The sequence below is a fragment of the Orcinus orca genome, chromosome X, assembly GCF_937001465.1.
Source record: "Orcinus orca chromosome X, mOrcOrc1.1, whole genome shotgun sequence".
Classification (NCBI taxonomy): Eukaryota; Metazoa; Chordata; class Mammalia; order Artiodactyla; family Delphinidae; genus Orcinus; species Orcinus orca.
Genome location: NC_064580.1, coordinates 31,594,426 through 31,666,514, shown reverse-complemented (window position 1 = coordinate 31,666,514; position 72,089 = coordinate 31,594,426). Strand labels below are relative to the sequence as shown.

The following is a 72,089-nucleotide window of genomic DNA, read 5'->3' as shown; positions in this document are numbered from 1 at the left end:
GTTGGGAAGAGAGACTTACGTCACTACTCTTTGCTACATCATTGGGACCACTGTTCTTCGTGGTATGTAAAGGGCAGGCTTTATGCATCTGCTTTATGCAACGTTGTCTTTCCAGTGTTTAGAAATGATTGCCCATAAATTTCAGCCAAAAGTCCATAGGCAAATCAGGTCACCAGTGCTATCTCAGAGTTTGTAACATAGGTATGAAGATTTACTGTGGCAGTGGACCATACATCTAGTAAGCGAGTATCTTTACTACTATCTGGTAAAACAAAGCAAACTAAATCAAATTATTTTCTCCATAAGAGCTCTAAGATTTTTGAAAGAATACAACTGATGTCCCCTGAAATCTTTACTCTTAGCTAAAAGATCAAAAAATACTGTTTCCTTTCTTTACATCATTGCTCTGGGTTACTTCTCCTGGGCTACACCTTGAATGAATTCAGAAAAGTAGCTTCTGATCAGTACAGTGGGACTCTCCCCTCCTGTGACACTATTTCTTTTAATGCAGCCTAAGATGGCAGTGGATGGGCTATGGCATTAAGCATTGCCAGATGTTTCGTAGTTTATACTCTGAGTCATTACTGCAACTCATGTCAAAATTCTAAACGGAAATGTACTCATATTAGCTGAGCTGCAGTTCTAATAGGTCACAGTTCCTATGTGCCTTTAGAGGTCTCTATTTTCACCACAAATCACTGCCAATCATGGCAAGTGGCTGCCTGGTTTACGTCCTAGGTCTAAGAAAATACCTCTGCTTTCTCTCACACTGAGCAGTGATCATTTCTTACTTTATAACTTCTAAAATTATCTTTCTACTTCCCCGTATACACAGGACCTTGACTAGGTTCTATTTTTATATGAGCCAATGCTTTTTTCTATATATGTTATCTTTTTAGTCCCTAAAAGATGTCTTTAAAAGGCTCTTAGGACAAATGTCCTTGGAAAAAAATAGACATATTTATTCTTTAAAACAATTTCTTTAGCTTATCCAAAGTGAAAACATAGGTAGAAAAATTACTGATTTTATCTGGTTGTAAGTTACATTGATACCCAATTGGCTGGAAAGGCAATAAGCCACCTTAAAATTACACATCTTAGCTATATTAACTATAAATTTGATAGTTTCAAAGTGATGTCTGAAAACCTTTTAGAGAGTCCTTGATAAAGTTATTTATCATAAATTACTAAAAATACTGGTAGCAGTATGCTTTATCTTATCTCCTAACTACTTTCCCCCCCAGCTTCTGCTACAAAGCAGGATGGTGGTTGTCTTAGCACTGTCTAAAGAGTACAAAGTATAGACATTATATGATTTTAATAATACCACAAAGTAGTCTGAGTAACTTTTTTAGATCATAATATTTTCAAATCTTTATGTAATTGTACTTAGTACAAAATATGAGATTCATTTTCCTACAAGGTCAATTAAACATGCAATTAAAAGTTACTCCTGCATGTCTTCGTCCCATAGCTGTCAGTGCGAAATCTCTAGGGTCATCATCTCTGCACCAATTTGGACATCGTACAGAATTATGCACAAGAACTGTATTCCAAATGGCTTTAAAATATTAAAAGTTCCATTTTACAACTTCTGCTCAGTGTGGTGAACCTCCTTCATCTTGAAAAATGTCATAAAGTTGTTTTATTCTTCAAAGTGCCTGATTTTGTGGGTTGTGGCAGGAAGGAGTGAAGGGCAGAGCAGATCGTGAAAAAGAAACAGTGCAATCAGCACCAGCAAAGAGACAGGACAATACTTAGGAAAAAGCTACACAAATTTTCCCTCATTCTGGGTATTTCTTTCCACCCTTTGTATATATATATATACACATACATATATATATATATATATATATATATATAATGGCATATTATTCAGCCATATAAAAGAATAAAATCCTGCCACTTGTGACAATATGGATGAAACTGGAGGACCTTACACTAAATGAAACAAGCCAGAAACAGAAAGTTAAATACTGTAAATACTTATATGAGGAATCGTAAAAAAAAAAAAATTAAATTCATAGAAACAGACAGTAGAATGGTGGTTGCCGGGGCTAGATGATGGGAGAAATAGGGAGAAGTTGGCCAAAGGGTCAAACTGTCAGTTATAAGATGAATAAGCTCTTGGGATCTAATGTACTACATAGTGACTTAATAATACAGCATTATATACTTGAAATTTGCTAAGAGAAGATCTTAAGCATTCTCATCATGCACACACACAAACACATAAAGGTAGCTATATAAGGTGATAAGTGTGTTAATTAACTTGATTGTAGTAATCATTTCACATATACATATATCAAATCATTACATTGTACACTTTAAACATATACAATTTTGTTTGTCAATTATACCTCAACAAAGCTGGATAAGTTTAAATAAAGATAAAAGTAATATACACTTATCAACACTGCGAATAAATATGAAACTCTAGCTAACACGAAAAATATTCTAGGGAAATATAAACCAGCAAAGTGGCCCATGAAGAAGAAAATCATAAAATCAAAGAAAGGGTAATTAAATGTATTCAACCACAAAGATATCAGAGGTACTAAACTGTTTTTATAAAAAGCTAATTTCAATTGTATAATGCTTGCTTCAAAATATAGAACAAAAAATAGATAATTCCTAATTCTCTGAGCTTAGCATTGACTGTGGCCCCCAAGACAGAAAAGCAAGTAAAAACGTATATTAATCACACTTATACATATAGAAGCAAAAATTCTAAAGAGTATTGGCAAATCACAATCAACACATCATTATAATAATGACATCATTACCAACGGTTTAATCTCAAAATTGCAAGGATAGCACAATTAAAGAAAATTTACCAACAAAATTAATCCACTAAAATAATCTATCTAAATTAATATACATCAATATACCACTGAATGACATCCAGCAATCATTCATGATTAAAAGAATTTCTGGCAAACAACTTTCATAAATATATCTACTATATACCTATAGCAAATATATGTACAGTATAATATCCAAAGTCTAGAATAATGTACGTTAAATTCAGAAATTTAAAAAGTCACCTCTTACCACCACTACTAATCAACACTGTCCTAAAGGTTCTAGCCACTGCAATAAAACGAGAGAAAAATAAGTGGAGAATGGATGCAAAAGTTGGAAAGTATGAAATGAAGTATTATTTGCAGAGGATAATGATTACATAACCAACCGAAGATAGCCGACCAACAATTAGAACTAAAGAGAGAATTCAAAACTGCCTAAATACAAGATTTTTGAATTTTGAAATGTGAAATGGAGGCATTTGGCTGGATCTGAATGAAGCTGAGAACTGTGAATTTTAAAATTACCTCAAGTCACCTTTGCCAGAAGAAGCCTTCTTTCCGCTCTCCTATCAAGGAAGCCAGCCTTTCCCGGATCAGGAAAAAAAAGTCTTTACGCCAGCGGCGGGGCGGGACTTCCGGCCTCGAGGCATTTGCGCGCCCTGATTTTTTGGTTCCGGCTGCTCCGGAAACGGGGACGGGAGTGCTGGGGAGGGGCAGCTTCTCCGCCGGCTCTGCCGCACCATACCGAGCATACTTTCGCGCCTGGGACCTACCTCCGCAGTCGGAACTTACCTCTGTGCTTTGTAGGCACCGTGATGCCCCAGTTCCAGCTTATCGTGAGACTTCGTTCCCCTGACTGTGACCCACACGACCGGGCCTGTGTTTGCCGGCGCCCACTAGGGTGCGTTCTCTCGGGACCTTGGTACTGTGAAGATGGCGGAGGCCCCAGCGCAGAGGGACGTCCCCCGAAGCATTGTGACCTTCGAGGATGTATGCATCCACTTTACTAGAGAGGAGTGGGACCTGCTTGATGAGCATCAGAAATTCCTGCACTGTGAAGCGATGCTAGAGAACTTCATGCTGGTGATCTCACTGGGACTTGCAGTTTCCAGATACCATATAATCCGAGCCAGAGAGAGAGCTCAGGGTTCTTGACTGGGTTGTCATAGCTCCAGCCAAGGCAGAGGTGATCCAGGAATGCCCTGGCCCTAGTTGTAGCCATAGTGTGGAGGATAGAGATACATATTCTGAGCAGGGTGTTCCTATAAGAATATCAAGGGGCTTCCCTGGTGGCACAGTGGTTGAGAGTCCACCTGCCGATGAAGGGGACACGGGTTCGTGCCCCGGTCCGGGAAGATCCCACATGCCACGGAGCGGCTGGGCCTGTGAGCCATGGCCGCTGAGCCTGCACGTCCGGAGCCTGTGCTCGGCAACGGGAGAGCCCACAACAGTGAGAGGCCCATGTACCGCAAAAAAAAAAAAAAAAAAAAAAATCAAATGTGTGAAGTCTCCAGGCAGGTCCTTGTAGCCAAAAGAGCCACACATGTGACATGTGTGACCCAATCTTGAAAGGCATTTTGCATCTGGCTGGGCGGCAGGGAACATCTCCTGGGCAGCAACCATATCCATGTAAGTCATGTGGGAGAGTTCTGGTTCATTGACCTTGATGGAATCCTGAGGCAGCAGAGTGGAGAGACATTCCCTAGAATGGAAAAGGGCCCGGCCTCCTCTGTGAAGAGCTGCAGATGCCAGATGTTAAAGAAGGACTGTACGTGCAGAGAGGGCAAGGAAGACTTCTTGGGCAGCTCTGGACTTGGCCAGCACCATGCTACTCACATTTGAGAGAAGGCATACAGGAGTGCTGAGTGTGAGGAAGCCTTCCACACTGGACAAAGGGATTACCAGTTCAGTGAAAGTGGGCAAGCTTGTAGCCACAAAGAGGAATATGTTGGCCACCAGAAAATCTGCATGGGAGGAAAGCCCTATGAGTCCAATGAATGTGGGATACTCTTTAGCCACAGCTGCTACTTTCTATCACACAAGAAAACTCACAGAAGAGTAGCACCTTATGTGTGCAATGACTGTGGGAAAGGTTTTAGCTGCAGCTCTAGCCTCAAAATACACCAGACAGTGCACACAGGATCAAGGCCTTTTATTTATTTATTTATTTATTTGCGGTACGCGGGCCTCTCACTGTTCTGGCCTCTCCCGCCGCGGAGCACAGGCTCCGGACGCGCAGGCTCAGCGGCCATGGCTCACGGGCCCAGCCGCTCCGTGGCATGTGGGATCCTCCCGGACCAGGGCACGAACCTGCGTCCCCCGCATCGGCAGGCGGACCCTCAACCACTGCGCCACCAGGGAAGCCCAATCAAGGCCTTTTGAGTATGCTGAATGTGGGAAATGTTTTGGCAGAAGATCCCACTTCGTTTAGCACCAGAGAATTCACACTGGGGCAAAACCTTATGAGTGCAATGAATATGGGAAAGCCTTCAACTGCAAAGACACAGCACCAGAAAATTCACCATGGAGAAAGGCCTTATATGTGCAGCAGTTGTGGGAGAGCCCATGTCCGTAAAACTGTACTTGTTGAGCACCAGAAAATCCACACTAGAGAGAAGTCTTCTGAGTGTGATGAATGTGGGAAATTGTTTAGCCACAGTGCCTGCATTAAAATACATAAGAGAATTCACAGTGGAACAAGGCCTTATGTGTGCAGTGAATGTGAGAAAGCATATATCAGTAACCCCCACCTTAATCAACACAAGAAAGTTCACACCTCAGTAAAGCCTGTGGATGAAGTGAATGTGGGAAATTCGTTGATGAATCCAGCCTCATTTTACACCAGAGACGTCACACTGGAACAAGGCCTTATGCATTCAGCAAATGTGGAAGAGCCTACAGAAGACCCTCCCACCTTGCTTGGCACATGAAAGTTCACACTGAAGAAAGGCCTCATGAGTGTAGCAGTTTTGTTGTTCCTTTGCCTGCATTTATTAAGCTCGTTTAGCACCAGAACCTTCACACTGGAGAGAGGCCTTAAGAGAGCAGGGAACGTGCTTTCTCCTTGCTCAACATTGTATGACTCATAAAAGAGAAAAACTCTGAAAGTAGCCTTTGCAATGGAGCCAACAATAAGAAGTTGAACTTCATACATCCAGTATCCACACGGGGGAGATAACTTCAAGGACCAGGTATGTGGGAAGCTTTCAGGAGCTACTTTACATTTTCTAATCTTCCCAGGACCTTCCCTTGGCCTGAGGTATATCATTGCCAGTGTCGGTTGCAGAAACCATCCCACTTCTGTCAGCAGTCAGGGGCCACACACTGTGTGTCTCTTACCCCAATGTACTCAGGTGAGGCAGACCACCAGTCTCTCTCCTATTTCCTGGAGGGAATCATGAGTGATCTGAGCCCACTGGGGATCCTCATTCCCTACCCCCTGGTGGTTTCAGTGTGGATGTGACGCAGCTCCTGCCAAAAAGATGTGAGCTAGAATCTGCTGCAATTTTCCAAAGGTTTTCGTTTTCCATGGACAGTATTGACTCTACATGAGCTAGCTGAAATGGATTTCTCCAGCCGCCAAATCACCCAACCTTGGAACTGCCTGCACCACAGTGATCTGACTTGCGCAGTGAAAAAGCATTATTGTAAAAGGCTTTGTTCTATTTACCTGGTGGGGTTGATTGAGAAAAGAAATGGGCTTTCAGGAAACAGGGCTCACTGAGCTCATTTCTTCCCTTCACACCTACAAAGGTTTTGCTTGCTTTCCACAGTTAGGAACAAAACTAGGACTGTGGGCTGAGCTAAATAGCTAAGCAACACGGTAGGCACTAGCCACATATGATTATTGAGCACTTGAAATAAGCTAAGGTATGCTATAATCATAAAATGCACACTGGATTTCCAAGACATTGTATGGAAAAAAAAAGAAAGAGTGTAAAACATCTTATAACCTTTACATTGACTATATGTTAAAAGCTATTTTGAGTATATTGGGTTAAATAGAATGTTATTAACTTTTTAAAAAAAGAAATAGGCTTTGCTAGCATGAAGACAGGAACATCTTTTGTGGGAGCCCCAAACTTTATGTGCCTCAGAGAAAATAGCAGGATGGCAGAGAACAGCTGTCAGTCTAATTTGGCCTAATTGGCAATGGTGGCTAATCCCTCCTAAGAAAAACTGTTCAGCCTTGTGGGGTTGATTTTATGACCTAGATGTCAGGATCTCTTATGAGCCCTAAGCTAACCCTGATGAAGGGGTAATTGGTATGACAACTTCTAGTGCTTCTAGGAACAGCATGAGTTAAGTCCCTTTTTCGCACGGGATGTCTCACATTCCTCAACGCTGTTGATAGCTGTCTCCCAAGACCTATACAGAAGTCATAGCCCCTGTGAAGTCTAAAATCTGATAGGCAGGTCTAAGTGGGAAGCATAGTTGATATATCTCTTGTTCTAATGCATAGAATGTTATCTTTCCTGATGTTCAAAGGTATTAAGGGTTAAAGGTACAAATTCTGTTTTTATACTTTATCAAATTTTAAGCCATAACACTTAGTAAAGCTAACTCTGGTAAATATTGTTTTACTTAGAAATCATAAAGTAGGTTTGACTATATCTTATCTAGAGAAAAAAAACTTTAAAAAAATTAAGAAAGTATATCTTTTTGATTAAAATAAACATAGAAATACTATGTACAGAAACATTGAGTAGTAGGGAGTGTTGGAGGTTGTGGCAAACTAGAGGTTCTGCGTCTCTTCTGGAGGGCATATACAAATTTCATGTGACAGTGGCTCTGTGGGTTAAAGGTGTACAGAAATTCTCAGGATAGGGCTTCCCTGGTGGCGCAGTGGTTGAGAGTCCACCTGCCGATGCAGGGGACACGGGTTCGTGCCCCGGTCCGGGAGGATCCCACATGCCGCGAAGCGGCTGGGCCCGTGAGCCATGGCCACTGAGCCTGCGCGTCCGGAGCCTGTGCTCCGCAACGGGAGAGACCACAACAGTGAGAGACCCGCATACCGCAAAAAAAAAAGACATTCTCAGGACCTACAGACCTCTTTATCTCCTGTGACCAAGACCAATGTCATAACAAATAATCTAAAGGTTTCCTGGATTCCTTTACCTCCCTGGGCTGTTGACCTTATGGCCATCACTGCACAGACAGGAACCCTAGGGCAGAGAGAAGAGATTCTCTGTAGTCTTGGATGGGTCTTGTGACCAAGCCAGTGTTTAGGTGGGCGCGGTCTTAATTGTTCTCCAGTTTTTGCTGCTACTGAGGCAGAGCTGATCCTACCAAGATATGGGACATGGGAGATGGTTGAGTTGATATAGGATTGGTTGATTTTCCAAAAGAAGTGGGGGATCCAGATCTTTATGTAGAACCATTTTCTCTCTTAACAGCTTTATTGGTGTATAGTCGGAATACAGTACACTGCACTTACTTAAATTGTACAATTTTTTGAATTTTGACATATGTATGCACCTATAATACCATCATAACAATTAAGGTAATGAAGATATCATTAACCCCAAAAGTTTTCTCATACCCCTTAATAATCTCTTCCTCTTGTCCCTCCCTAATCCACATGCAAGTATTGTTTTGTTTTATTTCATAGTACTGTAGTTTGCATTTTCTAGAATTTTATATAAATGTAATACAGTATGGGTTTATTTTTTTCCTACCTTCTGTCAGTAAGCATAATTGTTTTGAGATTATTTACTGTTGTTGAGAATATCAATAGGTTACTTTTTGTTGCTGAGTAATATTTCACTATGTATGGATTTTATACAATTGTTTATCCATCAATTGTTGATGGACATTTAGGTTGTTTCCAGGTTCTATTAAAAATAAAGCTTATTTGAAGCAAAAAAAAAGAATCTTTAATGACTTCACAGAGGCAGTTCCCTTGCAAAAGAAAGGCAACGCCTCAAGAACAAACCTCACCATTCATATTGCCTCCACATTGCCCTTGAAGGCTCAGGTTCTAGCATGGCCCAGGGAAGAATTTCAAGATATGGGGATGAAGTAGCACCTGTATCTGAGGTAATTGCAAGTTCTTGCTAATTTGTATAAGCAAGAAGTCAGGAAGTATTGTGGGAATGGATTTTAAGCTTGCTGGACCAAGGAGACTAGAACATAAGGTTAAATCAGGTAAAATTTATTAAGATGGTAAACTTACCTGAGATTTGGCATTTAATGGACAAGGTGAAGCAGCTGGAAGTGGATCTAACAGTTTGCTAAAGCCCGGATTGAATGGTGGCCTACATAAAAGAGTTCAAATGACCCAGAATTCCCCTGGGGTAATTTTTCTGTATCTCAGAGGTACAACTCCTGTAAATTACATTTCCAAGTTTTCTTGTCCTCTGGCTTCATGAACATTCAGCCAGTGGGAGGCACTTAAGGACAGGAAGGACAGGAAGTAGAGAGAATCCAGATTTCTTCTCCTCCCTCTATGCTTCATCTGGCTTCTCTGGCAATGTCTGCATCTCCTTTGCTCCAGTAGCACTTGCAGACAGTCCTGCCATGGTTCCAGCACTTACCAAGTTATCTTGGGCCCTGGACACCAGTAAGACAACCCTAGCTTTGTCCCTCTAGCCTAGAGCTGGTAATTGCTTCTTGCTGATACTAATTTCTTTGTTGCCCCACCTCCCCCCAATTTTGGGTCCCCAAGAAATGCATCAACTGAGTAGCTAGTTCCCTTAATTAAAATCCTTCTATTTAAATACTTCTTTAAAGTACTGTTTTCTTAAGTCCTATTTTTTCTGGTAATATCCTAACTAGTAACTAACTATGCTGAAAGAGTGGGAGGGGGAGGTAAGTGTGTGAATAAGAAATACAGGAGCTAAATATTCTTTAGTCATGGTTTCTGCAGAAAGCAGCTTATTCAAAAAGTAGTTGAAGAGAATTTAATGAAATGACTATTCGTAGAGTTAAGGGAAGGATTAAGGAACCCAATAGAAGCAGTGATGCACCCAGAGATTAACAATAGTAGGGAAGCTATTCCAAGCCTTATAAAAGAAGGCAAGGGAGAGAGCAGGGTTACTGGAACTGGCAAGACCTATAACTGTGGGAAAGGGACCCCCAGTAGAAGTTGTGGCCATCAATAGGGGAACACAGCCATTATTAAAGTGTAATCTGGCAGGGAAGGATCATTAGGGAGGGTGAATAGACACCTGACTTTTCTCTGCTCCTGACCTTAGATCTCCTGCCAATACCTGTAATTGGCAAAATGCTAAGCATAGCTAAAGGGGGCTCTCCTGATCCAGTCCATAGAAGTCATCCTCCCAGGGCATAGAACAGAGCAGAGAGAGGCAAAGATTGGATCTAGAGGAGCAAATAGAGATTGATCTGTGTACTCAATTTCTGAACTGAAAGTTGAGAGCACTTGCTAAAACTGATAAATCAAGAAATAGCTGTAAAAGTGTATGTCTAGGGAAAAACACACTGTTTACCTTTACTCACACACAATACTTCTGACACCAGATGTGTGAGATTTTTCCCACACAACTCTCCAATACCAGCTGAGTGTCCTGCAATTGAATTCAATTCTTGTACTAACTGGAGTTAGCACAGACCCCACAGGTTAAGGGCTCAGTCCCACAAGACTCCCCCCACCTTCAAATGCCAATTACAAGTAGTAGGTCCCCAGGTTACTGACACTTATTTCTGACTTGGCTACAAATCAGATTCCCATGGCCCCCTTCTTGAGTTTAATAATTTGCTGGAATGGCTCACAGAACCCAGGAAACCAGTTTTACTTACTTTTGCCAGTTTATTACAAAGGATATTTTAAATGATACAAATGCACAGTCAGATGAAGAGATGCCTAGGGCAAGGTCTGGAAGGGTCTCGAGCATAGGGGCTTCTGTCCCTGTGGAGTTGGAGTGTGCCACCCTCCCAGTATGTAGATGTTGTTCACAAACCTGGAAGCTCCCCAAGCCCCATACTTTTGGAATTTTTGTGGAGGCTTCATCATGTGGGTACAATCAATCGTTAACTCAACCTCCAGCCTCTCTCCTCTCCTAGGACAATGGGGGTTACAACTGAAAGTTCCAAGCTTCTAATCATGGCTTGGTCTTTCTGGTTACCAGCCCCCTCCTGAAGCTATCCAGGAGCCCACCAAGAATTACCTCATTAGAATCAGAACACTCCTATCACCCAGGAAATTCCAAGGGATTCAAGAGCTCTATGTTAGAACTGGGGTCAAAGACCAAATATTAGAACAAAAGATGCACCTGGTTCTTGTCACTTAGGAAACTCCAAGGGTTTATGAACTCTATGCCAGGAAATGGGGGCAGAGACCAATATATATTTTTATATTATTTCACAGTATATTATATATAAAAATAATACAGCTAAAAGACTTGAAAATGATCACTTCTGAGAGTGAAATGCAAGAGTAGGAAAGGAGGATTTTTTAATAAGCCATAATGAACTATTTGAATATTTTAGCGCGTGTGTGTGTGTGTGTGTGTGTGTGTATGTATACGTATTGTTCTGAGTGCCAGTCTCAGACTATTAATAGCCAGTATTGTGGCTGAACCGGCCCTTGTGGTTCTTATTATGATTGCAAGACACCCTTCAGCAATAACCATCAGGAAACTGAAAAAAAAAGGTTTATTGCTTACAGGTCCTGGAAATTACATGGCATACCTGGGGCCACACAGCAAGGTTGCAGGTAGAGAGAGAGAGAGAGCGAGCAGGGACCTGGGGTTCTGCTTTTATTGGGGTCGAGGGTGGGAGCCCAGGGGTTCACCAGCTCACTCTTTATTGGTAAATTTAAAACATAAGAGTGGGAATTTAAAGCTCAGGAAGAGAAAAAACAGGTGGACCAGCGGGGAGGGGGGTACAGGTAAGCAACCTGGCTCTTTAGTCATGTGGCTGGCAATGTGTTTATCAGAGATGGCCATCATCGAAGGGAATGTTTCTTTGAAGTGGATGCCTCTGTAAAGCTTCAGTTAGGCACTTGCATTACAAAAAAGAAAAAAAAAACTGTCAGGGATTCATACTATATTAACACATCTCTCTCTCTCTCTCTCTCTCTCTCTCTCTCTCTCTGTCGATATCACGTAATTTAATTAAAAATAAAGTTCTTAGGGCTTCCCTGGTGGCACAGTGGTTGAGAGTCCGCCTGCCGATGCAGGGGACGCGGGTTCGTGCCCCGGTCCGGGAAGATCCCACATGTCGCGGAGCGGCTGGGCCCGTGAGCCATGGCCGCTGAGCCTGCGCGTCCGGAGCCTGTGCTCCGCAACGGGAAAGGCCACAACAGTGAGAGGCCTGCGTACCGCAAAAAATAATAATAATAACAATAAAATAAAGTTCTTAGAACAGAAAAGAGCGTAAACACTTTTGTGTCAGTATATATAGGAAGGATTTAAGTGTCAAAGGCTATTTGAGTATTTTCATGTGCATATGTGGGTATGTTTACAGACTGAAAAGAAAATAGAAAGCTGGAGAGATGGGAAAATTTTTTGAATGATTAAATATTATCAAAAAGCAAGGAGGAAATAGGAGGAAATAGGGTCAAGAGCACAAGTATGGAACTAAAACTTCTTCCAAGAGCAGCAAAAGGGAGGTAAAGATTAATATTCATGCAGATTATGGATAAATTGGAGACCAGACATTGAGAAATTTCTTATCTGAGCATGTCCCTTTATTGATAAAATAGATGTTATATTCATCAGCTGAGAGTGAAGGGAAATGGATAGAATGGGATGTAAGGACAGTCAAGAAATTGTGCAGGAGCTGAGATGGAGATAGAGTGAACATTTGTCTTCCAAAATGGGACACTTTTGACAGTATGTTAGTTTCATGTGGCTGTTGTAACAAATTACCATAAATTGGGTTTGTTTAAAAAAACTGAAATTCAGGGTTTCCCTGGTGGCGCAGTGGTTAAGAATCCACCTGCCAATGCAGGGGACACGGGTTCGAGCCCTGGTCAGGGAGGATCCCACACGCTGCAGAGCAACTAAGCCCATGAGCCACAACTACTGAGCCTGCGCTCTGGAGCCCGTGCACGGCAACTACTGAAGCCCGTGGGCCACAGCTGCTGAAGCCCGCGCGCCTAGAGCCTGTGCTCCCCAACGAGAAGCCACCGCAGTGAGAAGCCCGCGCACCGCAAGACAGAGTGGCCCCCGCTCGCCACAACTAGAGAAAGCCCGCGCACAGCAACGAAGACCCAACGCAGCCAAAAATAAATAAATATAAATTTATTTAAAAAAAAACAAAACTGAAATTCGTTCTCTCACTGTTCTGGAAGCCTGAAGTCTTATGTCAGTTTCCCAGGATTGAAATCAAGGTCTCGCCAGAGTCATGCTCCCTCCAGAGTCCTTGCCTCTTCCAGCTTCTGGTGGTTGCCAACATTCCTTGTCGTGTCTGCATAACTCCAGCCGCTGCCTCCATGGTCACCTCACCTTCTCCTCTTTTGTATCTGTCCAGTTGTCCTCTACCTCTCTCTCATAAGTTTACATGTGATCGCATTTAGGGTTCACCCAGATAAACAGGATAGTCTCATCTCAAAATCCCTACCTTAACCATATCTGCAAAGATCTTTTTTTTTTCTATATAAGTTAGCATTACAGGTTCCAGGGATTAGAATGGGGATATCTTTTAGAAGTTGCGGGGGGTGGGGGGGAGTGTTAAGGCATGTTCCAGAGGAAGCAATTATCCTTGAGGTAGAGGCAGGAAGCTGCTGGCCCACACACCTGTGTGTGCATCCTAATGAACGCAGCTCAGCACCAGGGTATATGGATTTGGTCACTCTGCAGTAAGCAGTCTTCAAATATATGTAGTAGCCCTAGATAGACACCAGTTGTTTGTGAAGAACTTTGGAATTCAAAGAAGAGAAGTTGAATTTGAATCACTGATTAAATACAGATACAGAAAATGTGGTGGTAACAGCTGATTTCAAAATTCCTAGTTGATATTTGTTATGAACTTCAGGCACCAGAATTTTTTTCATGATGAGTGGGCACCAAAATTTCTAATGCAATATTTTCCCAATGTTTCTGCTAGCTTCTTCCTCATGCCTTATCTCAGTTTCTTAACTTCCCAGATTTCTGTGTGGGAATAACAATTTGGTATAAGCGATAACCTCTTCCCAATAGGGAACATTGAGATCTGACTTTTTCTTAGATTGTCTATTTAAACTCAAATCCATTAGATAATTTCAACTAATTTTTCAACTTTATGCTGTGCAGCTTAAATGTGAATTTCTTAAATTGGAAAAATACAATTAAAGTAAGAAAATTAAATGTAAGGCAGGCATATCCTCCTTTTTCTCTTTTTAAATTTTGTATATACTATTCCCCAACTTTCAGTTGCAAATTTCTGAGAAGGAGCAGAAATTCATTTCCTTAATGAAATAAAATGTCCTATTTAAGCAAAATAATTTCTTCAGTTCTCCTATTCAAAGGAGCATATTCAGTTAAAGAATGATAGGGAGTGAGGAAATTATTTTGGATGAAAAACAAATCCAGACCTGTTAAAGATGCTACTTCAAGAATAATATATAATCTTTATTACTCTGTTGATAGGTAGTTATGACAATATATAAGCATTGTTTTGAGTTGATAACAGTATTCTATCAGTTCAGAATGTATAAATTGTATCATGTAGTTTCTTGATTTAATGCACACAGAAATAAAAGACAAATCAAAGTAAAACATTTTTCATACAAAAATGAAAGGGAATGAAGAAATAATGGTAAATTAAACATGGTTTGCTCAACCCTGTAGTAAAGGATTGCACTACATTGAAAACAATTCTATTAGATTTTAAAACTGTTGATTGGTGAGCTATTTTTGCTATTGTTTCCCTTGGAGATGCACTGGGTATACACACACATAATCCAGTACATTTCTCATATGCAGAAACACTTAAAATTGAATAGAAACAAACAGCCTTCTAACCTCAAGACATTTGGAAAACAGCATGTGGAAACGAAATTAGAGTATGGATTTGGCAGTAAAATAAAATGACAGAAATGGATTCCCTCATCTATTCTTCTTCAGCTTGAGGGAGATCTAAATTAAGAAGATGGTAAGAAGGTAAAATGAACCAACCATAGGGGCTTCCCTGGTGGCGCAGTGGTTAAGAATATAGGGGACACGGGTTCGAGCCCTCTTCCGGGAAGATCCCCCATGCCGTGGAGCAACTAAGCCCATGCGCCACAAGCCACACCGAGCCCACGAGCCACAACTAGTGAAGCCCGCACGCCTAGAGCCCGTGCTCTGTAACAAGAGAAGCCATCGCAATAAGAAGCCCACGCACCACAACGAAGAGTAGCCCCTGCTCGCCGCAAGTAGAGAAAGCCCACAAGCCCTATGCAACCAAAAATAAAATAAATTAAAAAAAAAAATTAGGGGCTTCCCTGGTGGCGCAGTGGTTGGGAGTCCGCCTGCCGATGCAGGGGACACGGGTTCGTGCCCCGGTCCGGGAAGATCCCACATGCCGCGGAGCGGCTGGGCCCGTGAGCCATGGCCACTAAGCCTGCACGTCCAGAGCCTGTGCTCCGCAACAGGAGAGGCCACAACAGTGAGAGGCCCGTGTACCACAAAAATAAATAAATAAATAAATAAATTTTAAAAATTAAAAAAAAAACAATGAACCAACCATAAACACAGCAACCCATTTCAAAAGCATTTTTGTTCTTAAATGGGCCTGTGATTTATCTATCAATTCTTCCAACATTTTCCCATAACTTGTAAATTTTGAAAGCTTGCCTTTGAGACAAGTTGCTGACAATAAGCTCGATCTCTTTCAATTTAGGAAAATCAAGTCTACTCAAAGTGCCTGTACTTATAACTTTGCATTTTGAAAGGCAACAAGTTGTTACAAAAAATGAAATCTCACCTCTATGGTAATGGAGGCAGAACCTCCGATGCAACAGTGCTAATAATAAGTTTTGAAAGCAATTTTAACCCACAAAGTCAAGCAATGACCTATAGGATTGATTTTACTTCACTGAGGGTGTATTAATGTGTCATTTCTTTGGGTTTCAGAAATTCATTTATTTCACTATAGAAATAAAACAGCAAAGTCAACTCTAGTTTTAAATTACTAAATTATTTCATGCCTACTTATTTTATGAAATATTGTTTAGAATTAGATACTTGTGGACTATTTTAATGTGTCAGGTTAATTTTATGTAGCTCTTAACAGTGTAGCTTCTATTAGCCAAATGCATGATTTTAATATATTATTATACAAAAATGCTCCTTATGATGATAGGGCACGTTATAAATTCCACTTTCTAGGTTGACATTAAAACATTATTTAGCTTTCTCATAATAAGAACAGAAGTTGATCATGTTGCTGTTCAGGGAAAATAAATAGTTTCTATATTCATTAATATTAACTGTAAAAGAGAAAAAACAAAACATGGTAGCACACGAGTTTATATCTTTAGAGAGTAGATATATTCCACCAAGTTCTCAAGGAAACACTATTTTCTCATTAAGTTATTTTATAGAATGGAGGTGGTTACATTCAAAATTGGATGATTTTAATGAGACAATCAAGATAACAGCCAGATTTATGGCCTGCTGGGAGTTATGGTTTTGAGAATACCTATTTTTACCTCCATCTCTCCTTCTCCATCACTCACTGCCTCATTCTCAAATCCTCCTGTGTTCTAACAATTTCAACAAAATGGGTTTAGCCTTGTCCTTTCTGTTTTTATCTTATACATTTAGAAATTTTATAAAGTGGGATTTTTATTGCATATATTCCATAGTTGCTGCTGTCTGGTATGTAATGTTCTTATCTGTGATGAACAGGTTTCATATATTAAATCATTTATTCATATCATGCCTCTTGTAAAATTAATTGATTGCCTATACCAAATAAATTTTGTAAGTTTGAAATTCTGGGCTAAATGGGACTGGGGTGACATGAAGTACTCAACACTATATATAGGGCCTACAATTGTTGTTGTTTTTTTAGTTTGTTTGTTTTTGCGGTACACGGGCCTCTCACTGTTGTGGCCCCTCCCATCGCGGAGCACAGACTCCGGACGCGCAGGCTCAGCGGCCGTGGCTCACGGGCCCAGCCGCTCCGCGGCATGTGGGATCTTCCCAGCGAACGAACCCGCGTCCCGTGCATCGGCAGGCGGACTCTCAACCACTGCGCCACCAGGGAAACCCCTGTTGTTGATTTTTAAATAGCAGCTTTAATGACAGTTCTAAGCATGTCATCTTAAAATGGTATAGGAAACATTAAGGATAAATGTCTAACTCTTCTCTACATGATAAAACATAGACCTGGGCCTTAGAGTATAGCTGGAAGAGTAGGGATAGAATTTACAACAATAATGCCTTTAGGATCATTTTACACATAAAATTTTATATTAAATACAATTATTTTATCAAATCAACTAATTTTGTATACAAATACAAAAAGACATATATTGTTCTCCTAATTCAGATTTTATGCAGTTGTTCCCTGTTAGCTTTTAGGAAGTAAAATTTCAATTGAGCTAGATTGAAAAAATGATCCCGTGTACTCTGTATAGTAGAGGCAGTTTCTTCACCAAAGCACAGAAGAGAATTGATATTCTGAAAAAAATAGAGGTTCATCTTGGACAATGTCATTCAACGTAGGCGTCAATGCACTAACGACTGGACAGAAGAAACTGCTAAAACCTACATAGCCTTTTCATTGTATTGCAGAATAAAAAGGGAGGACCTATGTTCTCCACTTGATGTATTCTCTTCTTTTCTAATGCCATTGAAGTGTAATAGAATAGCTATTGTTGGGCTATTTTCTGCCTGTAATAGAATCTTTGATTTATAAAGGCGCTGAATCATGCATTAGCCTTATTTCTCAGTATACACATAGGAGCCATTTCAACCAGAACTGAAGTGCTACAGCCATGATAGAATACAGCAGCTGTTTAATCATGCAATATAACCATGCATATGAAAGAGCAACAAGAATTTCGCTTTATTGATCTAATTTCAGAACATTTGCACATCACAATGGCAATCATACCAAGACATTTTCATTTTAAGGGACACCACTGGTCCAAGTTCAATGAGATTCTATCTGCAGTAGAATTTAAGGGTCATACAATTTCAGAGTTAGAAAATTCTTTAGAGAATCTATTCCCCTCCCCCTCAATTTATGTATTAGGAAACCAAGGCCCAGAAGAGGTTAAATGATTTGACCAAGATCACATGGCTGGTAAATAGCTCTGATTAGAGCCCAATTCTGAGCCTTTTGATCTTTTTACATAACACGATTATTGAAGAGAAAAATATTATGTAACTCAGTTCTTCTTATGTTGCACACAAAATCTGATGTTCAAAATATACGTTAGGAATTATGTGACATGAACTAGAATGAATGGGAATCAATGGCATTTGTCTCACTGGAAATTCCTATAGATTTTCTAGGTTTGAATATACTTGACTACATAAAGAAATTCAATATAGTGAAAGTGGATTCAGGGAGGGATACGGGAAACATTTGTTCTGAGTAGGATTTCTTTAAGTAATTTTCTCAATTTCCTGGGTCCTTATTTTTCTAGTATTCTCATCTTACACAATCTTAGTTGAGCTCATCAACTTCCTAAAATCTGGTGGAGAATAAGAAAGAAACATTTTTTAAAAGGTAAAAAGTGGTTGAAGAAAACTGTAGCAGAATAAAACCATTAGCGAAGTAGTTGTATTTTTCAAAGCATTCCATAATGTGTGACATAACTGATAGTAGCTAAGATCAAGTGAAAGGAGTGGACTTTATTTTAGCTTAATTAGTTGTTTCAGTTAAAGACTATCTATGCCCAGGTTTGACATTAATGCATATTTTAGCTTAATTAGTTGTTTCAGTTAAAGACTATCTATGCCCAGGTTTGACGTTAATGCTAGAGGCACCAACCATATTTAGCTGCTATGGATAAAAAACCCTGGTTTCCTAGAACCCAAGCTAGTGGTACTGTAAGCACCTGGCAAGTCAGGAAATACCAAAACGCAGAGAAAAGGTTAAATGACTGAAAGTACTTAGCAACAAATAATTCCAAAAAATGTCGAATCCTAAAACCCAACCTTTAATGCCAGCTGTGATTGGTAGATGACAGGTGTAAGGGATTTCAAAATGTACCCGGAAACCAATAAAAAAGTAGAGGAGGTCCCAGAAAGTGAAAGGAGAGAGAAAGCAAAGCTAAATAGAGAAAACAGTGTTACCTGACTGTGCCTGTATAAACCATAAATGTTCACTTTTAAAACATTGTTTATAACAAATTGAAGACTACATGAATATACATCGACGGATAAGTGACTAAATTAATAACTTCACATCAGTACTCTGAAATACCAGTTTGATTATATTGAATATGGCAGATCCAGATGTATTTACTTGAAAGGATGTCCTCGACATAGTTTTAAAAAAACATGCGCAATAATATGTATTTTATCATACTAATTTCATAAAATCTATTTTTTAAAATCCCTAACCATATAAGGGTATATTTGTTTTTTATACATGTACATAAAAAAGGAAAAAGGGTGAAGGAAAACAGATTCCAAACAATGGCTACATTACAGGGGAATTAGAGTGCAGTGGAGGGGGAGACCACTGATTTCATTTTAGATCCTCTGATAGTATCGCTATGATACATATACTTTATTCAATTAAGTGATTGGGTTTTTTAAAACTGAGATTCAAAATACTAAGTTTCTGGAAACACATACTAGTTCCTTACAAAGAGCCAAATAAATCACTTGGCAGCTCCTATATAGACTATTAAAATACAAATACTTAACAAAGTGTATACATAGACATACGGCCAAGAATAAGGAACAGTGAATTGAAAATCAATGGTGCTCCTTAGAAGTCAATTGTCTTAAACTTCAGTTCTCTCTCTGCTCTTTACAATTGTGCTCTTAAGCAAGATTTAAACCAGATTCCCTTTATGGGGGCTCTATAAAATGTAGGACAAAAGTTGAGTAAAGGGTTATGCATCTCTTTTGAGATTCCTTTGAGCCGAAAGCCAAGGTATTCGATAAAACAGGGATGAAATGCAAAATTGTGTGATATTATTGTATTCAAGGGCCTTAGGAAGTATGCGTAAGAGAAGATTGGTATGAACTGGCCTGACTGAAACAAGTTATCATTGAGTAAGGAGACTTAAGCGGGCTTTGAATGATGCACCTCCAGACTTCACATTGAATAATCCAAGAAACTGATTTCATATTGTCAAATCCAATAGATATCATGCTGGATTTTGATATTCTGTTGGGCACCAATTATCACATTTCATTGGTTATACTATCAACTACCTTCAATTTCATGGTATCATTCTCTTTTTCTTCTCTTTCTCATCCTAAATCTGACTGTTCCTTTTTGAAGTCTATAATTAACTTTTCTTTCTGTCTCTGGCCTTATCTTTCATATCCCAAGGGCTCTATGTAGACCATTACTCTGTTCATTTTACATGCTGTGCCTAAGTGATTTCATCCACCCCTTTCTTCATTTTAAGTACCATTTAAATACCAATGGTCCTTGGTTCTAATCTTACCCCAGAGCTTCAGATTTACATATTCAACTGTTTGTTGCACACATCCACTGGGATATTCCATAAAAAACTCAAACTCAGGGTGTCATTTTCCTTCATCTTCACTACGTAGCCCTAAGACCCGCACCTCTTCCTGTATTCCAGACAATGTCTGGAGATGTTTTGGATTGTCACAACCAGGGAAGGGAGTGCTACTGCCATGTATTTGGTTGAGGCCAGGGATACTACAAAACATCCTACGATACGTTCCACAACAAAGGACTCTCTGACCAAAACATCAGTAGTACCTGGACTGAGAAACCCTGATCTAGAGTTTTTGTGTTCTAATTAGAAGACTTTTGAGAAATATTTACAGATTGGATTGTAGAACCAGTGTATAGCCACTAAGAGCATAACCCAATAATGGACTTATATGACTAATATTTGAGTCACAGAGGTAATTTCTTTCAGATCAGTATTAGTAGTATTATAGTGGACATACCATAGGTGGTTTTCATTGAGTCATACCTTTATATAATCCCCTTCCCTTGAGGTCAGCCAGAACCTGTGACTTGCTCTTATGCAATAGAATATAGCAAAGATGAAAGGATAGTCATTCCCTTGATCATGAGATTCCCCCTTAGTACTGGAGCAAAAGAGAGTCTCCTGGCCTCAAAGAAGTAAGCTGCTATGTTTTAAGAGGGCTATTTAGCAAGGAACTGTGCGGGCCTCTAGGAAATGAGAGTGACCTCCAGCCAACAGCCTACAAGAAAGCAAAAACCTCAGTCCTACAATCACAAGCAAACACAAGGAACTGAATTCTGCCAACAACCACATGAGTTTGGAAGAGGATGCCAAGCTCCAGATGAGGACACAGGCCACCTGACAACTTGATTGCAACCTTCTGCAGCTATGAGCAGAGAACCCAGATAAGCTGTGCCTGAACTCCTAGCCCACAGACTATGAGATAATAAATGCATGTTGTTTTAAGTGATTACATGTATGATAATTTATTGTGCAAAAACAGATAGCTAATACAAGTGCCATTAGGGAAAAAAGAAAAACAGAAGCACAGGAAGAGTAAGCACAAATTCCTTGAGTTAGGACAGTATGACAATTTTTAAGTTTTCTTTTACATCTTCTTGCTTTTTCTTCTAGATATAGATTTATTTCCAACACTTTTCTTCTTTGAATGTGGGGGGCTAGATTAATATATATATATTAATCTAATATACATACCTTAAATTCTCCCAACATTTGTTTTCACTTTAAAACTCTAGCAAGAGTTTTAAAGTGAAAACAAATAGTTATGTTTGTAACAAGATAGTTATGGTGAAGAGAATTTCGGCTGAAGATCTATAGTTAAATAGAATACTTCAGCAAATGGAAGGTCAAGTGTGATGACATGTATGTCATAAGGACATGATTTGGATTTGTTTTTAGCTCTATTTAGTAATTTAGATCTGATAGCCATTTATTGTGTAGTCATTTCCAATACATATTATTAAATTTCAAATAGAGGTGCTGTCTCTCTTGTTCAGAATATTTTAAAAAACACAGTCAAAATTTCTGGTAACTTGGCAGAAGATGATAAATAAGCTGTGCAACAAGTTACAGAGGAAACAAAGGATACGTTTCTAACTTGTAATTATTTTAGCACTTTAAAATAGCCACATCCATTAGATGAGTGAATGGTGTCACGTATTAGGAGATTTCCTCAAATCTGCAATACTTTCAAATTTTAGATATCATAAAATTTTATTTTATCTCATGGACCTTGACCCTCTTAAAGCAGGGATCAGCAAACTATGACCTGTGGGCCAAATCCAGCTCACCACTTGTTTTTGTACAGTCTGCCAGCTAGGAATGGCTTTTACATTTTTAAGTGGATGAATGAAATGAAAAGAAGACTAATATCTAATGACATGAAAATTGCAATATTCAAATGTTAGTGTCGATAAATAAAAAATGTTATTCAAACCCAGCCACATACATTTATTCACATATTATCTATGGCTGCTTTTGAGCTACACCAGTAGAGATGAGTAGTTGAGATGAAACTTGATGTAACCTGCAAAACTTAAAATGTATCTGTCCCTTTTCAGAAAAAAGGTTTGCTGATCCTTTCTCTCAAATAGGTTATGTTTTGAAAACCGCCTTTAAAAAGAATGTGCGCATATATTTAGTATATGTAATGTATGTGTTCATATATGTGTATCTATGATCCTATTTTTTTCTTTACTATTTCGATTTGATGTTATTTATTCAGTTCCAATTAAACATCACTTTCCATAAATACAGGATACTATTCTTTTGCACAGCTTCACCCTCAAGGAATCTAGGATACAGGCTTCAAGTTTGAGCTCCATTATTTTTCCCTTTATCCCTTTCTTCATGGATGGTTCAAGCCTTGTCCTGAGGGCACCAGGCCTGCAAGACATTCCTGCTGCCCAGAGCCCTGCATCCTGCACTGCACTGCTCTCACACCATCTGGGTGATTTCTTGACAAAGGCCCTGCAGGGGTGAGGAGTTGTAAATCACTGCTTGGCATTTACAAAGGGTTAACAAAAGGGATGGAAATTCTATTAGCATTGCTTGAGGAGAACTGGCCAGCCCCCATCTTTCCTGTATGGAGATTTTGATAGCATAATGTCTCTATGAAATAGAAACAGGCCCAAAAGGCAGATAAAGAAGCAATGGTGAAGGTTAGAAAAAGCCAATAAAATTATTCTAAGAAATATGCAGACATTATGGCTGCTTCTTACATGGGAAAAGGGAAGAATGGAAAATCACAGAAGGTAGATGAATTAATGTATTGTTTACTGCTCTGGACATTAGGCTGCCATCCTTTTGACAAAATGATTTTGAAACATATTTAAGATTTGTCTGATATTTATCTTCTCAGACTTCATCGACACAGAGAATTTATTTGTAATTTGGTTTGTGAAACATTGAGACATAACAAAATATATTTTAAGATGCATGTTTTTACAGATAAGCATTTAAATTTTTATTCCTCCCTCCATTTTACAACCTTAATATCACTAATACAGTATCTGTGATTTGTGAAGATAATACAAAAAATTCTTATATAAATGGAATACTTTATAGAGACTTCATATAAGGCCTCTACTCTAACCTCTCTGGCCCAATAGAAGATACTCCTCATCAATATTCCTGTCAATATTTGTTGGGAACAGAAATGGTTGGGGTCCCATTAGGGAGTGGTGTTACAGTGGTGCTGGGCCCGGGACCCAGAATTACCTCAATCCTGCTTAGCTAGCCCAGCAAGACCTTCCCTACCACCTTCCCAAGGAAGGTACATAAGAGGCACAGAAAATAAAGAGATCTTTTATTATTCAATGGGGCTTTGGGCCTAAACCTCAAAGTTGAGCACAACTACAAGATGATCTAGACCACCTATCAGGCTCCATCCTCCTTTGGTTCAGAGGAGAGACAGAGCCCAGAGTCAAAGCAGGCTGAATGGCCTTCTGGATTCCATAGCCCCACAATCAAAAGGTTTTGTTTCAGACTTCCCTGGTGGCACAGTGGTTGAGAGTCCGCCTGCCAATGCAGGGGACACGGGTTCGTGCCCCGGTCCAGGAAGATCCCACATGCCGTGGAGTGGCTAGGCCCGTGAACCATGGCCACTGAGTCTGCGCGTCCGGAGCCTGTGCTCTGCAACGGGAGAGGCCACAACAGTGAGAGGCCCGCGTACCGCCAAAAAAAAAAAAAAAAAAGGTTTTGTTTCCTATTTCAATTAGACAAAAGGCTGCACCCAATATTCATGTTAAATCCTGGCCCTAATCCCCACTTCTATGAACAAGGAAGAACACTCGAACAGAGAAAAAAGAGCCACCCAGATAAGGCCAAGCCTTATGGGTGGAGAGGGAGAGTGGGGAAAGGAGAGAAAGATGAAGTTCTTCTGAGCAGGCCCTTTACACACATACTCAAAGAGGCAGCAAAAGGTAATATTTGAATGCACGAGGAGCCCTGACTTTAGGAAACCATAATCTTTTAAAGAGGGCTGCTAGTGAACCTGCCCAGCCTTTACTCTTGAGGGAGGCATTATGCTTTTTATTCTGACAGTAAAAAAAAAATCTGCCCTCTGCCTTTTGTCCCAGAAGGAGACACTATTTCTACTTTCCAAGGCTGTTTGTTGAACAAACAGCCTTGATAGTCCAAAAGAAAAGCTGACACAAGATGTACAAAATGTAAGATATCCATGGATAATTGTCTTCCATTTATACGTATGTCTGTATGTACACAAACACACAGACACACAGTATGTGCATTCTTCACATTCATAAAAGTTAATTTTTGCATACATTGTATCAATTTTAATATATTTTGTGACATGCTTTTTTCATGGACATTCTTCCCTGTCAGTATGCCTCATTCTTTTTAGCAACTACATAGTATTCCATAGTATTTATCTACCATGATTTATTAAAAGTTCTAAGCCACTTTCCTATGAATGAACTTGTAGATATTTCTCAATGTCTTACTATTACAAAAAATGCTGGGAAAAACAGCCTTTATACATATATATTTGTTCACATGTCTGAGTATTTCTGTAGACAAAATTAATAGAAATGGAATTACTAGATCAAAAACATATGCATTGAAAAATTTGAAGAATATGTACAAGTTGCCTCTATCAATTTATATTTTTCCAACAGTATATTAGAGTGTCCAAATACTGTTTTCCTATGTGTGTTGAAATACTTGTATAGCCCTACTAAGGATAAACCTATGGAAAGACATACGAACTGTTCCGAGACTGCGTTCATAAGTCCAATTTGTTCGTTATGTCCAACAAAGTTATCCTAGGTACCCAACTAACACAATCGGCTATATAGTACTGTACTGTAATAGGTTTATTATACTTTTCACACAAATAATACATAAAAAACAAACACAAGAATAAAGAAAACATTTTTAGTCTTATAGTACAGTACCTTGAAAAGTACATTAGTACAGTACAACAGCTGGCATCCAGGGGCTGGCATCGAGTGAACAGGCAAGAAGAGTTACTGACTGGAGGAGGGAGAGGATGTGGGAGATGGTGGAGCTGAGGGATCGTTAGCAACAGGAGACGGAGGGCAAGCTGCAGTTTCACTCACGCCTGACGTTGATGCACACGTTCTGGTTCCTTGCTGGATTCAAGTCTATCTACCCTCTTGAAAAAACGATCCAGTGGTGTCTGGGTAGTAGCTCTTTTTTTCTCGTCATAGATGACACAGTAGCACTGGATTGCATTCTGAACAGTTATTGCAACCTTCGTGTACCATCTATTCGCCTCACTCCACTTTCTCAATTATTTTCACTTTTGTTTCCATCATTATGGCTTGGTGCTTCTCAGCAGTACCAGCTACATCACCGCTGCTTTTACACTTGCTTCCAGACATCCTGGGCTTGGAATAAAGATACTGTACTGCTGTACTCTATACAGTACTGTACAGTAAAGTATACAAAGTCACAACCACTTGTAGAGGATGCACACACGTGACAATGTACACCAGACACGTGAACTGACTTACGTGATTGGACATACGAATGCACGTTTGAAAGTTCGTAACTTGAAGGTTCATGTGTAGGGGACTTGCTGTACTTTTGGTTTTATGTAATTTTGTCCTCTTTATCAAGTGTATCTCTATTCAAACCCTGGAAGCTTGCTTTTATTAGTTCCAACTTTAAATGATCAAGGTGAGGCATTTCAATACATGAGGAAGCTGTGGAAAAGTTATAATCAGAACTTCCAGTGCTAATTTCTCATATTTTTTTATTCCGTACTTCTGGCTTCCCCTGACACAAATAAGGAGTATGTGTGGTCCAGGAGGTCATATGTCAAAAGGAATGCAGTAACTTCCTACTGAAGCATTTCTAGAATGTATTTCGTCCCCCAAAGGCAGCTTTGCTATATAGCTTCATCACATTTTCCAAAATTGAGTTTCATGGCAGTGGACTTGCAACCAGGGACTTGAACTTCAAGTCAACTAGAACTTCAGGTTCCTTTTGTACTACTGCTATGGTTATCATTGTGGTTGTTGTTGCTTTAACATAATCTACCACTTATCAAGGTTTCCCCAACCTGTTTATATATGCAATTGATTTTTTTCATCCTGAGTGAAGAACTTCATAGATATCCTTGCTAGATACAAATGCATCATGTTGCTAATTTTAGCTTATATTTCCAAATTCTCAAGATCTTTCTGACACTTGATTCTGTTATCTATTATATTCTCTGACCCTCCCATTTCTGCATTGTCCATACATTTAACAAATATGCATCTTTTCCATGAATTCATTTTCTATAATGTTGTACAGAATGCATCCAAACTCAAGCACATGTCTGTGCCACCAGCATCATGTCCAAAGGTGGACATCATTCTGTGTATGTCTGTCTTTCATAAGAAGAGTCGAGACCCTGAATTGAAATGAGTCTGATGTCACTAGCCCAGGCATGGAGTATGTGAGATGTCCATTAGCAGGAAGAAACGCTAATGGAAGGGAGAAAGCTGCTATTTTTCACACAGATCTATAGTTAAACAGGCCTCATGGGAAAGGTAATAGAGAAGGACAGCATACAAATTCAATTAAATCCTCATAAAATGAGATGCCCTTAATTTATTTTTTCCTGAGCATCAGTGTAATGAATAATTAAAAATACCCTTTCTCATCTTAGATTTGCAGAAAGCAGTGAATTTCTCATATTCACTTGGCAGCTTTATTAGCTACTATTGTTCCTTTTTTTCAAAGAGGTCATCTGCCTGCTGAACTGTTTTTTTCTTTTTTATCATTTTGGTAATTAGGTTTTGATGCTTACATTTGCATGATTATGTTCAAAGCTCTCATGTCTAGTAAATGCATTGAATGCAGAAAAAAAAGGCAGAATGATAATATTGGATATGAGGGAAATGAGTACTTTAAATGCCCGTGTGTAATTTTGGTCTTAATTAAAGACCAGTCTTGAAGAACTTTAGGTATGAAACCATTTTATTTCATTTTTACCTAGAAATTTCCTATTTTCAAAGTGAATAAGGGACTTTTTTTCTCAATTAAGCTGTTATTGGGAAATTTGCTCTAGTGACAGTGAGAGGACCCAAGTTATGTTTTGAAATATTACAATTAGGTTAACCCCCTGGTGGTCATAGAAAAGCAGTGATCAAATTTGTAACACACTCAAGCTTGAGGCGGTAAGTCCATTACATCTGGATCCCCAAGGTCCTGAAGAATATTGTACTAGGCAATATCAGGAAGATAAGGCAATCCCAAACCTTTCAGTGAAAGAGGAGGAAGCACCACTATAAGAGAGGTCTGTTAAGCTCACGGATGTACTTACATGGCTAATCTTCAATGCCAGGACCTGCTTAAGAGGGCACCTCTTCTTGGCCAGTTGTTGCTCTTTGATGATTTCACTGCACGGTCCTATAGCACACCTAAAGTCCTGTTCAAAATAGAAAAAACAGCCCTTTGTTATTTCACTAAATTCATTCATATTTCAAGATGTAACATCAGTGTGACCAGTCTTCTTGTCCATCATGATCAAGTCTAGTATTGAAACAGCAGCAGAGCACACCACTGCCATTTTTCTTGCATGCAAAAAATAACAAATATAATCCCACCTAGATAATTTTTCCTTTGTATTTCACATTCTTCTTTGACTCAGTTTTATTTCTCCCTCTCTTTCCTGTTTGAAATCACCAATTCTATGCAATGAGTACCTAATCAAAAACATTGTGGTAGTAGGAGGGAAATAACTATGACCTAAAAGTCATTTTTGTGTGTGTGGAGTAAATGGAACAGGTAACGGCAACAAGCATAATGTTCATTGCTTATAGATTTATTGACATCTATCATAAAATCACTAGCACTACAGGGCTGAAATGGACTTTATGTGTTTTTCTTCTCTTCTACAGTACTTAAACTTTTCTAACATATGTGACCTTATTAATTGTAGAAGTTTCTCCCTTTTCTTCTGGACTTTGATTCCACAAAGTTGACTATGGCTTAATCACTCCTTCCCCAATAGTTTTAATAGTGCCTGGACAAAAATAGGTGCTCAGTGAACATTTGTTAATTGTCTTCTCTGTATAAGGTGGAGGAACTAAAATCCTGAAAGAATGATGTGATTTGCAGAGGCTCACACAGCTACTCAGCAGGGAAACCTATGTTGACTGAAAAAGAAAAGAAGATGCACAGCCTAAAAGTTGAGAATTATGTTTTATTTGGTGGACTTACTGAGGACTATGGTCCAGGGTACAGCCTCTCAGATAGCTCTAAGGGAGCTTCCAAAGAGGTAAGGGAGGAGCCAGGATATATAGTAGTTTTTGCTAAAACAAAACAAAACAAACAAAAAACCCCCCAAGACGTAGTTGAACATAAAAATATTACTGCTACACTTGCCGCAACTAGAGAAAGCCCATGCGCAGCAACAAAGACCCAATGCAGCCAAAAATAAATAAATTAAATAATAGATTTTTTAAAAAAGATTACTGCTAATCACAAAAACAGACATCTCAAATTAATGGTTTTTACTGCTTTTCTATGTATGGGAAGACCGCAAGAGTCTGGGCTTATCGAAATCATTTCTTTGATATGCATCTTAACTATCTAGGTCCAGTATCCTGTTTTTCTCCATCCTGAATTCCCCTCAGGTGCACCATAGGGGGAGGCTGCAGTGATTGATGACTTTATGGCCCCAACATCCTTTGTTCTTTGTCCACACCTAGCTGAAACCCCAGGGCTCCTAGTAAAAATCTTGTGTTGTTTATTAACTATTTTGGATTTGAATCTTGCCTTGTTTCCTTGACTTGCCCTTGAGGACACAGACCATAGGTTGAACTTCTAGAACATTGTCTTTATTCCTCAACATACCCAATTCCAGTCCAAATGCCAGGTTCAGAGATAGCTCCAAAGGAGGTCTTTAAGAAAAACATATGGACTATTTGATTCTAAAAATTTTTTTGTTAAAAACTGCTTTATGAAAAAGAAATGATTTATAGTCACACCCAGCCACTATACTGTAAATTGTCCACCCACCATTTTTCCTGCAAAAGTCTCCCAGATTCCTATAAATTGCAGGGCTATGTAGAAACTACAGGGTAACCATTTCTGTCTCCTGTTTGGTAGTTCATCCAAATGAAGATCTATGCCTTTAGTTGTCCACTTTAGATAGCTTTCGGTTCTTGGACATTGGGTAAGATAAAACCTTTGTAGTAAAGATACCATGCAAGAATATATATCACTCCCCATCCCTCTAGCAAGAGTACAAAGGTAAACCACATGAACCTAAGGAACAAAGTCAACCATACAGACCTGCTAGATTTGATAGAATGGAGAGGAAAATTATCCATTTCCTTTATTGTGAATAACACCGTCTAGAATACGATCATTCTAAAATGTTAATTCTTACTCAGTGCCCTCATGTCTTGCCCTAATCCCCTATAGGAGCAAGTCTCTCTGACAGTGGGCAGTAGTTCAGTCACCACTAGGCATGGGGAATAAAACTGATAAACATGAGTCCCTTAGCCTTTATCCAGGGAAACAATAAATAACTTCAACAGATATATCGTTAACAGGCTGCCCAGCAAAAAAAACTGAGCTCCCCAATCAGGGATTTAAGTCCAAATATGCTTCAGTGTGTACCCAGAAGATGAAAAGCACAGACAAAAGAGAGAACCAAAATAAAACCACTAAGGGCCCCCCCAATTCAACAAGAGGCTTAGTACACAATAATCACATCAATCTGTTCAGGTCAAACACTAATACTTCTCTGCCCATGCAAGTCTTCTTAGGTGCAGCCAACAACTGTAGGCACTTATTTTAAAAGGAAGGTCTTAATGCAGGGGGTGGGGAGACAGTATGGAAAGAAAAAGACAAACATTCCTATGGCCAGCACTCCGTGATTTGTTTTATAGGACATAAATTTACGTCTTGTTTCTGAGAAATGTTTTTGGGCCATAAAGCTTTCAAAAATCTGGTATACCTAATTCAAAGCCTTTAAAATTTATGTTATAAAATTTATTACAGTGCCCTTATAAATCAGCACTTGGTAGTAACAAATTATCAGAACGTGCCATATATTAAAAAGATAAATGAGAATTAAATAGTAAAAAGAGAAGGTGTTTCAAATCAGACAGCCAAAGCACTAACTAATGGCAATATTTGTAAATGTGACAATAATTTACAGCAGGGCTCTTAGAGTGCGAAATCCCTCACAAGTTTTTGCATCAATCAGCTGGAACTTTTGGTCCATTGTTTATAAATCAAGAAGTTAATGAAGAGTCAGGGATCTGTAAATCCAGACACTAAATTAGAAGTTTGTAGCTTTTGATTTATAATAAATTACCTCAAGAATTACACATATAAACAAGCAGAAAAAGAAACTGCAATTAAAATCAGGAGGTTAACATTTAGAAATCAAAGTTGTAAATAAAAAGATTACCAATACCAACTCAATGAATTCTACAGCTCTGCATTTCATAAGACCATGACAGGGATGTATAGAGCAAAATTCCAACACTTAGTGACTTCAGTGAAATAATTACCTCGTTCTTTTTTTTTTTTTTTTAGCATCTGTTTACCAAAGCTTTTATTCAGTGATAGGGAAAATCACATATATCAATAAGAACTAAGCATTTAAGAGAAGAAATTGGTTTCAAAGACCTTAAAGCCCTTTGGAAATATCCATTAATATACAACCAATATGCAATTGCAAATCATTATTCAACAAAGAGGTAACTGAAGAACTCACTCTGCTGAACTTGAAATAAAATCATATTGAAAAATTGAATAATTCAGACTTTTCAAGAATTGAAATGGGATTTTCTGTTTATTACTCTTTTTAGTATTCTAGTGTATTTCCCTTAAAGACATAAGACTGGGCTTCTCTGGTGGCGCAGTGGTTGAGCGTCCGCCTGCCGATTCAGGGGACACGGGTTTGTGCCCCGATCCGGGAGGATCCTACATGCCCCGGAGCGGCTGGGCCCGTGAGCCATGGCCGCTGAGCTTGCGCGTTCGGAGCCTGTGCTCTGCAACGGGAAAGGCCACAGCAGTGAGAGGCCCGCGTACCGCAAAAAAAAAAAAAAAAAAAAAAGACATAAGACTAAGTGTTCCTGACATTTATCTAGAGAATTACCTCGTTCTTATCTGTTAATTTTAATAGGTTACAATTTTTTAAAAAACGGTATTGGGCTTCCCTGGTGGTGCAGTGGTTGGGAGTCCGCCTGCCGATGCAGGGGCCACGGGTTCGTGCCCCAGTCCGGGAAGATCCCACATGCCGTGGAGCGGCTAGGCCCGTGAGCCATGGCCGCCGAGCCTGAGCGTCCGGAGCCTGTGCTCCGCAACGGGAGAGGCCACAACAGTGAGAGGCCCGCGTACAGCAACAAAACAAAACAAAAACAAAAAAACGGTATTGACATTACAATACTTTTTTGCGCTACCAAAAAAGGATCCCAAAAACGGTTATATGGCAAATCTTAACCTGAAAAGAGGCTGTCTAGTTATACACATGAAGTTCAAAGATCTTCCTTTTCCATTCACACACACACACACACACACACACACACACACACACACACACGATCCCAGGTAAGGACAATTCTCTCTGCTTCTGCTTTGCCTCCTGACTTTGCCTCACAGTCGAATCCTAGAGAAGCACAGGCCAGTTCAGGGGCGGGTTGCTCAAGCCCCACGTGGTCGTTCGACACAAGCCATAGACAATGACACTGCAGCACGTGAGCTTGGGGGACCCTCACAGACCTCCTGTTTGTTTATTGCCAAATATCTCCTGAAAGGAGAGGGAAGACTCTCATCACAAAAGCACACGAGTGAAGGAGTGAAGCTGAATCAAGGGACATTAAGCAGCGCAGGGCTAAGGACCCCTGACAGGTGACTGACTCCGAGATGAGGTGGAACCTGGCATGTGTGCCTTGCCGTGGCTCTGCTCCAGAGAGACCCCGTTGCTGGACTGTCTCCCTGGGGGTTACTCCCCCGTGGGAGAGCTGCGCCCAGTTGAGTTTCGGGGACTCATCCTGTCAAAGCTTCTCTCAGCCCTTTACCTCTACATCCCACCCTCCCCTGAGAGTCAAGTGCCTTATTCTCCCGGCTGCTCCGAGGCTGAGGTGAAATATCCTGCTTCCCCATCCGACTGCGGCATCCCTGCCTTCTGTCCTTTTCCCTCCAAGCCGCGTTAGTTAGTGTCTTACGATAAATGAAATCATTTACGCCCCACGTTTGAACGGTTGCTAATCTGTGACCCCATGTGGCTCACACCTTTCCCCGTGAATAGGGACCTTCAGGTGCTCTTCCCTAAGGGAGGCGATAATATGGGACTTCATAGAGGTAGCGGGGAGGGGTGATGAGTGGTGGGAGTTGGGGGCAGTTTCTGTTTGAAGGTATTTGGGAACGGGGATATGTGCCCTCGAATCACCCAGATGATACCTCATACACCACTGCTTACTACCCTGACTCACGTGGGATGAAATCAGATCTCAGCAGCCCACTGCATCGTGAGCACTCAGGACTTGTGTGGGGAGTGTCCACCCTTTTCCCTCCCCTGTTCTCACTGACTCATTATTCATGGATATGAACACCCTGGACTCCCCCACGTGCCTCTTGCACAAGGTCTGAAATCATAGCATCTCAAGGCAGACACGGTGGAGAATAGGGCTGGATATATCAGCCTCAGGTCTCCTGTTCTCACTCCTCACGGGAGATTGTGTCTGCCTCGACGTGTCCTTTGTTTTTCTTGGCTTCCCCAAATTCGCGTTTATGGACCGTGTGCTTGTATTGATTCCCCCGCCCTTCAGTTTGGCAGCTGTGCTGCTTTTCACAGCATGATATTGTTTGGGGGGAACCATGTGAAAATCTAAATGTCAGTTGTGTCCTCATCTCCCACTACAGATAGAACCACTCGTCCTATTATACCATGCAGATCCCTCAGGAGCCACCTAATATTATTTGTTAAATATTTTAAAGCACAAGCTAAAGACACAATGCATCTTGTTGCTTGATTAAAATGCATTGTGTTAGAGTGTATTTCAGAAATTGATGGAATGAAATTAAAGGGCACAGATCCTAAAACCTGGAGTTTGAAGGTAAGAGCCTTTCCTCACTTCATATTTACTCTCAGGTTTATTTAACATCAGTCCTAAAGTTAGATCTGATGTGGCATTTCAGACTCATTGTACCCTTCTGCACTCTGCTTAGAATTTTAGAAAGCTGGGCATAGCAACAGATTATTGGGGTAGTAACAAAGTAGAAAATCAGAGTGAGTGGTGACATAAATTAGATATAGAAAATCCTCCAGCGCACTGTTCAAGCAGCTCCATTAGGCCCAATACAAACAAATAAAATCTATCAGATTGTATAACATGGTATTTTGCTTCAACAAGCATTTGATTATGTTTTGTCTATTGCTTGGAAGTAAAAAAAGAGCCATTAGTCAGGAGACAGATTCACACACACACATACACACACACACACACGCGCACCAGTGTATAAAAATATATTGATTCCTACAAAGAATAAAATCTGGTATTTCTACTCCTCATGCTTTCATTTGTATAAAATAATGCTAGTTATAAAGTTCCAAACGCTTCAATGTATCCCCATTATTTATCAGCATTAAACATGTGTTACCCAAGTTGTAACTAGTCTGGTAGCACCTACTTCAAGAGGACTACCAAATCTATGTCACTGATAAAATTTTATTCTCTACAAGAAAATATGGTACTAGTTTCTAAACCAGTGTTTGTAAGTTTCAACCAGTCACCAAATAAAAATCAATGTTTTTCAGTTATTGTAGAGAAACTAGCTGATTTGAGAAATGGATACTCCTCTATCGGTGGATTTACCAGAGAGCATTTTGCAAGTAGAGATAGAAATAACAGCTGTTTAAATGAATAAACAGTCAAACATATAAATGGCAGCTAGAACCTGTCACTCTGCACAAAGAACAACCAAGTCATGGTTTGAGGTCTCTGGGGGGTAAGTGCCATCTGCCCCTAGATCTACTGAAAGCCATTCTCTGCTCTTCTCCGTGCCCCAGGAGGCTGTGCCCTGCAGTGTGCATCACCTGGGCTCCCCTGCACTCTGGCTCCTGTTGGGATTGGCCAGTGGGAGGCGTCAGCAGAACGTTGCAGGGCAGAAAGAGAGCAAGGTCACGGAGTTTATTTCTTTCACCTCTTCCTGGCTTGCACAGTTATGGCAGTGACAGTACTCCTCCACAGTTACAGCCCCTGCCCAGGGACCCTGCTGTCAAAACACCTTTCCCCTTCAGGTGTGGTAAAGGCTTCTGTTGCTGCAGGTCCCCGGGTGCCTCAGCAGCCCCCATGGGCTCCCTGACCCTGTCCACACCTCTGTAAATAGCCCTACAGATAAAGAAGCCACCTAAGAGTTCATCGTGTCAACCACTTTCCTTGTTTTTTAACACATGCAATTAGTCAAACATCATAGAGCTATTGTTAACTTAGGGTTAGAATTTGCCTCTGGAGCCCCAGTCTAGGCATTACCCAACATGACCCTCTACCATATTCCCATGTGGAAAGAGGCCAGGGGGCAGGGGTTATAGTAGTAAGAGTTAAAGCCATGGAACATCCATAATGAGAAAGGATGAAAAGGCAGGAAGAGCGAGGCATGGTCTGTGCACCTGCATCGGGGTCAACAGCACTGTACTGCAGGCTACACCCCTTAGATGCGGAGAAATGCAATCTTCCACGGAAAAGCGCTCATGCAGATTTCATGCCTCCTCCCACAAAGGTCAACTCAAAGTCCACCTTGTTTCTGAAGACTTCCTGGAACTGAAGCCACCGTACAAAATTAAATTGCCTTAGACTTTATTGCTCCTAATGTTGTTGTGAAGATCAAGTGGATAATGCATACTGGAATGCTTTGTAGAAAGTGATAGATTTACAGTACCATTAATGAGAACCATCAATTAAAGATGAGAATCCTTACCTCTGAGATATGGTGTCTGTTTTGACATGAAAGGAAATGTGAAAAAGATGCTGCTGTCTTCACCTGTCATTAATACTTCTCAACTTTCCTCATAGGGCTCGCATGAAGGGGCTTGATGAAAAGTAAATAAACTGAAAGTGGCTTAGATTCTCATCAGAACGTTGGCTTCAATGTCTGTTTTCAGCTTGATTTATCCATCGTGACCACGGTCTGTAGTATTTAATTTTCCTTCAAATAACAGACTGAGGATGAGGTTGTTTCAGAAGACTCAGAGAGGGCCTATATAACGCGCAGGGACAGAGACTTTCTGACTGTTGAATTCCAGAGCATAGCTACAGCCTTGGCTGAGTTACCAATGTTGGATGGATTACGTCATTTCCAGCAGAATTTTGACAGCCCTCCAATAAAAGGTCCCCCACAGAAAAATGAGGAGTTACTAAATCATATTTCAGGGAATCACTTGACTCAGAACTGGCAGAGTCAGCTCTAAGAGAAAGAAAACAGGAGATCTTCCCCTGAGCTGGACTTCATACAAAAGCAGCCAGTGAGAACTTGGAAACTCTGCCTCACGAAGAGTGTGTGGCTTCCACAGCCTGATAGAGATGCCCGGGTCCCTCAAACCAGTAACACCGTACAGTCCCCAGCGCTCAGGCATCGCTTTCCATCTGAGCTGAGGACCCTGAAGCAACTTAGAGAAACAGTCTGTGCGGTGGAGAAGGAAGCCCCAGATTCAATGAAGTTCAGTTCCCCCTCTAGAGCCTCAAGACGAAATACAGGCTGCAGAAGCAGCCGACTCATTATCTCCTATTTACCCTGAGGAAATTCTGCCAGTTCACTGGGCGCAAGTGGATGCAGAATCATCTGCAAGGTGCTCTCAGGAAACAGATTTTTACGTGGAAGACAAAGTCCTTTCCCTCAAGTACCTGCCCCCGAAACACCGGGCACCACTCTGCAGAGAGGGCTCTGCCAGGCAGCTCCTAGAGAGAAAGCAGGCACTGCAGTTCCTGCCTGCAGGCCAAGGTGGGCACCGCATATGCTCAGCTGCTACAGCAACTGGACAGACACTCACTGTGACCCGTGGGACAAGCCTGTGTGTTTTCATCTACATAAAGCTGCAGACCAGCCTGTGTGTTTTCAGCTACATAAAGCTGCAGCAATGTCAGCATGTTTGGAAGAAAGCTGTCAACATACTTCTGACTTAGAAAAGACCCCAAAAAGCAATTTACTTTTATTAAAAGGCCACCAAACTGCAACACTGATTCTGACTCGAATAAGGAAGTGGACCAATTTAGTTCAGAGGTGGGCTTTTAGGGAAGTCAATCTTCGTTTAACCTGTGTTGCTGGTATGTGTCAATGAGCTCTCTCAAGTCCGGCCTGGGCGCTAGTTATTGGAATAAAGGCTACAGGTTATAATTTAGGGAAACATTTGCCTTTGGAGCGACAAAGAGCAAGTGAATTTTACAGGCTGTTAGAGGAAGCCTATCCCAGACCATTTGGTCATTTGCCTGCTGACCATATGGTAACCTTTTGTCGTTTTTAGAAGGGCTAGGTCAGGGACCTTAGCGGGCCCCCCACCTGGACGAATTCTTCCCAGGAGCTTGACACCATTAGAATATATCTGACCTCAGGGTCTAAGTTGAAATCACCAGATCTGGAGAAGCACTTCCTAAAGGGCTTGCCCTGCAGGGTTTCAAGTCAGGCAACGCTGTTGCCTACACCCCCTGTGTGCCACCTCTACTCTTTTCATTGACAATAAAACTCTGAAAAGGGCTATCTGGACTCTGGCTGCATCTCTCCTCAGCTTGCCTTGTGATAAGTGCCCTGCCATACACAAGTCTGTTACTGCCCTGTAAAGTGACACCGTGATTCTGTTTATGAATGTGTCTTCCCAGTGAGAATTCCAGTTCTTTGAAGGAATGTGTGTTTAACTGTAACACCAGATGTAGCACATAGAAAAACAAAATATGCAAGGAAGGAAGGAAGAAAAAGAGGGAGGGAAAAATTACAGAACTATTAGTAATAACAATTGTCACCATTTATTGAATCCTTACTATACAATAGGAATGATCTTACTTGCTTTATAAATATTTTCTCATGAAAGTCTCAGGGAAACTCTGTTATTAACTCTCTTTTGCAGTAGCGAAAACTGAGCTCAAGAGTTAAACTTTCCTCAACTCACAGAAATGAAAACTGGTGAAATCTACATCTGAAGTCAGTTATTTTTTTTTTTTATAAGCTGAGTTGGGTCTTTGTTGCTGGGCGCCGGCTTTCTCTAGTTGCGGTGAGCGGGGGCTACTCTTTGTTGCGGTGTGTGGGCTTCTTATTGCGGTGGTTTCTCTTGCTGCAGAGCACAGGCTCTAGGCACACAGGTTTCAGTAGTTGCAGCATTCAGGCTCAGTAGTTGTGTCACGCGGGCCCTAGAACGTGCAGGCTTCGGTAGTTGTGGTGCCGCAAGCTCAGTAGTTGTGGCACATGGGCTTAGCTGCTCCCGGCCTGTGGGATCTTCCCAGACCAGGGATCAAACCCATGTGCTCTGCATTAGCAGGTGGATTCTTAACCACTGGGCAACCAGGAAAGTCCCTGAAGTCAGTTTGAAGTAATTCCAAATCCTGTGTTCTTATCTACCAAGCCCAGAAAATACCAGAGCCCAGAGAATTTGAGAATCTTACCTGATCCCATACCTAGTTAGTGGGAGAGTAAAGGAAGACTCCTGGTTCTAGCAGTTAGGAACTCTTTGAAATTTTGTTCTTTAATTGTTTCACAGATCACAAGAAAAAGATTGTGCTCTGGACCTCAGGAACCATTGGAAACTACAGACTTGAACCAAGGCTGAGAAAGTCAGTAGGAGGGTTCATCTCACTTCTTGGTTGCTCTGCAACATCTGCTTCATTCCTGCTTGAAGTTGAGTGTCCTCTGCTTTTCAGTTAAATCCTGGAAAAATAGCTGTCTCACAGTCTGGAGAAATTTAAAAATCTGGAAAGTGGGACTTTAAAAGAACAAAATTGACAACACGGGACTTCCCTGGTGGTGCAGTGGTTAAGAATCCGCCTGCCAATGCGGGGGACAAGGGTTTGAGCCCTGGTCCGGGAAGATCCCACATGCCGCAGAGCAACTAAGCCCATGCGCCACAACTACTGATCCTGCGCTCTAGAGCCTGTGAGCCACAACTACTGAGCCCGCATGCCACAACTACTGAGCCCATGAGCCACAACTACTGAAGCCCACATGCCTAGATCCCATGCTCCACAACAAGAGAAGCCACCGTAATGAGAAGCCTGTGCACCGCAATGAAGAGTAGCCCCTGCTCGCTGCAACTAAAGAAAGCCCGCGTGCAGCAACGAAGACCCAATGCAGCCAAAAATTAAAAATAAATAAATAAATAAAATGAAATAGAAGGAATATATACTCATGATAGATAATGAATACAGCATACAAATTTGCTACTCTTTAAACTCACAAAAATAGATTTTACTTACATAATATATATTTTAAAATTGAACTGTGTCCTGTAGTCTCATAAGTATTCATTACCTTAAAAATAATGCCTTCTGATGGATTGGACAGTGAAGTTGTGTTGATCAACCCATTTATAATCTAAATAATGGAGGAAAACTTTGCAGTTTTGTCCTTTTCTATAAAAAGCCGACATGCATATCTTCCCCAGATACACACACGCCCAGGTTGCATCTTAGGAAATTCCAGAAAGCCCGGGTTTCATCTGACATTTAGATACCTAATTTATCATAGCACATCCTGAAAATTAAGTGCATTGCCATTTAATTGATGTGAGGTTACTGGGACCTGTAAAATGGAAAGGATCTTTTCAATGATTGACCAGGTCAATCTGGTCTTTCCTTTATAGAACATTTCTTCATTTACAATTTTCAAAGGAACAGGATTCTAAGGTGCTCCAGATGATTGGTTTAAAACTTCACCAAGGCTTGTCAAAAGAACGAAGTAAAGGCAGAGAACAAAGTGAAGGGATCCAAAGATGAAGAAAACAAATTCCTAGGGCCAACTCCAGTGTAGGAGATGAGAATCTTATTCCATGAGTACAGAAGGGTCTCATCATGTTCATGAGTGCCAGGAGTTCAGCTAAGAAGTTCCTGGGTTCCTCAGATCCTGGGGCCCAGCGGCGGTCATTACAAAGGAGACCTGCCTGGGCACTATACTGTGAGGAAGCACACATCCTCAGTACCGTGACCCCCAGGAGCACTGGGAAGTGCACGGCATATGTGCATAAGTGGTTCACTTCCCTTGCTAGGTCAGGGAGTCCAGGCCTCCTTATGTGCAGACCTGTGCTTTTCTGTAGCCTCAGGATTATCTCAAAGACTAGTTTTTCTAGGAAGTGCTTGGGTCATCAGAATGAGGCACTGAAGGAAGTCCTCTGGCATAAAAGGAAAGAGAAACTGGCTTTATTGGGGCTACAGTATTGCTCATTGTCAAGAACGCATCCAGCGAGGAGACATCCCAACAAGAAATGAGCTTCGGGTCTCTTGGCCCTGGCTCCCTGGGGTCCACCTCCATGCTGGCAACTGAGCATAGACACAGGAGGAAAGAACTGGACTCTTGCAGCACACTTGTTATGATTATATTTGTTCTCCCTCCAAAATAGACTTTTATGGTATTAATTAGTACAGACAACTTTTTAAGACATTCTTTTTCTGGCAAAGGACAGAGAAACTCTCAAGCAATATATAGCAGAATGCCGTGCTAACTCAAGGTAATTCTTAAGTCCAGCCTCTCTCTCTCTTTTCTCCTGGGAAATGTGTTTTTCCACAAACTACTCTTGGTTCTCTTCGGACCATTCCATTTCTATTTTCTTTTCTGAAACAACTGGTATTCTCTATTTGCTCATGGGTTTTCTTCCCTCTTAAATTTAACATGACCTTTACAAAATTCACTCTCTTCTGTAGTCAGTGTCATGCAGTGATTAAGAGAAGAGGCTCTGGGAGACTTCCCTGGTGGTGCAGTGGTTAGGAATCCACCTGCCAGACGTAGAGAATGGACTTGAGGATATGGGGAGGGGGAAGGATAAGCTGGGACAAAGTGAGAGAGTGGCATAGACTTATAAATACTACAAAATTTAAAATAGATAGCTAGTGAAAAGCAGCCACATAGCACAGGGAGATCAGCTCGGTGTTTTGTGACCACCTACAGGGGTGGGTTAGGGAGGGTGGGAGGAAGACACAAGAGGGAGGATATATGGGGATATATGTGTATATATAGCTGATTCACTTTGTTATAAAGCAGAAACTAACACACCATTGTAAAGCAATTATACTCTAATAAAGATGTTAAAAAAAAAAAGAATCCACCTGCCAATGCAGGGGACACGGGTTCGATCCCTGGTCCAGGAAGATCCCACATGCCACAGAGCAACTAAGCCCGTGCGCCACAAGTACTGAGCCTGCTCTCTAGAGCCCACAAGCCACAACTACTGAAGCCCGTGCACCTAAAGTCCGTGCTCCGCAACAAGAGAAGCCACCACAATGAAAAGCCCGCACACCGCAACAAAGAGTAGCCCCCCCTCACCGCAATTAGAGAAAGGCCACACGCAGCAACGAAGACCCCAACACAGCCAAAAAGTAAATAAATAAAATAAATTTTAAAAAATAAAAAAGAGACGAGTCTCTGGAAACATATGGACCTCAGCTTCAATCATGACCCCACGAGTTACTGCATAATCAAGTAATTTACCTTCCCTGGGCCTGCAAATTAAGACTAGTGCCTGGGTCATAGAGCTATTACAGGGATTTAAAAGATAGCCCATGAAATGTGCTAGATAGTCTCAGTCACATAGTAGGGACTCGGTAAATGTTAGCTTTTTACATTCTCACTTCATCCCTTCAGTTTCTGCCACCAGTTCTGATTGATAAATTATTTTCTGACTCTCTGTGTTCAAATTCTTGAGAAAGAAAATCAGGTTGGCATAACTGTCCTATCAAACCACACAGCTACAGGGCTGTCCATGGATTAATGAGTCTCCAGTCAGATGCCCTCTCCTGACAGCCTCACCATGGCCTGGACATGAGTTTAGGTTATAAAACCTGCCTATCAAAGAAGCAAAGGCTATGAGGGAAGCAGTTTCCTGAAGGAGAGGCAGGGCTGATTGGTATTGATCAGCATCCTGGAAAGAAAGTATTTATAAATGCAGGTTTTCACAATATTGTACCAATGTTTCTTTATATCAGAAATAATCATGGTAAATGCTTGTTATTGGTTTTGATGAGTTTGGCTGGTAGTATACACCTGCGTTTTACTTAAGCCTATTTACTTTGAGAATTTATGTTGTACTTTAAGATCATCAATACAATGATAATAATTCAAAGCCAATTCTAGAAATACAAAGTAAAATTTTTTCTATGAAACTGTCTTCATAGCAATCAGCGTCTGACATGGCAGTGGGCAGAATTAACGTGAACTGTGTCTGCCATTGCCTGTGTGGTGAACATCTTCCTGAAGGTAAAGGGGCTTCAAGTAGCAGGTAGGCATGCCAAAAAACATCCACATAAACCTCCTAGAAAGGGGCATGAGAGCTCAAACTCAAATGAAACCATCTGTGCAGAGAGGTCTGTGGAGCTGATGAGTATGTTATTTACAGGCCAATTCTGTGAGGTGTGCTGGCTGAGTAATTAGGACAATTGCTACTCTGGCCTTTAGCCCCTGCTCTGACTCAGCTTACACAATTTATCTACCCAAACAGACCAGTTCTCCACCACTCTTCTGACCAAGCACAGTGCTGTCTATTCTAGGGCATAACTTTATTGCCAAACTTTATTGTCTACTTTGGTACAATGATTTATTTCTTCTTAGTTCATTTTAAAACTATGAGGAGGGCTTCCCCGGCAGCGCAGTGGTTGAGAGTCTGCCTGCCGATGCAGGGGACACGGGTTCGTGCCCCGGTCTGGGAAGATCCCACATGCCGCAGAGCGGCTGGGCCCGTGAGCCATGGCCGCTGAGCCTGCGCGTCCGGAGCCTGTGCTCCGCAACGGGAGAGGCCACAACAGTGAGAGGCCCATGTACCACACAAAAAAAAAGAAAACAAGCTATGAGGAGATAACTTTTGTAACTCATTTGTTAAAGACAACAAGACACGGGTGAATTCATTCATTCACCCATTCATTTAACAAATGTTTTCCAAGGACCTACTTATGGTAGACCTTGTTTCAAGTGCTTGAGATACATCAATGAACAAAACAAAACAAAAAAATCCTACCATAATAGAGTTTACCTTCTATGCAGATAGAAAATAAACAAGATAGGGACTTCCCTGGCAGTCCAGTGGTTAAGACTCTGTGCTTCCACTGCAGGGGGCATGAGTTCGATCCCTGGTTGGGGAACTAAGATCCTGCATGCCGCACGGCCAAAAATAAAATAAAATAATAAAAGTAAAATAAAGTAAATAAAATAAACAAGATAAATAAGTAAAATATAGGGTATGATGGAGAGTGATAGAGATTGGATTTTTTTTTTTAAAGAGCAGCAAAGAAAGAAATACTTTCTTTCCTTTTAAGGTGGAGGGGTAGATATAACATTAGTAACACTGGGAAAACACTGCATGCAGAAGGAAAATCTCTCACATGGACAAATTCTTCTACAGGTAACGACTCCCCAGTGGCCTATAGCCACAGGTAGAACAGAAGTTGAGGACCTCAAACCAGCCAAATCCACCAGAGAGGGACTGAATTCTACTGAAGATCAGAGGATATGTTAGGTAAGGTCATAAGGCAAATAAAAGCGAGAAATAGATCTAGAAACCTGGTAATCAGAAGAGGAGGAAATATCAGGCATGTACTGAAGATAAGGCCAGACATAAGAGAGGACAAACTGAAGACAGTCTCCTATTAGGAGCTCAGAGGTAGGTAGGGGTAATCGGGAACCAGATCCCCAAACAGGATCTCAGTAATAGGGGACAGAACTCAGCCAAAGAACTTGAGAAGCAGATGTGGAACAACTTAGCCAAGCTAACCTTAACTCTAAATCAACGTTCACCCTCAACTAGGAGCTTTGAAAAATGTGTTGGGGCAGAAGTCACTTCATTCTGTCTCGGCCTGCAGGTAAAAGGAAGGGAGGGTGGCTATGATAGTAATTTCAGGGATACTTCTGAAAGTTCTTCACAACCGGTGTTACAGTGTAGTGTCCAAGCAGAATGGAGACAGGTCCTAATGCTGAAGAGGGTCCTGGAAGGCAGTTCCAGGTGTGCCACCTTAGTTGCTGAATGGATCATATGGTAGTGAGGGGGGATGTCTAGGGCAATGACAAAGAGGACGTCTGGGAGCTCAGTGAAGTGGCTGATAATCAGCTAGTACTCAAACACCTCAATATATTGATATAATTTGCCCACCTCTCAGGTATTAGCTCCTAAATCCAAGATCCTTGAGGAAGAGCTTTGATGACAAAAAGTAGCTTTGTCCATTCATAGCATTTTGGTCCATGTGAAGAGTGCAGTGTAGTCATTACAACACAGAGTTCTGGCCAAGCCATTTGCAGGCTGTGTCTCTGGCACTTTGCTTATTCTCTCCAGGCTCTGGATCTGCAGTCATGAAATGGGATGATGACACCTACCTCGCAAGGGTGTTGTGAACATCAAAGGGATGGGAAAATGCGCAGAGCAGTGACTAGCACATAGAAACTGTGCAGTAATCACTGGAATAACCTTGCACTAGAAGGGACCTAGATGAGGTCTCGGCCAGTTCCCTGGTATATATGAGAAACCTGACATCCTGGGATGTTGTCATTTCCTTGTGGTCACCCAGTAGTTTAATCACAAGTTCAGAAGAGGAACACAGGTTTCCTGCCTCCCAGTTGCATGCTTTTCATTCTACGTTACACTGTAACTCTTTTACCCTTTTACAAATAATGTACTGGAGCTTTGCCCCTGTGCTGCACCAATAAGATATGCATTCATGTTACTGGGTTGGCCAGAGTTCGTCTGGGTATTCTGTAAGAGGTTATGGAAAACCCAAACGAACTTTTTGGCCAACCCAATAGTAACTTTTTGCTGTAGAATGTGTAGTAGGGAAGAGGGAAAAGTAAACATAAAATGAGATTTTATGCATAAAGCATAAAACCTATAGAGGTATGCTTAATGAAGGGCCTTGGAGTGTGGCGATGGGGATTCCAATGAAAATAGCACACATTTATATATAGGCTACGAACTCATTCTTTCCAGAACGATTAGTCAGCATGATGCCATCTATTTATTGTCCTCACAGATACTTCCCAGTTATTCTCTAAGTTGACTCTCCAGAAACTCAGGTAGGGGAATATATTCTGACAGAACACAGACGATCTTGCCCTGGGAACCACTGCCACTAAGTCTCCCGTGAATCTGCATTTCTCTCTCTCTCTGGCAGCTTCAAGACAATGTTTAGAAGCAGCGACGTTAAGTAAATAGCCACAGCATGGAGAGTTCTTTCACCAGATTAGCATGACCCCTGACAGCTGGGGACAGCAAACTCACATTTAAAGAACACTGCCAAATGTGTCACCCTACTCCCTGCTTTCCCTTTAATTACCCCACGCCAGTAAATGGGTTTGTGTGTGGAGACAGCAAAGGAGACAAGCATGAGGTCTGGATTTTAGCCGCCCCCCTTCCCTGTCTCCTCCCCCATCTTCAGATCTAGAAAAGAGCAGCTCCACTGATGGAACTTGAGATGTGCTTCCATGGTTCACTGGTGTCTGGGTTTGTGTGTGTATGTGATTTTTCCATAGACACAACCCTTAACAGTTACTAAGGCAGCAGAACATGTGCTACCTTCCAAGAAGCAGAAGGCTCAGTCACAATCTGTCAGAAAACAACTGTTTGCCAAGGAATTCTCCCAGAAGCACTAACCTTAGTTTAATATGTTATTGATTTTCTGAACTGTTAAGTATGGTTTATAATGGCAATAACCTACACGATACCACTCATTACATCAGTTAATACCTAGTTTATTAGAACGTTAACTTTCGCCACAGGCAATTAACCGACAAACTGATTGTGTGTGTGTGTGTGTGTGTGTGTGTGTGTGTGTGTGTGTGAGAAAGAGAGAGAGAGACTTATAATGAGAAATTTCCAAGTGAACATTAGTTAAGTATTTTTAAATGGCTGTGGGAGCTTGACAGTGTAGCCCAAACTCATCTTACCTTTTCTTCCTAGAAACAACAGGCCAGTACTATGGAAGTATGAACCCCCGACATTAGTGAGCTAATTCACAATTAGCCATGGGAAAATCATGTACATAATTGATTAAATGTCACTATTAACGGAAAGATGTGTGTGTGTGTATACATATACATGTAGAGAACTTGGGAATAGGATAAGGAAGAGTTCTAAACTATTAAATGCTGCCCCATCATTGGTGCAATGTAAGAGTCACGTTTATTCCTTTATAGGGATGTAGCATGACATATGGAAAGTTCTTTATATTTTATTGTATTCTCAACCTAGTATATTTCTATGAAATAATATTGTCTACCTATCTCTACTCATATAACAATTTTTTTCCCTAAAGCTCATATAAACAAATATGTGCCTGAAAAAGATGCCTTGATATCTTTGTTTATTTTAAGTTTAAAAACTGGTGTTTGGAGGAAACAAGACTTCCAGAATGTTAAAGAGATTGGCAAATCCTCTACCTGACACACAATAGTACTACTGAACAAATTGTCAAAACACTCATTTTACTGTTGTTTGGAAATTAACCAAAGGCATACAACAATCTGAGAAGCATTTGGTTATGCTCAAAAAACTGCTGAAATTCGGGCTTCAGGTACAAGCAGTGTCAACCTATGACATTTTCACCTGTACCTGCTCCCTGTGTTCCCCTACCTCTCACTAAGCTCATCCTGGATGGCAGTTCTACTAAGGTGGACAAGCCATAAAAATCAGGAGCTTCACTGCCAGTTGAGGCTGATCTAATTTCGTAACCCACTTGCAGGGACTTTGTCAAAAACAATAGCTATCTTGGTGACAAACAATCAGGGAAAGCTAACATCACAGCTGTGATACTGGATGAAGCAATTTACCATACAACCCAGCAATTTCACTCCTAAGTATCTACCCAAAAGAGGTGAACACATAGGTCCACACACAGACTTGTACACAAGTGTTCACAGCAGCATTATATATAATAGTCAAAAAACTAAAAATAACCCGAATGTCCATCAGTTGATGAATGGATAAACAAAATGTGGTATACACATAAAACAGAATATAATTCAGCAATATAAAAGAAGGAACTACTGGTACATGCTACAGCATAGATGAATCTTTTTAAAAATAGCTAAGTGAAAGAAGCCAGTAAAAAAAAGACCACATATTGTATTATTTCACTTATGTGGAATGTCCAGAAAAGACAAATCTATAGAAACAGAAAACAGATTAGTCATTGCCAAGGACTGGAGGTAGTACTGTAGAGTGAACTTAAAAGAGCAAGTGGGATCATTTTAGATTGTGATTATGGTTGCACAGCTCTATAATTTACAAAAAAAAATTTAATTGTACATTTAAAATGGGTGAATTGTATATAAGTGTACCTCAATAAAGCTGTTAAAAATTGGTGTATGATAGAGTATGAAAATATGGGAAAGAATACTAGCACTGACATAGAATAATCATTAGCTCTATTGTAATAATCTAACTTCTCTTGAAGTATGAAGTGTCTTGAAAAAGCATTGTAAGATTCTAAGTTTTATAAAGCAAGTCTCTTACTGCTTCATAATATACTAAAATAGAAAATTCTGAGCACTCCATTATTTCCCTTGGTGTATCTTAAGAAATTTTCCCATTCAATAAAAAAGATGTGGCACATATATACAATGGAACGTTACTCAGCCATAAAAAGAAACGAAATTGAGTTATTTGCAGTGAGGTGGATGGACCTAGAGTCTCATACAGAGTGAAGTAAGTGAGAAAGAGAAAAACAAATACCGTATGCTAACACATATATATGGAATCTAAAAAAAAAAAATGGTTCTGACGAACCTAGGGTCAGGACAGGAATAAAGACGCAGACACAGAGAATGGACTTGAGGACATGGTGGGGAGGGGGAAGCTGGGACGAAGTGAGAGAGTAGCATTGACAAATATACAATACCAAATATAAAATAGATAGCTAGTGGGAAGCAGCCGCATAGCACAGGGAGATCAGCTCGGTGCTTTGTGACCACCTAGAGGGGTGGGATAGGGAGGGTGGGAGGGAGACACAAGAGGGAGGGAATATGGGGATATATGTATACATATAGCTGATTCACTTCGTTCTGCAGCAGAAACTAACACAACATTGTAAAGCAATTATACTCCAATAAAGATGTAAAAGAAAAAAGAAATTTTCTGATTCAGAAATGGTCTCATAAATCATGATAAAAATAATTTCAGATAGTTATAGGAGAATCTACTCTGAAATTACAAGATGTGTAATTACATAAACTACATACAGGATGTAGAAAAAATACAGGATTTGCTCCATATTACACTTATTGAAAGAGAGAAAAATAATTGCTAATAATTTACTTTGGCATTAGCTTCGCATTAGGCAATGCACTGAACAAAAGAATGAATACTATTTCAGATAGAATCTACCAAGTTCTTCTGAGATTAATGTAATTGTCAATTTCTAAACTAATTGAGGAACCTGAGATCATTGTCCTTATGTTCCTTTATAGAGTTTCTTTGCTAGAGATTGATCAGACACTCAGTTTAATTTTGTCAGAACAACAGCAACTCAATAAAATAGTCATTTTGGGGCTTCCCTGGTGGCGCAGTGGTTGAGAGTCCGCCTGTTGATGCAGGGGACACGGGTTTGCGCCCCAGTCCGGGAAGATCCCACATGCTGCGGAGCGGCTGGGCCCATGAGCCATGGCCGCTGAGCCTGCGCGTCCGGAGACTGTGCTCTGCAACGGGAGAGGCCACAACAGTGACAGGCCCGCGTACAGCAAAAAATAATAATAATAATCATTTTGTGCTGAAAAGATTTTTCCTACAAAGTAGAAGATAAAATTATGGCCAATACGCTTTCTCTTTATTTAAATTTAAAATGTTGGAAGAGCCATTTCTACCTATGAAAGCTATATAACATATAGGTATATATACACATATGTATATATTTAAGTAAATAGTATTACCTAATGTTGATGGAGATATGGGAAATTTGATAATACCATATCATGCTGGTGACATTGCCAAATGGAAAACAATTTGTCAGTGTGAATCTTGAAACATAAAAATCTTCATGCCTGTACCTAGCAATTCTCTTTCAGAGAATCTATCCAAATATCCTGCTACTTGGGCACTGCTTCAATAGGTACAACCTTTTGGGGGTTTAGGGTATATGTGGATAGGAGAAAGCACAATCTGACTCAAAGAATGTTAAATATTTGCTAATTTCAAAGTGCCTGCCTGCATCGTGATAAAAGAATTGACAAAGGCTAATGTAGCTTAAATCTCTTTTCCTCTCTGATGTATTTTCCACAAAGCCCTCCCAATTCAGCTTCATTGCTGTGTCAATCATACCCCATGTGAATTAATAGAGATATTACCAAAAGATCTGGGCAGAATGAGTCTGGAATTGTGGCTCTCAAAGCTAATGTAGAAATAATTGTCACTTTGGTCCCATTTTGTAACGTTTTACCTTTAAAGCTTTTGGCACCTTGTGACCTACAATACCTGCCATTGAGCATGTGCAGAGTCCTCATTTGGGTCCCCAAGCTTCTGATAGCTTTGTACCAAGCATATCATTTATGTAACAGGATAAATGCAATTCTTCCTGTAGGCTCAGAAAGAGGCCACAAAGGCTGAGAAGAGAGCAATCGTTGCCTGGTAACTGCAGGATCTAAGCCAAGGGGCTGGCTCATCTATGTAGGATTTGCAAACGGGGCGGGGTGGGGGGGGTGGGGGGGGTGGCCCAATGCTGGGTCTTCCAGCATTAACAGATCACCCACCTCCAGATCAGATAAGAGGGTGAGATTAAAAAGTCAAGATATTTAATTTCATTTTTGTTGGTTTGTTTTGGTTTTGTTTTGTTTTATATTTCTTACTGAATTGCTGTAGCAAAAAGAGATGTGCATGTATTATAAGTGTGCAGCTCAATAAAATCTTATAAACTAAATTTACCCATAACACTAGAACCAGATCAGGAAACAGAACATTACCAACTCCACAGACTCCTCCCTCAAGCTTCTTCCAGCCAATCACCCCACTATTTTTGACCTCTAACATAACATGGAATAACCTGGCCTATATTAAGAATTTTATATAAATGGTGTCATAAAGTATATACTCTTGTGCCTGGCACATCTGTTCAGTATTGCGTTTTTGATATATTGGTGTGTATAGTTGTAGAATGACCATCCTCAATGCTGTATAGCATTCCATTGTGTGAATATACCACCATTTATTTTTCCATTCTATTATTGATGGTCAATTAGGCAATTTTCAATTTGGGGCTATTACAAATAGGGCTTCTACCAACATACCTTTGTTGAACATATACGTGCATGTCTGTTAGATATATGCCTAAAGAGTGGAATTGCTAGGTCAAAGAGAATAAATATGTTTAGCTATAGTATATAATGTCAAAGCATTTTCTAGTTATTATATCAATTTATACTCCCACCTGTACCTCTAGTATATGAGAGTTCCAGATGCTCCACATCCTCACTAACATGTAGTATTTTCTTTTTCATTTTAGCTATTCTGTAGGTGATGTAGAATTGCATAGTAGTGAGGATTTATTTCAAGAAAGATTTAATTGCACTGTGCTTTACCTCCTCAACTCAAATGAGAGGAGCTTTGGGATCTATTAGAAAATCTTCAAATGTGTTTCCAAGAGCTTGAGGAACAAAAGGACAAGCATCTGACTTGTGCTTATGAATTTTAACGGCAAGACCTATGGCTGGTACCACCCCTTGCTCTTGGCAGAGTGGAGAGGGCTGACCACAGAGCCGGCTCCTTTTTCAAAAAAGTAGGGAAGAGGTGCAGGTTTCCTGGGGATCAAATATGACCTTGAAGAAGGGATCCAATCTTCGTCTTCTTAGCATTTACTCCAACCCAGAGGACTGGTTGGAATACCTAGGACCCCAATTATAAACAGCTGAAAGCCAAGATGCCAAAGGTAAAGTTCTGTACAGTCAGCCAGAGAAAAGGCATTCCCCTAACCAAGGAGTTGAAGTGGGAGGTCTCCAATTGGAAAATTGCTAAGGACCCCATAAATGCACCCTGTGGGAAGGAAAGAGGTATTATTGGAAAAATACTGTCACCAGAGTACCCCAACACCTCATTCCAAATGAACCAACCACTTAAACTTGCGCCATTTTCACCATTGCCCTGGGGTCAGCCATGTAGTAATTAGCAAACAACTAAGAGAAGAAGTTAGTTCCTGTCCTTTTCCTGCTGCAGGATTCCAGTACTGGAGGAGGTCTGTGCTTAGGAAGGAGAAAAGTGTAACTGAATAACTTTGGCATTTGAAATAACACTAGACTAGACTGGAGTTAAGTCATTACATGATGAACTTGTCAGTGCTTTAAAGAGATTTAAATATTTTTTACTGGTTAAGAGGGACTGGAAAAACCAGGGGGCATGTCAAGGATTTCATCCAGGGGCAGACAGAGAACTGACCCAGAGTAAGAATTAAAAGGAGGAGGATGAGAAAGAATAAGGAAGAATTTCATATAATACAGGGGATTGACTTAATGTTTAAAAAAACAAAAAACTCTGATAACCTCAATTTTGATCCTCCCGATGATATTCAGTCTTTCACAGGCACAGTTTATAGGCAAGCAATAAGCAGCAAGATGTTTGAAGTTTACGTGAAAAGTGCTACAGTGCATTTAAAGACAAACCAACCTCAACTACTACCTAAGCATGTGCCTTAGGAAAAAGGCAAAATCATTCAACCGAAGGTGTCAGAGTGACATCTCTGAGTGACAACAGCCTCTACTGATCAATGAACAGTGATAACTGTGGGCCTGTGCCTTAACTTGAAGACTGGCCCATTGAACTGTTCTGACAGCTCTTGGGACAGAAACAGTTCTGCTCCAGTTATAACAGCAATATGTGTGACCAACATACAGGCTACTGAAGTTTCTGTGCCACAAGTAAATTCCAGTGAATGTTCGAGGGGTACATGGAGTGTAAGCATTCCTATTCCTATTCCTATTCCTATTTCTCCACCACCAAAGCCTACAGCCTTTAGAGTCCATTCTTCAACAAGTCTGGTAAACCAACCACATAGACCTTCAGGGAACGTAGCCAAAAAATTTACCTAATCCTATAGTAGGAATCAGAGGACATCCTCACCTCATAAAGAAGAGCATCCCAAGAAAACCAAAATGTAAGAGAATAAAACAAGTGAAGATGCTAACAGTCTTGTTTTGAGTGGGCATGAGAAAACAGAAATAAAGGAACAACTGTATATTAAAAAAATACAACTCAACTGGAAACTAAGAGACTTCTCTTTTGGCTTCTCAGAAAACATCAAGTACAAACCTCTCCAATATCCCTGGTCTCCCTGCAAATTCTATTCCAGTTATCAAGGATTCAATAAAACTGAGATTTAACTGGTCAAAATAACTTCAGTGGTCCATAAACAATATCTGCCAACTTAACCTGTTGTCTTCAAATGCTAAAAAAGGAGAATAGAGTGTACAAGATTAGACATGACTAAAAAAGGATTTAGGTTTATTTGCTGGCCTCCCTGACTCGGCTAATCAGCATTTATTAGGAAGTCCTAATTAGTAAGTGCAGAGCCAGGAATGCTATTATTAATTTGTTATCAACAGTATGAAGGATGGCAGATATTGATAAACTTAGTTATTCTTTCTTAATCTGGCCAAAGAAAACTAACAGATTTTTCCAAATAACAAGTTTTATGAATTCTCCATTGTGCTCCTTTCTGTCATATGTACATTTTTCATGAAAAATTTCAATTATTCAGTCTCTCCCTCTATCTTTCTAAATTAATTTTCCAAAGTTGGAGTATAGTTTTTACACCTTTCGGAGATGCATTAATTGAGGCTTTCTTTTCACCATTACTTAATAGGTCTAACATAGGTACACTATTTCTTCTTCCCACATTTTTGTTCTCTGTAGTCACTTTGCCTTCCCTTCCGCTACCTGAGAAAATATGGTATATTAACAAGTGAAATGCACAATGTCTGGTATTTTGTGTAGCTATGGATTTAGGATTTAGATTAATCTCGTTTTGTTTACACAATGGGGAAAATTCAGCTTTTTAAATACTTCATAGAATTGCACCCAAACTTTGCAAGTAGGAAACTTGGACATTTTCTTGGTAGTGACTTTTTAATTCTAATTTTCATAACCTAGAGATCAGGCTGTTGCTTTCACATGATGTATGTAGTATCTCATGACTGGAGTTTGTTTTGTCTTATAATATCTATACTCCTTTTGTTTTTCAAGAGCTATATTGTAAACAGATGATATATTACCTCATTGAAAATACATTTAAAACATGCACACACACACACACACACACACAAACTTGCAAAAAAAAAAAACAAACAAACAGCAACAACCAACGCCAAGGTTAAGAGGAAAAATCAGGAATGAAATAAGCTAAATGTTTAGTATTAAAGGAGTTGGGATTGTGAATGTATTTAACTGTGCTCAGTATTTCTAATTTTCTGTGACACAAGTATACAACATGTGTAATGTTAAGAATATAAAAATAGAAGTTTGGAGCTGTTGATTTAGAACAAACATTAGAGAGCTAAGGATTTAGATTTTACTTTAAGTGGTTAGATTAATTTAATGATAGTTTAGATTGTCTATACATTTAGAAGTTTTGGTGGGAAATCATAGCATTTCCACTAGATATATTCTATATATATAATGTATATGTATGTATGTATAGACATGTGTATGTCTCTGTAGATGTTGTGTGTATTTCTGTGTATGTATGTAAAGTTCAAAAGCATTTTATTGCTTATCTCATTATATATAGTACTTTTTAAGTTACAGTTGCAAAACTTTACAACAGATATGGAACTCTGCCTTGCTGGAGCCTAGAAAACTATAAAGCAATAAAGAGCCAAAATGACTTTTTATACATGTTTTCATGTGGATTTAATGGGATTATGGGATATTTGATGGTAGAAATGCCACAGTGTTAGCTGAATCATCAAATAATTCCTAGACTACTTCTAACATCAATGTCTGGAGGTTATTTCTAAGTTATACTTGTAACCTTGGGTCAACTTTATGATGCCTTTAAGCTTAACAACACTAAACTCTTTGAAACTGTTAGGGGGGTAGTCTAGAGCCTTAAAAAAAATCTAGATAATACTGGTCTCAATACCTTGTAGATAGCCCAATGTTCCAAAAAGATTTTTGCAAATTCCTGGTAGAGGCGCTAAAGTAGAGGGAGGAACTCCAGCTCTGATTGTCTGCCTTCAATTAATTCTTATCCTCTACTTTGTGTCTCAGGATTGTTCCTTTCACTCCACCTTAAGGGGAAAACCTAATATGAGACACATACCCTACTCCTGGAGACCCGAAGCCAAAAGCAAACAGGATATTATTATTTTTTAATTCTACTGAATAGTATATGAGCCTGATATATCAAAGTAATTTTTAATTTTTTTTTAAATTTTTAATTTAAATTGTATGTTAGATATACTTAGCCTTCAAATCCATTGATTACCTGGGTATAGGATATTTCTCCCCAAATCCACTGCCTCAAATAGCACTTTGGCCTCTTGACACTTCCTGAATCCTTCTACTCATCAGTTGAACCATATTCTCCCAATGACACTATTTTCTTACTCTATTATAGAAAACAATTCAGGGTTTATTAATATCTATTTCTATAACCACCACTTATAACCACTGAATGAGAAAAATATCAAAACAAAAGCCATATGGAAAGGAGATCCCGGGATGGGGAGAAATTTATATTTATTTTTTACAGATCCATTGACTAAATTTGTCCAGTCCATTTTTAAAGAGAGTTGAGACAGCATTAATTCATACACGTTGAGAAATATTGGCACTGTGCTTGGCTCTAAGAATACTGTACTGAGTGAAATAGACAAAACCCCTGCGCTTACATATTTCCTTGTCTGGAGGAGACAAACAAATTATCCTATAAATAGGCACAGTCAAGAGCCGTGATGAGTGCTGCATAGAGTGTAAGTTTTGTTAAAGTGTACAGGGAACCTAAGTTCAATTGAAAACTCAAGGAAAGCCCTTCTGAGATGGAATCATGTACAGCATGCCTTCAAGTATGAGAAGAAGCCGGGCATGGAAAGGGCAAGGAGGAAGATGGACAAAGGGCCTGAGGTAAGAACCTTGGGTGTTTGAGAGAATGAAAGAAGGTCAGGAGTGAGAAGCATAGGGAGCATGTTAGCAGGGCAATGCAGGGCAAGAAGTTTGTAGAGGAAGATAGAGGTCAGCTACCAAACGATGCGAGATATTATTTTTGGTATAATTCTTGGAAATTCTTGAAAAGTTTTGGGAAGCAGGTGGCATGATTCAGTTGACATCTTAAGGAGATCACTCTGTAGTTTAGGAAGAATAGATCCAAGAACAACAATGAATGACATTTATTTTCATAAATCTAGAAAAGGTTATGAAATTGGAGATACATTACACAAATTAGATGTCAGATAACAGACCTTTTCTGGAAGAATTAGGTGTCAGGGAATAGATTCAATTTGTCTAATGAGAGAAGTGCCTGTTAGGAGCATTAGAATTCTAGAATAAAATTCCTAGTAGACAATACATATATGAACTTTCTCATGTAAGTAAAGGTATCAACTACCTGAAATGCCTTTTCCCATTTGATCGTCAAATGGAACATCTGATTCTAATATTCCCATGGATCAAAGCCTTGTAAGGTCATTCAGACGCAATTTCATGGGGGCAAAGCCAAAAACTGCAGGTCTAATTCATACTGCCTTTGCCTTCACACATCTCCACACAGCTGATTGTGCAACTGCTGCAGTGAAGAATAGGGCTCCTAAATTTGAAACTATATCACCCACATCACTTATCATTAACATGTGTCCTAGTCACTTTATTAATTATATAAATCTTTTGTACAAGGGTCCCTGGGATGGTGGACAGACAGTACGTGCAGCACCATCGGCTGTCGGTGCCAATCATTTGGTGAATATGATTAACTATATTATAGATTCGTTAGGTGCTTTTTAATCATGTTTACACATTTTAAGAAATAATTGAATTGGTTGCACAGATGTGATAATAAGGAGGCAAAGACAGAAGACCACTATATGCTAAAATTGGTTTTACGCATTTCAGCAAAAATACACCACATTAACCTCACGCTAATATTCAGAAAATTTTCTACAGCCCTTGCTTACCTTCTGGTACAGATCTGCATTTTCCTAACAGCTGGGAGTGTACAAGTTTAAATCTGGTGTAGGTTGCTCTATTCCCCCAGTATATTTCCTTCCTTGCAAAACTATTGTGGAGCCTTTAAATTTGAATTTTCACAGTAATTCACAGGAAGTTATGCTGCAGCCAGTCTCAGCTCTTAATGGCTTATTCACATGTGATGACACACGAAGTAGGCTTTATTTTGTATTTCAGGAAATTGACTGGTGCATTGTGTTTTTCTTTTCTGGAGGTTGAAAATGTTAGCTAGAAATGCCCCCAAGCATAAAAGAGATGAAGACAAAGCACAATTGGTCAGAGGCCCTAAAGGTTTTCATAACATTCATTCCTAATCTTCCAGAAAAAAATCTTCAACTTTGCTTTCTATGAAATAAAAAATTCTGGCATTGATTATTACCCATTCTTAGTCCATTCAGATATCCATTGAGTGGAACTTTCCCTGTAAATCAATAAAACAGGTCTCAATTTCAAAAACGCTTCATACAGTTTCAGAATTTGTTTTCAGAGGGTGCCACCGAGGGAATCCTAAATCAGTTCTTAATTTTCTATAATATACAAAATTTTGGGTTTGCTCTCTGCTATCACACTGATGAAAATTATAAGTAAAAGGGGTTAAGAGAGCCCGAGGGAGAGCACAAGGAATTTTCTGAATCTTCTTTCCTAATGTCCTGAATAACAGAAAACAAAGGAATTGGCCTCTCTGAATTTGATAGCTGGAGGGGAGAGTATGGGGGGAGGGGAGGTAGAGAAGCACATAGTTAACTAAACAGAAGTCACAGCTGGTCCCCTATCCAACTCCTTGCCTGCTTGTTCTGAGGCCTTTCGTTGGGCAGAATTGGAGAAATAGCATGGTAAACGATGATACGAGATGGACGGATTTGCTCTATACTGGAAACAGCAGCGAGCAAGTGGTGAAGACAGAGAATGGATTGGATGGTATCTGGGGAAAGAGAAGACAGGGGCTGGAGGAGACTAGGTTTGGGAGTCTGGGAGCATTTGGGTAGAGGGGGAGGAAAGACTTTGATTCTACTGTCAAGCCTGTGATACCCTGACAGAGAGAAAAGGACAAAGAGAGGTTTAAGTTGTGTTGACTGTTAAAAAGTATAATCATGCATAGCCATTTCTTTAGAGACTAAAGTCTAGATATCTAAATAAATAAATAGGTAGGAAGATAAATAGATAGGAGGTAGATAGATACAGATGTACGTAATAAAATAGCTATCATTTACTGAGAACCTACTATGAGTTCAGCTTTTTGATACAATATCTCTAATCCTGACAAGGTAATTAATATATTGTGCTCATTATACAGATGAAAGAACTGAGGTTTGGAAATATTAACTGGCTTGTTCAAAGTCACACAGGTATTAAATGGACATACTGAAGATTTTAACCTGATATGTATGAACCCAAAATCTATTAACTTTTTCCCTCTATCATGCTGCTTCCTTGTGCATTCTTCTTTCTAAGCAAAGTACAGCAAGCTTTAGGAGGAAAGAATTTTTGAGCTTCCCCTTTCATCCTTCTTCTGCCAACATAAATATTTCCTCCCTAAATTGAAACTGGAGAGCTAATATTTTTTACATAATAGGACATAATTTAAAGGAACAAACAATTATCTGGTTCAATTGAATATCGTTTGACTTATTTCTTCAGATAGACAGGACTTTTAGTGGGGGTGACAGAACACACATAGAAATATAGAATCACTGGTTTGTGATACTGATCCATAATAGGCATCCTCCCTCTCTTCACACATATCACAGGCAAATTTGTGTTCTTCTCAAAGACCCAAAGATTCATACAGAAACAAGAAAAACAAAAAGCAGTACAGAAGGCCCAGTTCTCCAAATAAAACAGGAATATCACAGAAACACAAGGCAGCACAGCTTCACTGATCATTTGCCTACCTGGAATACTGTCGGCAATATTCAGGTTTAGCCCTCTTTTTCTTATCAGAATGTTTGTCTGGCAGTGTTCTTACGGATTATCTATTTCTGCTGAATAACTTGCAGCAGGGCTGCTAATCAAGAGAAAAAAGAAGCTGCCTTTGGTGATGAAAATTGCTTTCTAGTGACTGATTGTGCTAATCAATCTTCTACAAGGGAAATCAGGAGTAAAAGATGGCCAATAATTGCAAAACACTGCTGCACACATGAAGAAAAATAATTGACGCACAAAGCACAGAAAAGCAACTCTTGAGAAAATGTTGCGGAGTTAGCTATTTTAAAAATATATACATTGGAAAGTAGTTTTTCACAGTTTAACACCTAAGCTTTATTTTTTTATTTTTTATTTTTTCTAAGCTTTATTTTTAATATAGGTAAGGACTATGCCTACTTTACTCTGGCATTATAGTATTTAATGACACTGCATAATCTGAGAGTAATCTAGGATTTCTCATTTGGAATCTGAAAACTCATTGAAAGTTATAAAAATTATCAAGATTGTTGATGCACAGATTACATTTAGCTTCTGATCATAACTTTTTTGTGTATGATAATCACAACTGAATTAATAGCAGAAAATCTTTATTTCTAATGATCCCCACCTGTCAGTGCAGCTCAAGTAATGATCTACAGTGTTTCAGCCTCTTTGTTTAGAGCTTGCTTACAAGTTCACTGTGATATTACAGCTATGAAATCCAATGTAGCATTGACTCTATAGCAAGTTTTGTGCAGACATTGTAAAGTAGAAATAAAACTTACACTCTTCCCCATTAAAAAAAAAGTATGGATGCTTTCTCAATCTGTTGTGCATCTAAACCAATTTTTCAGGACTTTATATAACTTAAGAGCCAACTACACAAGAGATCTGGAATCATACATGTGAGTAAAATATGTGAGATAATGCCTGAAATTTGGGAAATCAATTTTGGCTCCTTAGAAGCACATACATATCATGTTTCTTCAAACCTAAGAGAGCATCAGTTGTAAGACTCACTGAAACAATTGAGGAAGAAATATGTCACGAATTAAATTATGATGTATTGCATTAATGAAAGTCCTACATGACACATGATCTGGTCACACCAGCCTCTTTTTGCGTTGAAGTTTTCTTCTGTTTCCAAGTGATTCGGAATTTTTTCCTGCTTGCAGTATATTAGACAATTTCAAAGGAACGTAATAAAACCTGAAACAGCAAAGTCTCTACGATGGGAATCTCTCTAAGGTCTCATGAAGCTTCTTTTGTATTTCTTTGCACAAAATCATGAAATTGTATTCACTCCTCCAAGGACAAATATTTGCTTTAATAGCAACAAATTTGTGCCCTACTGCTGTATTTTTGAGGTCAAATAATTCTATATTTCAAACCAAACGATACCGATAATTTTGTAATGCAATGAAACTCAACATGCTTAGTAACATAACCCAACTGAAATGATATTAAAAGCTACAACCAAGAGTGCATATGCGCAGGCAATGACAAGTACGATGTAACTGCCAGCTGGACAACATAGAATACAGACACATCCTGATTTCAGAGAAGTTAAATGTGAAAAATGCCCATCTTAGAATTGATATGATACAGTAATATATTGCAAGGTGAAACTTTAGAGATGATGATGTTCAGTTCCTTCATTTTTCACAGTAGCTCTGTTGGGCAGCACCCCGCAGACCTATAAGGCCTGTACTTGTCCAGCTTCAAAACCAAAGAAAGAGCCCAGCGACAGAGACATCAATGGTTTAATGGATGGGGGAGCTTACTTCTGAAGCAAGGTCCTGGAGCAACACCCCACCAACCACCACATGTGGCAGATGGCGGGCAGGACATGGCAGCTGTCTTTGCTCCTGGGGCACTGGGGGTGGTGGTGGGGAGATGGCCAGTTGTAGGGGAATTGATGTCAGGTGGGCTCATTCGTTACCAGGGAAACCAGTAGAGGGGCACGCCCCTCACAGGCCCTTTGAAAAGAACAATCACTAGCTGGGGCCTGGGGCAAGTATGTAGGAAGGTTGGTCAAGCGGGTAGAGTATAGGTGAAGCAAACACTGGTCGGGCAGTGGATGTACAGAGAGCAAGAGAGCAGCCATCTTGAGTGGCCTGTGCATACAAGCTCCATGAGGCTCAACAAATTAAGAAAAGCTGTCCCAGATGGTGGTAGAATCTAGACAAAAATCCTAATTTTTAAGACAACAACTTACACAATTTTGGTGATCTGTCCCTTTTAAATGATTTATTACTTTATGATTTTCTTATTATCTTGTGCTCACAGCTGTTATTTGATTGAGGACTGGTTTAACTCATCATTTTATTAATCACTGATTATTGAACAAGACACACAGGTTGCTTCTGTGCTTTACTAAGTGAACCTACTTGGCAATATAAAATGTTAATCCATTACATAATTTCAATGTCTTAGTTTCTAGTAAGTAAAATTATTATACTTGATTAATCTTCCTAAAATAACCCTTTCATTCTGTGAAATTAAACGTCTTCCTTTTGTTTGCTGCATCATTTCTAGATTTCTCCATCCAATTTTGAAGGCTTTTCTTAATTTAGTGTCACTACTCAATTTGATTTCTCTCCACTTGAAACCATATTATCCTGCTTTTTACTTTAGTCATTATAACTACTACTAACAAAATGCCTGTAAAATTATTGTTTAATCTCAGTTTTAATTACTGACCATGGAATCTTCTGAAAAGTAATTTATTATATTAATTGACTTTGGCTACTAGCACACAATGTACACCATATCTGTGCTTTGACTGTTACTCACTTTTCGATGCATTTCACAGAATCAGAAAAGTAGGTTCTGGAGTCAACATACCATTGGCTATGAGCTGTCACGTTTGACTTCTTCACCTGGCTTTAACAGTCCTTTTAAAAGTTGGCTTTAGTGGTGTGCAGTAGACATTGGCACACATCAAGTATATGTGAAGGCATTCTCAAGCAGAATATCACCTTTTCAATTCTTCTCTCATGAAAATATATCTCTGTCAGTAATGAAGCTTCTTCCTAAAACAAGAAACAAAATTTAAAAACCATTAAATCAGGCATCACTGAATACATTAAAATTATTGCTGTATAGCAGATGGTTGATACTGACTTCTGGTTATTATGTCTCACACATCTACTCTGCCAAAAACAATAGTGCTCAAAAAACTGAAGGACTAACCCAATACAAAAATAAGAAACTTCATAGTAAAAACAGACTTACTAGTACCTACATATGTTTGTCATCATTCAGAAAGTGTTCTGGATCAGTAGAAGTATGTTTAACTATGGATCAAAGGACAAAGGAGGAATTATATGTTGTTTGAGTTGGTTTGTGGTAGGTGGTAATTTCCTTTCAACTTTTCTCTTCTTCTTTATCTTAACAGACTGAAATCCTAAGAACAATCTTTAACCTGAAAGCCACGGTCATTTTGCCATAAAGATTAGTCAACAAGGCATACGTTATAAACTGTTGATCACATTTCTATTTCAAATACAATTATACCATCCTACATAATTATAGATATTATGATTGAATCATCACCTTTTACATGGTAAAACATACACACATATAGCATTATACATAGCACCATATAGACATGAAATTTTATTTTATTTATTTATTTATTTTTGTGGTACGCAGGCTTCTCACTGTCGTGGCCTCTCCCGTTGCGGAGCACAGGCTCCGGACGCACAGGCTCAGTGGCCATGGCTCACGGGCCCAGCCGCTCTGCGGCATGTGGGATCCTCCCGGACCGGGACACGAACCTGCGTCCCCTGCATCGGCAGGTGGACTCTCAACCACTGCGCCACCAGGGAAGCCCAACATGAAATTTTAGATATTATGACCACAGGCTTTACAAATTCAGGTTTCTTAAATCAGAAAATAAATTAAATATTCAAAAATAGATCATTTAATTAATATGGTGGAATATTAATGACTATTAGAAATTATGGCTTCAAGCAATTTCTCAGTGTATAAGAAAAGTTAAACTTATATTAAGGTTTTTTAAGTTTTAGTTATATGTTTTTTATTGTAGTTATATTGTTTTTTAAAGCATATCGTATTATACAACTAATGTGGTCCTAGTTAAAATCTATACATATTATATGTAGCTACCAATATATATTTATTTATCTATATATTAATATTTAGAAGGTATACCTCCAAATGTAAAATGAGAACAGTGATTGCTATGAACCATGGCATTATGAAATACTATTCTGATAAATTAAACGGGATTAATTTGGTGTTTTAGTATGTTCATTTTATGTTATTGTTCTTTTTTTCTAATACAGAGTATTCATATTTTCTGGAAGATTTATTCATAATACAATATGAAAATATTCCATTATGCCTGCTGATTAAAAAAATAAAACTATCTACTAATAGGCCAGGATATTTGCTAATTGCATGACATTGGTCAAATATGTGTTCTTTGATCACTTTCATTACCATCAAAAAATCTATGGTCATATCTGTAGAATTGATAGATCCTTATTCTGACAGACCCATGTAACCTATGCCTGCACTGGGTATAATAATAGGTAACAGGATTGTTTTAAGAATGAAATGCAATAATGTATTAAAATACCTAGTGTACTGACTAAAAACTAGCAAGCACTCAATAATAATAGTTAAATTTTTCTTAATAAAAATGTTATTTTGGATGTTTTTACTGACATATCAGCAAACATATGCATCTTAAAAATTATGACAAAATTAGTTAAATAATGTTAAACCAAGAGTTGAGGACTTTATTACATTGTATTGGAAACATGCAGACCTTCTGCTTACAGATACTTCGAAATCCCGTGCATATTTCACCAATCAGTGGGTTCTATGCCCATCTAAAGGTATTTCAAATAACAGCTTTTCCGATTCATAGATTTCTATTTAAGGAACTAAATTTACAGTTCAAAATTAATCCAGAATTAAAGTATTGTAAACCTCACCTCACCTCTCCATACCTCCAACTTATTTTTCTAGCCATGTCTGCAACTCTTAGAAAAACAATTAGGTTAGGGAAGAAAACCATGACCTTCTTATTAAAATGAAACATCCAATAATAATAAAGTGAGAATTTCTCAGAGGGCAATCATCATTGTACATCAAAGCTCCAAAATATTTCCTGAAATTTATTTTCTCTTTGTGTTTCTTCCTAGGTACTATAGAGACTACTATATTGGCCAGGGGTGGAAATGGAGATTGGAGGGGAGACAAGTAGAGAAACTCTCTAAGAGCCACAATACTCATCTCTGGATATATTACAGCATTGTTGTCTTTATTAAAGGTTAACATAATGCTTTCAATTTATCATAGTGTGTCCATGAAGCAAAATCTCTCATACCTGTCATGAAAAAGAGCTTATACATGATTCTAGATTTTGGGAGGTTTAAATTCAACAAAGCAAAGTCCAAAATGAGGTTCTTCTCTGGCCCAAGTTTGACTTTCTAGGTTCTACTTTCTAGTCTAGGGACTTAACTCTTCCCAAGCATTAACACAAGAAAAGCCCACTTTTTGAAGGAAGACTGCAGGAAAAGTTTATCAAACTACATTGCCATACTCGAACATATACAATAGATCCACACCTACCATATCAGGTACAGTTTCATAACACAGTATTCCCCATCCCCTCAAAAGTCTAAGTCCTGATTTTATTTAGCACCCATTCTGGTATATTAGGACTAGCAGACTAACAGAATGGTCACTCCATACAACCTAAAGAATGTCAGCTACTGATTCTGTTTGGAAATACCAAATTATTTTGATGCTACAAGGACCTATTAATTTTAATATTTCCAACTTAACTGACCATCACCAGAAGATGACATAAATATACTAAATAAGAACATGAGTATTTAGAGACACTTTCCTTGTTGAGGGATACAACAAATATTTTTAAATTATAGTGCACAATCCAATTTTAATTTTTTTCCTTATATTCTCACAGAGCTCTTCTTTACTGTAGAGACTGGATGTCTTATAAAAATGCAAATATATTCTTTTTATCTACATTAATATTAATAACTAGAATTTTTAAAAGGTAAAAATTTGTTTCAGTCTAGAGTCAAATCTGGAAAAAAAATAAAATCCTTAATTCAGTTGATATTTTTCAATATGAAATACTATTTTTCTTTTCACTTTAAAGGAAATAAACGTGGATAAATGTTATTAACGTTTAATGAATGATTAATAGCAGTGACTTTTCCATAATAATTTATTATAGAAGAGTTTTATCATGTTCAAGAGACATGTAAATAATTCTATGCAATGCCATTTATAAACGCTTTATAACGGTTTGATAGAACATTATTTAGAACCTGTTTCAAACATGAAAATGGTAAAAACAAGCCTCCTAATGACTGAATCATAAAAGTCTGTGTTCTCGTTAATCAAGTTTCTTATATCATTCCTAAATGTTACCTCAATTCAAAATGCAACTTCCATTTCTTATTCAGTTTTGCCCTCAAGTAGGAATAGAAGAAATCTACAGCACTCAACCCGGAGTAAGCACCAGGCATAGAATTGTTAGGTGGAGTGGTAACAAAAGTTCTAGAGCATTACCTGTCATCCAAGCCTAGAATATTCTGTTACTAACTGTAGATAGATTTTTCAGTAAGAGACGTAGTAGGCAGGAGTTTATGACAGATTTTTACACAAACCTTTCCAACTAATTTATTGATACTAAACCTAACTTAGAAATGAATGTCACCTATCATTGGAATATGGGAAATTTCCAACCATATGTGGCATTTTTCTCCTCTCTGGCTTCTTCATGGAAATTTCATTTTAATTCTGCCATTGCAGATCCATGGTACATAATAAGCGTTCCAGAAACTGGCTGAAGAGAAAACTTCTCCCTGGCTTTCCCTGGGGGTAAGGAGTCAAGCAGTCCTGTCTCACTTGGGTGGGGTGGGGGGATTCTTTAGAGGTTGGTTCCTCCTTAGCCACTGGTCACAAATGAGATTTAAGGAATTTAAGAATACTTTCGTTGTACCTCTTCTCCTTCATGCCCTTCATCTGCTTTCTTTAGGGACTAAACCATTGGTTAAATTCTTGAGCATGTGCAATCAGCAATACCACAGTCAGGTAAAAAAAAAATTATATATATATATATATATATATATATATGTAAAATAAACAAACCAAAGAAAATTTAAAAAATAAGGAAACTCCTACAGTACTATAGTGAACACTAATCCAAAATTTAACAAAAACCATTTCACATGTAAAAGATGTTTTGAACTCTGTAGTTGTTGTGTTGTAAATAGGAGAGAGCTGTCCAGCCAATGTCTCCAGCCCTCGTGCCTTCTCCCTTGGTTTTCTCTTCAACCTTCATCTTTCTCTCCTCACCACCCTCCTCCCTGCTCAGGTCTGCCTTCCCTGCCTCTATCTCCTCTTCTCTCCTCTTTATCTTACTTGCTGCTGCAGGATCCTTTTCCTCAACATAACTCTGGTCATAGCGCTCCTTCAAGGGCCTGTATTTCCTTACATAAGCATGTCTGACCCAAGTCCCTCAGAACACATTTGTCTGTGGACATGTTACATGGTGTCTGATGAAAAGAGGAATCTTTGATCAAATATACTTGAGAAATTCAGGGTAAACAAGTCAGTTTCTCTACTTCTCGTAATCTTTGATATCCCCAAAACTCAGTGTGAATTTTTTTTTTTTAATTTTTATTTATTTATTTATGGCTGTGTTGGCTCTTCGTTTCTGTGCGAGGCTTTCTCCAGTTGCGGCAAGTAGGGGGCACTCCTCATCGCGGTGCGCGGGCCTCTCACTATCGCGGCCTCTCTTGTTGCGGAGCACAGGCTCCAGATGCGCAGGCTCAGTAATTATGGCTCACGGGGCCAGCCGCTCCACGGCATGTGGGATCCTCCCAGACCAGGGCTCGAACCCGTGTCCCCTGCACTGGCAGGCAGACTCTCAACCACTGCGCCACCAGGGAAGCCCCTCAGTGTGAATTTTTAAGTTAGAGCTAAGATATGAAATACTTCCCAAATTTATTGGTCCATCAGAATCCCTTTTTGCAGAACATCTTCCAACATCTCAAAGGAGATTTAAGAACACTTTTGAGATACTGGTCGACAGTATAATGAATCAATTCTAAACCTGATGTTCCATGAACTTCATAATAGGAGCTTGTATTAGTTTACTAGAGCTGCCATAACAAAGTACGATAAATTGGGAGGCTGAAAACAATAGAAAAGTCTTCTCTCATAGCTCTTAATGCTTGACGTTCAAAATCAAGGTGTCAGCAGGGCCATGCTCTCTCTGAAGTCTCCAGTCTCTTTCCATACCTCTTCTTGGCTTCCGGTAGTTGCCAGCATTTCTTGGCATTCCTTGCCTTGTAGCTGCATAACTCCAAACATAGTTGTATTATATGACTCACAAATATAACATACTTAAGGGAAAGACTTCTTATATTTCCTTCTACATCATAGCATATAATAACTGAAAATATTTTATCAAAACATGCCCACTGTGTTATTAAATCTGGGACTTGTAACTATCTGTAAAGGTGTTGTCTTCTCAGATAGTTCTTTTTGCTGAATCTTCTGCAATATTCATCAGACTGTGCTGCTGACATCCTCGTGCATAATGAACCTGGGGGCAAATATTTCAGGTATTTTCTATAAGGAAGACTAAGTCTATAAATCGATTTCTTTGAGAGAAGAAATTTAAAAATTAAGTGTCTGGTACTCAAAGGGTCAGTTCAGAGTTTGTTCTTTGTTCAAACCATAACTTCTCTCTGCTCTTGGAACTCGACTCTTGGCAGAAAAATAGGCCTAAAATGTTCTTTTGGGAATTAGAGAGAAGGAGCCAGAAAGGGCTGATGCTGATGTTTGCAATAAACTTTGAAGAATTTGGTAAATGTTCCATTTATCCTAAGCTAACCTTCTGACAATCTTAGAGAAAATCCCTTTATAATAATGGATTCTGAAGGTAATTATATATGTTTGCCTAGGCCTGGCCCCATAGCATGGGCAGAGACAAGCCTCTACTTAGCGACTTTGCTACACATACATACACATTCATAAATATGTACACATATCAAACACACACATTCATAAATATGCACTTATAGACACACATTCATAAACACACACACATTCATAAACACACACACACACACACACACACAGACGTGCATGCACACACTAAAACCCTGCACTAATCTTTACATATCTTGAATATTCCAAATCTTCCAGGTAAAATGGAGAAAGAAATGTCCGTGATGGTTTCAGCATAAAATTTATAATTAGGAGTTTCTATTGTCTCACCATTGAGATAGGGAGCACAATGAAATAATGACAGCTAATTTGTTTTTAAATAGCATGGGAGGGCTTTCCTGGTGGCGCAATGGTTAAGAATCCGCCTGCCAATGCAGGGGACACGGGTTCGAGCCCTGAGCCGGGAAGATCCCACATGCTGTGGAGCAGTTAAGCTCGTGCGCCACAACTACTGAGCCTGCGCTCTAGAGCCCACGAGCCACAACTACTGAAGCCCGTACGCCTAGAGCCCATGCTCTGCAACAAGAGAAGCCACCGCAATGAGAACCCCATGCGCCGCAACAAAGAGTAGCCCCCGCTCGCTGCAACTAGAGAAAGCCCGCGCGCAGCAACGAAGACCCAACTCAGCCATAAATAAATAAATAAATGGATTTAAATAAATAAATAAATAGCATGCGAGAAGCTCCAGACCTCAGATCCTGCAACAAGTATTGTTTTAAAAGAACGCCATGCCATGTCCTCTCCCACTTAATCTATGTGAGCCACACACACTGGCATTCACTTAATTTCTTAAATGCTGTGCCTTCTTCTTTCCTGATTCAAGACTTTGTCCTTGTTCCTTTCTGTCACCTAGTTAACTGGTACTCTTCTTCCAAATTCCAGGTTAAATAGGCCTTCCTTGTGGAAAATTTGACTAGAACAAGTACTAGGTGAGCTCCTCCTTTTATAGTCTTTTATAACCTTGAGTATATCTCTTTTTTTGTGCTTTCAAAGTTACAATTATACCTTTTTTTGTGATTATTTAATGAAAGTTTTGTCCCAAACTAGACTATAAGCTAAGAAAGCTAAGATTATCTAATTTGCACAAAATTTTCTCCCCTGCACCTAATAAAGTGACTGGCGCATACATAGCAGATGAACAAAAATCATTTGTTGACTTGATGGGAGGTTAGCTATGTAAAGTCAGAAAGCACAAAGCATCACTGCCTTGTATCAGAATACATTCAGCTGCAGAAAAGAAGAGCTAAATACAGCTCAAACTGTAAAGGAAATGTATTGGTTTACATAGTTGGAAAGTCCTGATGTGGGATGAATTTCAAGGATGGTTTAATTCAATAATCAATAGAATCTTCAAGAATCCTGATCCCTTTCATCTCTCTCCTTCTGCAGCATCATCTTAGACTTGGCTCTCATCCATGGTCACAAGATGGTTGCCAAAAACTCCAAAGGTTACATGCTTTCTTGTCCATATTCAGAAGAAAAAATATCTGCCACAGTAAAAGAAAGAAGTCTACAGGTTCACAGTAACTGGGCTGGCATAGATCATATGTCCAGCACTGCACCAGTTGCTGTAGCCAAAGAGAAAGGTATATGCTGACTGAGCTAAGCCAATCCAGGCTTACCGGTTGGTGCTAATGATCTCATAAACAGGTGGATACCTGAGGGAATATCTTGGTAGTCTAAAGAAAAGGAAGAGATAAATGGATACTGAATAGACATCACACAGACTAAAATGTGCCATACTGATGCTATATAACTGTGCAGGACATACTGGGATACAGCTCATTAAGAGGGTTACAGAAAAGTGATAATGGACCTCATGGAGTGTTATGGACTCAATTGTGTCCCCTTCCCCCAAAATTATATGTTGAAGCCTTAACCCTCCAGTAACTCAGAATGTGATTGTATTTGGAGATAGGGTCTTTAAAAAGGTAATTATGTGGGGCCATTAGGGCAGGTTCTGATCCAATATGACTGGTGTCCTTATAAGAAGAGGAGATTAGGACACAAACAATACAGACAGAGGGATAGCCATGTGAGTTCACAACAAGAAGTTGTCCATCTGCAAACCAAGGAGAGAGACCTCAGAGGAAACAAACCCACTGACACCCAGAACTGTGAGAAAATATATTTCTGTCATTTCAGCCACCCAGTCTGTGGAATTTTGTTATAGCAGCCCTAGAAAACTAATACATAGAGATAACATAATTTCCAAATTAATTAGACAGCTATGTAGAACTTAATGGAAGTACAGTGATAAGACAGTAACACAGAGCTCATTTAGGGGTATCACAGATTTACATGGCTTTTCACTGGATTCCACCTTCCTCCATCACACACAGCTTCCTATGATACTCTCATGCAAGTAAATTCCTGTCAGAATTTAAAAACATTCAAATTCCTTTTTTTATACTCTGGCTTTTATATTACTTCTCTTTTATAATCAGACTTACATCATCCTCCTAGAATCTATATGTTTCCATTTAAAAGATGTTTATAAATTCTAGATATTTTGCCTCTTGAACAAAACTGAACGAGAGCATGTTCATGATACTTATGCAGCAAGAGGAAGTAAGGTCTGCCTAAGAAAGGCTCCCTAAAAAATACACATGACTCAGCATCCCAGGGTTCTTGAAAGCCATTAGCCCCACAGTCTAACTCCAAGAACTGTTGTCATAAATCCTCTTCAGCAGATGTTCCCACTTCAACAACCTGACTGTTAGTAAATGTGAAGTGAATATTGACATTTTCCAACAGTTGGAGAATGACAGACAAATTCAGGGCCCTGCATCTACATAGACGCCAGGGGGGTTATTACAGAGGCCTCTAGATCAGAAGAGGAAGCAACTACAACATAAACCTACTAGCCCTTGAAAGAGTTGAAACCCAAATCCTCTGCTTTCCTTCTCTTAATTTACGGTTCCTATATCAGACATGAACGTAGGGTCATAAACTCAGCTGTACTAGAATTGCAGATTTATGTATTTCTTTAGGGCTCATTTTAATTCCTGTAATGATCTTTCATTCCACAGCCATTCTGGTTATACTCCATCTGCCCCACCATACCCATTCTTTTTTTTTTTTTTTGCGGTACGCGGACCTCTCACTGCTGTGGCCTCTCCCGTTGCGGAGCACAGGCTCCGGACGCACAGGCTCAGCGGCCATGGCTCACGGGCCCAGCCGCTCCGTGGCATGTGGGATCTTCCTGGACCGGGGCACGAACGCGTGTCCCCTGCATCAGCAGGCGGACTCTCAACCACTGCGCCACCAGGGAAGCCCTCCACCATACCCATTCTTACCTCTCCCCTGCTTGGTTCTGTGCCCCAGAAGGCTGACATCTACAGGCTGCATATCCCATACTCCCTTGTTCTTGGGGCTTGAAATGAGAAAGCAGGGGGTAGCCAATTCCCCACCCTCACTTTTTTGCTGCTGGGCAGAGCCCTGAGCAGGATACAGGAAGCTTTTTCTTTTGCCAGCTATGCTTTCTGTCCTACTGGATTGTGGAGAAATCTAGGAATTTCCTAGATTCCACGTAAGGTGATGTCAGGCAGGCTGGTGCAAGGCAGGTGGGAGAGTACTATTTCCAAATGTTAACAATCATTTTAGCTAAATCGGTTCTTACTGGCTGAACATCAGCCCTCGTTCTTCTCTAATCCATGGCCCTCCCTGTGGGAGTGAGTGTGAGACTTCTGCTAGACTACCCTGTGGCTTAAACGGGGCACACTGACCTCACAGAATTATAATCCAATATCTTTTTAAAGAGAACTAGAACAAAACCTCATTTCTGTAATTTCAACAAACATCTTACCTACTTTGAGCCTCAATTTCTTCAACCAAAAGTGAAGATGATACATACCTCATTGGATAACTCTAAAGGTAAATGAACTCAGCATGTGTAATATGCTCAGTAATGTGAATGACACCTAGTTTAAGGATGGTACTGGAGCAACCAGTCTATGATATAAGTGAGGCAAAGTGACATACATACATATGTATGTGTGTGGATATATATATATATGTATATCAGTGCTTTGAATTTGTAATAATATGAGCAAGTATATACTTTATATACCAATACAGAAATCATTACTTTTCAAAATAATTTGAAATACCTTCTCTCATTTTATTTTGTTTGAATTTTCTTTTTCGATGGCAAAATCAGGATGGATTCATGCCCTCTTTGTTACAAGATAAAATTTTGTGAGGTTGTAATTTCAACCTTACCCCAACACAACCCTGCCCACTCTCAACAGTTGCACTTTTGCTGTGCTGGTTTTTCTCCTTCTAAATCAGAGAAGAAAATGCTTTCTTTTAGATTTTGAAAAGTCTTGAAATAGGCAAGAAAAGTATTTTACATTGAAATCAACCATCTGGTCATTTTATCCTATTCTACATCTAACATCCAGAGTCGCTACAATATTTATTTATTGGATTCTTTATTCATGAAAGTGATATTACAACTGTAAATTGCCATGAGTAGTCAGCAACTGCTTTTAACTGTTTCTTTTCCTTTTTTAAGTAATAAAAATTATCTTTAAGAACTATAATTAAGAAATGTCCATGAAAATTAGAGCATCAATTAAGAAATCTAGATACAAACCTTAATTCTGCCACTAATAATTTTGTAATCGCCAACAATTTACTCAGTTTCCTTACCAGCTAACGTAGGATTGGGATAGGTGATCCTTAAGGAACACTTCAAATTCAATTATTGTATCATGGTATTCTTAAGACATTTTTAGCATAAAATAGCACCTAATATATATTCAGAAATTCTACCTTGGGCCATATGCATTTAATAATCACAGCAACCCTATTTTGTAGGTAAGAAACAAGACTGTGAGGTTAAGTCTATAACTCAAGATCTTACAGGTAGAAGAAGAGTCATAGCTGGAAACGGTCATTTTGAATTTGAATCCTATCGTTCTGTAACTATTATCTTCTTTTTATTATGATTTTTCTAAAATAAACTGAAAGCTTAAATGACTGAAAAAAAAAGTTTCACAAGCAATCAGTCAGCCAGTAAGTAGATAAGCAACAATTTTAGCAAATTTGAAAGACTGGTAAGTATTCAAAATGTGTCAGTTAAGAAACGTGGAGATATTTTTAATCCATTTATAAATAAACTATAAATATAACTCTGCATTGCTAGAGAATAGAAAAATAACAGCTACAAGAAAGAACACCCTCCTTCTGCCTCAGTGGAACCAGAGATTGTTTTACTCTGAGCAGATGCCAAGGGTGTGGCACCTGCTACCTATTTTCCTGCTGTGCTTCTCTGGAAGGTGTTACTTTGTTGAGTGTTTGTGGAATTCAATGGATGGTTGGCTCATCTTCTTGAACAACACAGGAGTTAGGGGTGCTGACCCCTGCAGTTCAAAATCCATGTATAACTGAACAGTCGGCCCTCTGTATCCACGGTTCTGCATCCTTGGATTCAATCAACCATGGATCGTGTAGTGCTATAGTATGCACTTGGTGAAAAAATTCCATGTATAAGTGGACCCTCACA

At 39.5% G+C, this 72,089-nt stretch overlaps 1 pseudogene; it reads left to right on the top strand.

The window, feature by feature from the left end:
• Positions 1 to 50,901: 50,901 nt before the first annotated feature.
• Positions 50,902 to 51,895, top strand: LOC101287608 (poly(A) polymerase alpha-like; annotated as a pseudogene).
• Positions 51,896 to 72,089: the final 20,194 nt, after the last annotated feature.